Here is a 72,089-nt window from a genome sequence, read left to right as displayed (position 1 = left end):
ATACGTACATCACACTAAGATTAGACTCACTGGGAATTGTTAACATTTTCTAACTGAAGAGAAAAAAGAGGCAAAAATGCACATATAACTAGTTACTTACTGTCATGAATGACGAGCCTAGGGTGGAGGGAAAATTTGGCTGATTGGAAAATTGTGGGGGGATCAGTGGCAAAGCTAAGAATTTCCCCAAGGATGTTCAAATTTAAAAGAAGTGAAAATAATTCTCGACAAAAGGTGTTCAATATGCGTTATATACCTCTAAAACGTAATATTGTACTTATATACACAATGTAATTTTTTGACGAAGGAAGGTCAAGTGACCACCCTTATAACCATGTGGATTCGCCCCTGTGTGGGATACGGGATAATGGACTCGAACAATGTAAATGAGTGTTGTTTGTTCTTGTCATCCCCATTCTCCATATCTGACCTTCTCACCCCCTTTCTTCTGCAGTTAATATAAAAACGCTGTTTCTATCAGTTTATCTTGTGCATTATCGGAGAGTTGTTACAGCTACCTATTTAGCAACTACTCCCGCACTCTGTGGAATAATTGCCTCGACTTTTAAAAAAAAAAAAAAAAAGGCCCACGCCCATTTCACTGGAATGCCACTTCTCTGGAACTTTAATCTAGTTTCATAAATGACTGAATTATTTTTATTTAAGTAAAATTGGCGAAAAATCTTTCGCGTCTTTAACCAATATGGAATCATGGCATTGGTATGAGAAACTATGAAGCCCTAATCTCTTTTAAAGCCCTAAATTGAATGTTCTAATTTGACAAATAATAGTGAGGAACAAAACTTAATTTTAATGAATCACCAAGCCAACAATTCCAGAATTCAAAACCTAAGTACAAGTATGAATGAAAATCATAAGATGAAGCGAAATTGTTAAGCAGGAAAACAAGAGACAAACCTCGCGCATAAATGAATCACAAGTTCCATAATCAAAACAGCAAATTATGAAAAAACAAAAAAGAAAAAGAAATTCAGAACATAACCAGGAGCTCGATTGGAGACGCCATCGGATCTACCAAGGTTTGAGCCCCTAATTTATTTTTCAATTAATTGTTTTTCGTATTTTCCACGTAATCAACAAAGAGAGATGTTTGACTTGCTTACGTGGCAATATTCAAAGACTAATAAACCTGGACTTTACCGTTACGAACTTACCAAACTGATTTGCCCACCGAGATAGAGTTGTGGTGGCATTGATAGAATCTCCCCTTTAAATATGTTTTGTACGATGCAAATTCGGATATAATCGGGCTCTAATATAAAGATCAAATACTGAATAGGTAAACCCAATAAAAAAAACTAATTTGCTCAACTACCTACCAAACGTTTTGATGAATCAGAGTAATAAGTATGACATTTCGATGTAGTCAATTTATAGAAAAAATAATGTGTCATGTAACCAAAAGGTCACGTGACATCGCTTCAAATAAGGTGCTTACGCCCCTCACGATGGTCATGAAGGTAAGACTCAAGTTAGAATTCAAGTTCTAACATAAAAAAATTGTTAGCAATATTTCATTCACTCATTTTGGTTTTAACTCATATTCTAAACTGACAATAATTACTAGTAGTAACATATAAATGAAGAAGATGTTCAACATTATTAGCTAAGTGGGCTTTTGGACATAGGAATGGTAAATTTTCAGGAAAAAAAAGTGAAATTTTTTTTCAAGTGAAAATGGTATTTGAAAATAACAGTTGTGTTTGGACATGATTATAATTTTGGGTTGTTTTTGACGTTTTGTAAGTGATCTGAGTGAAAATTTTGAAAAAATAACTTTTTGGAGTTTTTCAAATTTTCGAAAAATTTCAAAGTTCAACTTCAAATGAAAATTTGAAATTTATGGCCAAACATTGATTTTGAAAAAAAAGTGAAAAATTTTCGGAAAAAAAAAAGTGAAAATATTATTATATCCAAACGGGCTCTAACTCTCGCACTCCTAAAACATAGTGGGGGGAAATGGGCTTTGATAAAAACTTGCACTAGCTTGAACATCAAAAAGATTCACGTTGCATTTTTGGCCACAAGTAAATGATAAATAATAATGATCATGAGACTGTTTGAAGCATCGCCAGAGTGCCAGAGTAAGATCAAGCACTTGAATATAGGCGTGGGTATCGGTCGGTTCGGTTCGTTGTGAATATTATCGGTTCGGCATATCGGTTATCGATTTATAAATATGCTAAACCGATAATGGAACCGATAAAATATCGGTTAACGGGTATCGATTAATCTGTTATCGATCCTTATCGGTTAGGTTATTGGTTTACCCGATAAGAATAAAATATATCCAAAAACTTCATATTTTTATTATAGAAATCGTGATCATATTGTTAAGAGAAAGAAACTGAATTTTTGCTCTTAAGAAATAGGGATTAAATTTCATCTTTAGAAAAGAAAACTTTCTTTGCATTTGAAAATCCCAATGAATGATCTCAATTTTCAAAGCTATAAGTTAGTAGGAGTAAGAAATAAGACATTCAACAATCTAATCTTACTAACTATCTAAGTGCGGGCTGTCATAACTCACAGGAAAATAATAAAATCTTAATCTTGTAAATACTAAAGAACCAGTGCAACAAAAAAAACAAATAGAAAAACTAAAATCTGAACAATTAATTCGTTAAAGTTTAAAACTAAAAATTTTAACTGAAGAATTAAGATGAGAAATTCAGAAAAGTTTAAAACTTACTCTAAGGATTAAGGTCTGAAGATGAAGAGTAACTGCCGAGAGAATTGAGAGAATGAAGCAATAAGGTGGCTTTATATACTTAGTGAGTAAAATTGTAATTTTGTTAAAGCTTATTGATTTATCGGTTAAACCGTTAATAAAATTGGGCAAACCGAGAGCCGAACCAATAACCCAATAGTCAAATAATATTAAACCGTTATTGAACTATTTACTTAATAATTCGATATCGATAACCCAATAGCATTTTATCGGTTCGGACTATCGGTTATACCCGATATATGCCCAGCCCTACTTGAATGCCCACCTCCCGTCCCTTTCATAGCTTGTCATCCACCTTCTTCTCCTCCTGCATCGCCTCCTCCTTCTCCTCCGCCTCCAACATCTCCTTCTCCTTCTCCGGCTACGAAAGGTATAAGTAGGGCTAAGAGGGTGTTTGGCTAAGTTTATAAGTTGGTCAAACTGGCTTATAAGCACTTTTTGGCTTATCTATGTGTTTGGTAAAATTAAAAGTGCTTATAAGTTAAATGCTTATAAGCCAAAAATAAGCCAAAAGTCATAAGTTGGTCTCCCCCAACTTATCAAATTTCAGCTTATAAGTACTTTAGGTTTGACCAAAATATTTACTATTATATCCCTAAAATAATTCTTTTTCAAACAAAACTCTTCGTACACCCACTTCTTCAGCTGCTTATTATTAATTTCAGCACTTTTATCCAAACACGTAACTGCTTATTTTTTAAATCAACTTCAACACTTAAAAGTAGCACTTAATGCTTATCAGCTACTCTAAATCAGCTTAGTCAAACGGGCTCTAATACTAGTGTAAGAGCAATGAAAACTACTACTACAACATTGGTTCTCCTAAACAAGCTTTCCCTATTCTTATTCATCTCTATATGACTTCTTTTTTAATCGATATGCGAAGAAAGAAAGAAGTGAAATAGAAAGTGAGGTCTAGAAATGTGCTTTAGAATTTACTTTTTATAACCTAAATATTCTATTAATATTACTAGTCAATATATAACTACTCCTATTCTTGAGGAGTTTGTTAGTTAGTTTAGATTTTTTAGGGTTAGGATAGGGTTGAAATTGGATTTATTTTTATTGAATTCTACCTTGTATATACATGTCACCTTTTGAATTTGCGAGGAATATGTATACTTTTTTGTTTTTCTAAAGTTAATTGACGCAAGGTTGAATTTTAATACGTTGGAAAGAAGCCCTATATAGCTAAAAGCTGATGTTGTAACTTTTTATCGATCTTTTGTGTCTAAATCCATGTTCATTGTCCAGGTGTACTTTATTTGAAGAAAGGTTTTTAATTTAATAAGCAATTAAACAGTTTTTTTGTTTCTACCCGATATTCTGTCCGATTAAATCCGGATTCGTGCTAGAAAGTCTCATATTAGGGATAGTGTTTCCTAACAAATGCAAGTACTTCATATCTATGATCTGAACTCGTAACCTATGAACATAAAGGTTTTAAAGAAAGTAAAATAAAGGAGGAAAGGTTGAATTATATATGTTGAGTGTGTTAGATTAAAAGACTCGTTATTTGACTCGTTTTGACCCAAGCAAACTTTGATTGGATTGAATCATGACTCACTTATTACTTTGACTCATTTAAGTTTAACCAACCCACTTATTTGCCACCTCTAGACAAAAAAAAGTGTTGTGTTAAACTTGAGAATAGAAATTATCCGGTTCGGGAAAGTATAGTAGGTGCGCTAATTAATTGCATAACATAACAACAAAAGATCATTACATGTCCTTACACCCATAGGCAGAAGTAAGATGGATTCTTTACATTTAAACTGAATTTATTTCCTTCGACTCAAATTTTATTTACATATTAAAATTTTCAAATGTATACATATAATAAGAGACGAATTTGAGATCTAGAGTCACTGTATTCAGTACGAGCAAAAATTATTCTATGTATACATCTTAAATTGTTTTCTTAGTATATTCATCAAACTGAAAGCAATGTATTCAGTTAAATCTACAAAGTCTTGCTAGATCTGCCGATGCATATAGCAAGATCACATTCATTTAATACATTAACTACATACTGACTCTAAATCGTGAATTCGCCTTTACTTACATAAAAAAAAGGCGACAAGGAGGTGAATAAGGAGAGTGTTTGAAGCAAGCTTAGTGTAAGATGAAGCCCTTGAATATTGTTTCTTAGGATCACCACCAGCTTTTCGCCCTGTGAATCCCCGATAACCTCCTCCTCCTCCTCGTCCTCCTCCTCCTACGCCACCTTTAATCGCCTCCACTGACGGTATAAACACGGCTGACATTAGTATAATAAGAACAAGAAAATCCTTAACTAGTACCTCGATAATGTTGGTTCTTGGAAAAAAGCCTTTCTTGTTCTTCATCGCTATAAGACTTTGAAAGTAATTAAGACAGCAAAGAAGCAAATTGCTAGTGAATATAATTCCAGGCTAGCTCTGATATGGCACTTGAGAAGAAAAAAAGGTGTAAAATTAAAGGTTAGAAGAAAAGGAGCTAGGAAACAAATCAGACAGCAATATCTGAGCTGCCATTATATAAAATAGTGTTTAAATTGCTAGTTTAGTATAGTTTTTTTTTTTGGTTATTATATATTTTTGAGTTTTCTTTTCTTTAATTAAGCTAAAAGGTTATCAATATTTTTCTTTTTTCTTAGAAGAAACACTACAAATCTATCATATCGGACAAATCGATAGTTGCGGTGAGATGAATGTGATTTCTCTACCTTTAACCAGAGCTCTCAAATACGAGCCCTAGAAATACAAAAGCTTGTGGTAAGAAGCATTTTCCCCTTAATTGGGCCCTATCCAACGTGAATGTGAATTAATCTGGCAAGTAGACTCTGAATACCATATGGTTATACCAACAAAAATCACATTTGAGTTTTGATTTATTAGATTAAAATGTTTGCCAATTTCTATAAATAAAGGTCATTTCTATCTCTTTTGTACGACTTTTTTATACAGGACAATTTACTAAAATGAAGTACTTGTTCTTTTTAAAGTATTCGAAACAGATAACTTTAGGGTCAGTGGATGTAGTATTATGTCCCCGTGCTATAGAAAACTATAACGTGCGTATGATTAGCGGGAAGTTATTACAAATGCTGCAACTTATTAAACAAGGTTATTACTACTGAGGCAATAAGGTAAGATTTTAAATTTTATGCCTAATAGTAAAATTATTTGATAATCAGGTCATATAAAAATAATTATAATTAAATTTCTATTAGAAGCATTACTTCGATATTTTCACCTAGTCCGCCATAAGTTTTACGTGGGATTGAATTCAATATATCAATTGCTTAAAAAACATTAGAAAAATTGGTAAATAATGAAAATCCGGAGGAAATTTTCACGAAATATTTTATTCTAAACGTTAAGAATAAAAGGTAGGGCAAAAAAGACACTGTAATGCTAGACCAGCCTAAAGAAGTAGATGGACTGCTGTTTGCGGGATGACACGAGGTAACCGCCGCAGCCCAATGCCACCAGCCAGTGGCGGAGGTAGAATTTCTACTAAGGAATTTAAAAAAAAAAAATTGAAAAATTAAAAAAGACAGTGGCAAGTGGGAATTAACCAGCGATCTTACAAAGATTTTGAACCCCTTAACCACGGAATTGTACTTTTAGAATGTGTTAAAGAGATACAAAATAAAAAATATAAAAGTACAAATCAGAATCTTATATGTATATTATAATTTTCCGGCGAAGTGCCCTTTCCGCCTCTAAACCTGCCTCCATTTGCAGCTGCCCATGTTAGGAGGAGACAAATGAGACAAAGCACTAGGGCATTCTTTAAGAAGATTTTCATTTTAATTCACTACTTGAAACACGCGAATTTTTTCACGAAAATATTTTATAGAATTAGTAGGAAATATGCTTGTCCGTTGAGCTACATGCAAACGCCATTACTTAGTTTTACCATCACTTAAAGCTCCCATTTGGCTAGAGATTTTGACTACTTTTTTCAAAAATATTTTAAAAGGGTTGTTTGTTCATGGAATATGATCAGTTTTTGAAAAATTTTAAATTTTTTTTTTAAATTTCCAAAAACTGGTTTCGGATAGTTTTAGGGTGAAAAATTTTCTTCCACTCATAAAACTTCAATTTTTCTTCAAATAAAGAGAGAAATTCAAAAATAACCAGATTTACAAGTGGTCATCCAAAAATAGCCACAATTTTAAAAAATCATCAAAATTTAGCCAATTTTCATGTAAAGATAAATCTGAACGAAAACACTATTCAAAATCTGGAAAATACTCCAGCATAATATACTGGAATTCCAATATAATATACTGGAACTCCAATATAAAGTATACTGGAACTCTAGTATATTATACTGAAGCCAACAAAGTATACTGGTCCAGCATAATTTGCTAGAAGTCATACACATGTGCACCAAACTCCAGTATATTATGCTGGACCGGACTCTGTTGCAACAAAATAGTGGCTATTTATCAATGACTTGGCAAACGCCGGCTATTTTTGAATGATGTCACGACCCCGAATACCCGGTCATGATGGCGCCTATCACGATACTAGTTAAGCCAACCCAATCAAGTATCCACAGTAAATTTCTTTTAGTAAAAACATTTTCTAACATTGATTAAGTCTCAAACTTTTGTAAGCAATATATAAAGACTGAAATGTGCGGAAAAACAGTACAAAATATACCAACAAATCCGGTGTCACAAGTCTAGAGCCTCTAAATACAACTAGTCCGACTGTCTAATACATAACAAGTCTAAAAATGCAGAAAAACAAGGATAGGAAGGAGGAAAGCAGGGTTGCAGACGCCATGCAGCTACCTTGCAGTCTCCGGTAAACTCCGATAATGCTGAGGACCTTCACTCTACCGCTCGGGCACCTGGATCTGCACACAAGGTGCAGGGAGTAACGTGAGTACGTCAACTCAGTAAATAACTAAAGTAAATAAGGTCTAAGTGCAGTGACGAGCAGTTAAAAATCATATGTAAGAGTATACGACAGAGTATCAAATCAACTCAACAGTTCGAAAAGCCAAATTATTCGTAAAACTTCAGTTTCAGTTGAAATATTTTGAATTCATTTACTTAGCAATTTTTAATAGAGGCTTATTATAAAAAAAAGAGTGAAATCAGCAAAATGTCATAAATGGGCCCCTCGGGCAAGGTATCACTCGTATATATAGCCTCTCGGGCAAGCCTCTAGGTCACTCGTGACTCAGCTCTCGTCACACAGTACTCACACTCAACACTCTGGCTCAATAATATCTCATAATAGTCATAATCATAATAATCGATGTGGCGTGCAGCCCGATCCATAGTTTATAATAGCGAAAATCTGGGAAACTCAGCCCAAACAGTTTTTCACATTTTAAAAAAATAGAGTGATAAAAACTAGGTTTAAACAATAAATAGGTAAAACATGAATGAGGATATTCTTTCAAACAGATAGAGTGAGGAAAACAGTAAAAATGCCCCTAAGTGTCTCAATAGGTCGGCACAAGGCCCCAAACATGGCATACAACCCATAATATAGTACCAATCTCTAAAAATATGGGGGTTCACAAGATTTCAAATCAAATACCCGGCTTAATAGTCGTAATAGGACGGACCAAGTCACGATCCCTACCGGTGCACGCCCACACGCTCGTCACCTAGCATGTGTGTTACCTCATTTATCAAAACAATATAAAATACTGGGGTTTTATACCTTCAGTTCCAGATTTACAATGGTTACTTACCTCAAACCGGATGAAGTACTACTCCGCAACGTCTTTGCCTCTCGCCTCGGCCTCAACTCACGCCGAATCTACTCAAAATATGAATCATAACATTAGAATATGCTAAGGGAACGAAGCCCATGTGAAAATAATCAAATTATACCAAAAATCCCAAAATTGGTCCAACCCGACCCCCGGGCCCATGTCTCAAAATTCAATAAAAATCACATCAACGGAATCCTTATCCTCCCACGAGTTCATACATACTAAGAATGCCAAAATCCGACCATAAATGGCCCCTCAAATCCCTGGATTAAGGTCTCAAGTTTCCAAGCCCTAACTCCACAATTTAGGTTTCAAATCCCCCAAATTTCATGTTTAATTAGGTAAAAATCACAATAGGATCGAGTATTAAGTTCATAATGCTTACCTCCAAGAAGTTCTCTTTGATTCCCTCTTCAATCTCTCTCAAAAAGCTCCAAAACCGAGACAAAAATGTTGAACTTAGGCCAAAAATCGTGAAAATTGACCTTTTAAACATTCTGCCCAGCGATTTGAAATTCTTCTTCGCGAAAGCTTACGCGAATACGACCACCCCTCGCGAACGCGATGCCTCAGCCACTCGAACCTTTGCGAACGCGATATCCCTATCACGAACGCGATGAACAATGACCCAGCCCTTCACGAACGCGGGACCCTCATCGCGAATGCAATGGCCAATGCTCCTGCCTCACACCCCAACCCTTCGCAAATGCGAGGGTCTACTCGCGAACGCGAAGCACAATTGTCTGCAACACTAACAGCAGATTTTCTGCAATCTTTTCAACTCGAAATGATCCGTTCAACCACCCGAAACTCACCCGAGGCCCTCGAGACCTCAACCAAACCCGCCAACATATCCTGTAACTTCATTCAAACTTGTTTCAACCTTTGGGACGCTTAAAACAACATCAAAACACTAAAATCACATCGGATTCAAGCCAAAAATTCCAAAAACTTCCAAATTCCACTTTCGATCAAAAAGTCTACCAAACCACGTCCGAATGATCTAAAATTTTGCACACACCTCCCAAATGACACAACAGACCTACTGAAACTCTCGGGATTCCATTCCGACCCCTATATCCAAATCTCACCTATCAACCGAAAAATGTCTAAATTTCCAATTTCGCCAATTCAAGCCTAAATCTACTCCGGACCTCCAAAACATATTCCAATCAAGATCCTAAGTCCTAAATCATCCCGTGAAGCTATCCGAACCATCAGAATTCATATCCGAGCCCTTATTCACATAAGTCAATATCCGGTTGACTTTTCCAACTTAAGCTTACTCAAAAGAGACTAAGTATCTCAAATCTTACCAAAACCTCTCCGAACCCGAACAATCAACCCGGTAACATATAATACAGCTGAACAAAATAATAAGAAGCAGAAATGGGAAAAACGGAGCGGTAACTCATGAAACGACCGGTTGGGTCGTTACAAATGACCAGTCCGAAAACTGGCTAGCCTGTGCTATTTTGACTCAAATAAAATATATGTCCAAACACAACTTCAAATTTCAAAAATTATTTTTCAACACAAATTCAAAAATTCTTTTTTCAAGTTTCAAACAAATCTATGTTCAAACGCTAGCATAGTTTTTTTTTCTTAGTTTTAGTTGAATTTCTTTTATGGGAAAATTTGCGACACATCAAACATTTACAATGTATCTACCATTCATAACTATACTTTCAGCAAATTTACCATTCGTAGCTATATTTGAATTTTATAGTAAATCCATGAAATAGGAGATTAATTATTTTGAACTGAAAAGTTAGTAAAAGCTCTCGTAGCTCAGTTGGTTAGAGCGTCCGCTTAGATAGCAGAGGTCTTGAGTTCGGCTCTCAACAAGAACAATTTATTTTTCTAAATTTCTATAGTTCGCCATAGTTATATTCATTGCACGAATGAATACAGTCGATACATATACAATTGCGCGAACGAATACAGTTGATACACGTTGTATTTGTTGCGTGTTTGAATACAAGTGATACAAGTTAGTTACAACTGAATAGTAGCTACGAATGGTAATTATGCAAACTATAGTTATTAGACTCTAAATTATAGTGGTTTATGAAAAAAGAATCTTACAGAAATGTCCCAAAATAGTCTCAACTTACTAACCTCTAGACATTAATCATAGACTTACCAAAATTAGTCAAACACATATAAAAATTGAAAACCCAAAGAAATAAGGTTCTTTCTCTCCAAGAATCACACATAAAGATCTTCTTCCATATTTTTAAGCGTGATTAGCAACAATATATGCAAGACAGAAAGGAAATTTTTTGGATGAGGTAGAAAATAAGGTGATGAAATTCAATATATATATATATATATATATATAACATTCCAAAAATCTAAGAAAAATAGATTTTTTTTCAATGGGTATGGTTGAGATTCATTGAAAACATATAGATAAGTCAATATACAATATTTGAGGAGATTGGAGGTTATTTGGACTGATTTGGTATCAAAATTCGTAATTAAAATTGAGTTTAAAATTTTTTTCAGCGACACATGTATCAAATATGTATCACGCATATATCTCACAGGTATACATAGATATACATTTGATACATATGTGATACACAGTGTGATATACCTATTAGTTTTTTCATGTTCATCTTCTACTTCAAATTTTCATTTCAAACCACCACAAAACTCCACCAAATCATCTCAAAATTGAGATTCAAGCTCCTTAAGATGTACCCAATCTATTCTAATAACACTCACTCAAAAGAAAGCAAAAATTTAATCTTTTTGGCCATAAATAGCTAATTGACTAATATTAATAATATTTTATGAATTGGACAATTTTTATAATAGGCTACTTATAAATGGACATAGGCTGGTATGAAAATTCTTGAGAAATATTCATAAGCACTATCTTTTAGTGGTAATTAGCTATTTATAGATACCATTTGTTATATTACAGATTGTAGATATATTTTCTGTTGTTATAAGATGTATTAGATGTATTTAAGCTACTGTATTCATGAATACAATAGCAAAAATAAGTGTAAATCAGGGAAGTCCAACTAATCAGTTGTTGTATTCGAGTGTTTTTGACTGTATTCATGGCGTGAAACATGGGATTACAGCTGGATAAATTACTGTATTCGATTGTATTCACGGCGTGAAACAGGGGATTACACTGTTTTTAAACAGAAAGTGTACCAATTAATATAATAGACTCCTAATATCACTCAACAAACTCAATTATAACACACAAAATTTGTATTTCCGGTTATAAAAAAGATTCTCAACCGAAAAATACCCAAAAAACATAGCAATCTTCAGAGAAACTATATAATACATCTGAATACATAAATTATATTAATTAAAAAATATATGAATACATTCATATGGCATATAGCGAGACAGTGAATACAATAAAATACATAGAATACAGCGGGATTGTGATGACCTTTTCACTTGTTTTAGAATTAAATTTTGCATTTTGAGGCCTTAAAAACCTCTTTCTACATCACCTCGATTTGTGTACGCAGTCCGGGCGCATAGCCGGAAAGCCATTATATGAAAATCTGTGAAAAATGATGAATTTTGACTATAAAGTATATTTAAGTTGACTTCGGTCAACATTTTGGGTAAACGGATCCGGACCCATGATTTGACGGTTCCAGAGGGTCCGTAGGAAAATATGGGACTTGGGCGTATGCTCGGAATCGAATTCCGAAATCTCAAGCCCGAGAAATGAATTTTTAAAGATAATTATTTTCTAAAATTATTTCTGAGTTTTGAAAATGAAATGAGTTTAAAATTCGATGGTATCGGGCCTGTATTTTGGTTCCAGCACCCAGTACAGGTCTTATATGTGATTTAAGATAAGTTTATGAAATTTGGTAAGAAACGAATTTGAAATGACGTGAATCGGATCATTTTGAGAAAAATTGGAAAATTTGAAGTTCTTAAGAAATTTCATGATTTTGATGCTAAATTCATAGTTGTTGATTTTATTAGTGATTTTAATGTACGAGCGAGTCCGTATGATGTTTTTAGGTTGGTGTGCATATTTGGTTTGGAGCCCCGAGGACTCGAGTGAGTTTTGGATAAGCCACGGGGTGAGTTTTGGACAATTGCAGGTTTTCAGCTGTTTCAGTGCAGGCCTGCAGGCTTTGCAAATGCAAGCTCGCAAATACGAAGGCCTTGTCGCAAATGCGAACAATGGCTAGGCCAGCTACCTCGCAAATGCGAGGCATTGATCGTAAATGCGATGCCTCCCCTTTTAACCAGTCGTCGCAAATACGACGCACTCTTCGCAATTCCCAACTCACAAATGCGAGAAGCTGTTCGCAATTCCCAACTTAGCATAAGTCTGGGTTCGCAATTGTGAACCCTGGTCGCAAATGCGACATCTGCAACCTGCAATTTTATAACTTAGCCGAAAATCTTTCATTTTTCATACTCTTTCAAAATAAAACATACTTGGGTGATTTTTTAAAGACAACTCTTCTTCCAAATCGATTGTAAGTCAATTTTAACTCATTTTCTTAAATTATTAACATTTTTTCACATGATTTCAACTCAAAATCAATGATTTTCATGGGAAAAATTGGGTGTTTTGGGTAGAACCTAGGTTTTTCAAAAATTGGGGATTTGGACCTTGATTTGAGGTCCGATTTCAAAGCAAATTATATATTTGGATTCGTGGGGGAATGGGTAATCGGATTTTGGTTCGAACCTCGGGTTTTGACTATGTGGGCCTGGAGGCAATTTTTGACTTTTTGGGTAAAACTTTATAAAACTCATTTTTATGGAGTAGAATTGATTCATTTAGCATTTATTGATGTAATTAAGTAACTTGTGGCTAGATACGAGCGAATTGGTGGTGGAGTCAAGAGGTAAAGCGATAGTAGAGGCTTGAATTATGTTCGTGGCATCGAGGTAAGTGTTTGGTCTAACCTTAGCTTGAGGGATTAGGAGTCGTGTCTTATTTGCTAAGTTTTAATTGTGGAGTACGACGTATAGACATGGTGACGAGTATCTATACGTTGGTGTCAAGCATGCCCGTGAGTCTTATACTATGATTAATCTGACTTCGTTTGTATTGTTCATGCCTTTTGTGAGGATTTCTATTGTTGAGCAAGGCTCGTAGAAGTAATATTGGAATTTGAATATCGAAGAGAGTTAGCTCAAGTTGTAAAATATACTGTGGAAGTGTAACTGGCAATTGAACCCAATAGAGCATTGGCTCAAGTTGTGAAGTGGGTTGTGAAGTAAATGTGAAAAGGAAAAGAGAAGGGGATTTTTGATGTTGTTCCCTTGCCGGGATTTTATTATGACTTCATTTATTTCCTTGCCTTTATTTCTTGTGAGTATTGTTTTGGTAAGAGAGTGTTAAAGCACGAAGGGTGATGCCGTGCACTTGTCCTTGATTTTCCTGAATTTCCAGATAATTGAGTTATGTTGTCCTTTACGTTTATTTACTGATTTTCTGTTGTTACTTGATTCTATTATGTTGTTATTGATTCCCTTGCCGGGATTTGGTTGTTCCCTTATTGTTCCCTTGTCGGGGCTCCATTGTGATCAGTGTTAAATTGTATATTGGGATCGGGTTGCACGCCGCAACAATATTATATTTGGATCGGGTTGCACGCCGCAATAATATTATATGTGTATCAGGTTACACGCTGCAACAATATTATATTTGGATTGGGTTACATGCCACAACGATATTATATTTGGATCGGGTTACATGCCGCAATAATATTATATATGGATCGGGTTGCACGCCGCAACAATATTATATGTTGATCGGGTTGCATGCCACAATAATATTATATTTGGATCGAGTTGCACGCCGCAATAATATTATATTTGGATCGGGTTGCACGCTACAACAATTTTATAATTGGATCGGGTTACACGCCACAACAATGATAAATGATATGGAACGGGTTGCACGCCGCAACAGAGTTATTATGTTTTGGGATCGGGTTGCGGGCCGCAACAATTGATAATACGAAGTGTTTATAGATTGGTTACGAGTTCCTTATTGTTTTGCTGTAAATTCTAAATTGTTCTTATGATTTTCTCTTAATTTATTATTGGTACTGATATTCCCACACAACATGTAACCCCTCCCACCTTTACTTGTTATTCCTATTTTATTTTTCCATTGCATATTACATAACTGCACAGGTTTATTTGGTAGTCTGTTCTTAGCCTCGTCACTACTTCACCGGAGTTAGGCCAGGCACTTATCAGCACATGCGACAGCTTTTGGATAGTAGCATTGGGTGGCTGCCTTCAGCACAGTTAAAGATCCCGAGGTAGTCCTGCAGGCATCTGCAAGCCCGACGTTCTCTTCTATCTTTATGTGAATTTTATTTTCATTTGCTTCTGAGACAGATTTTACTTTCTTTTCTGACATTTGTATGTAGTATTCATAGACAGTCCGTTATACTGTGACATCGGATTCCGGGTAGAGATGTATGTTGGCATTGTCGTACTGTTTATGGTTAATTTATCAGATTAAGTCTTTCACTTATATCTATTTATTGTTAATATTTCACTATTATTTCATTGTTAACTTAAATTGTTAAAAGGGCTAAATAAAAGGGTTAGTGACTCTATATTACGCGGCTTGCCTAGCTTTCACGAGCAGGCGTCATCACGACTCCCGAGGGTGGGTAATCCGGGTCTTGACAAGTTGGTATCAGAACTCTAGGTTACATAGGTCTCACAATTCATGGACAAACTTAGTAGAGTCTGAGGGACCGGTACGAAGACGTCTGTATTTATCCCCCAGAGGCTATAGAGTTAGGAAAAACTTCACATATATTATTTCCTGTCGTGCAATTTTGTTCTCTCAATGCTAAATTGAAACCTCTACTCATGTCCTTTCGTGAATGGCAAGGTCACGTACCGTTTCTTCAGCCGAACAGCAGCACATACCGGTGTTAGATTAGCTACATCTTTGGAGGCTTTGCGGAGGTTGGATAGGTTTCACCAAGCTCTTCGCCACCACTTTCAGTAGTGCATCTTCTGAGGATCCCCAGGATTATCTAGACAGTTGTCATGAGGTTCTCAGGAACATAGGGATAGTGGAGACCAATGAGGGCGACTTTGCTACTTTTCGCTTGTCTAGATCCGCCAAGACTTGTTGGAGAGATTATTGTTTGGCTAGACCAGTTAGGTCATCAGCTTTGACTTGGGATCAGTTTCTTAGCTATTTCTGGAGAAGTTTCATCCTGTCACTCAGAGAGAGATCTACCCGAGGCAATTTGAGCGTCTCTAGTAGGGTTCTATGACTGTTACTCAGTATGAGACTAGGTTTAATGATTTGACCCGTCATGCTCTTCTTATACTTCCACTGATAGAGAGTGTGGGGAGGTTCATTGAGGGACTCGTTCAGCCCACTCAGTCAGTTAGAGGTGGAGGTAGAGGTATTAGAGGTGGAGGTACAGGTGTTGTTCTAGTTTGTAGTAGTGATGCTTCGGTTTTATTTGATCCAGGATCTACATACTCTTATGTGTCATCTTATTTTGCGTCATACCTAGTCATGTCTAGTGATTCTTTGAGTGCTCCTATTTATGTGTCTGCACCGGTGGGTGATTCTATGGTGGTGGATCGTGTCCATCGTTGATGCATAGTTGTGATTGGGGGTCTTGAGGCTCGTGTAGATTTGTTACTATTGGATATGGTTGATTTTGATGTCATATTGGGGATGGAACTGGTTATCACCTTACCATGCTATATTGGACTCTCACACCAAGATTGTGACCTTAGCCTTGCCGGGTTTACCTCGTTTAGAGTGGAGAGGGACTCCTAGTCATTCTACCTGTAGTGTTATCTCTTATATGAAGGCTCGGCGTATGGTCGAGAAGGGGTGTTTGTCCATTTGGCCTATGTTCGTGATTCCAGTACTAAGATTCCTTCTGTTGATTCTATGCCTGTTGTTCATGAGTTTCCTAAGGTATTCCTTTCAGACCTGCCGAGTATGCCACTCGACAAGGATATTGACTTTTGCATTGATTTGGCTCCGGGCACTCGGCCCATTTCTATCCCGTCGTATTATATGGTCCCACCTGAGTTGAAAGAGTTGAAGGAGCAGCTGTAAGACTCGCCTAAAAAGGGTTTCATTAGACCTAGTGTTTCACCTTGGGGTGCGCCGGTGTTATTTGTTATGAAGAAGGATGGATCGATGAGAATGTGTATGGATTATCGGTAGTTGGACAAGGTTACAATCAAGAATAAGTATCTGTTACCGAGGATTGGTGATCTGTTTGATCAGCTTCTGGGTGCCATGGTATTTTTGAAGATTGACTTGAGATCTGGCTATCATCAGTTGAGGATTACGGCATCCGATGTCCCTAAGAAAGCTTTCCGCACTCGGTACGGGCATTATGAGTTCTTGATGATGTCATTCGGGTTAACAAATGCCCCAACAGCTTTTATGGATTTGATAAACCGAGTGTTCAGGCCTTACTTGGATTCGTTCGTTATAGTCTTCATTGATGATATTTTGATTTATTCCTGCAGCCGGGAAGAGCACGAGCAACACCTTAGAGTGGTTCTTCAGACTCTAAAAGATAGTCAGTTGTATGCCAAGTTATCGAAGTATGAGTTCTGGTTGAGTTCGGTTATATTCCTGGGTCATGTTATATCCACAGAGGGTATTTAGGTTGATCCGAAGAAGATTGAGGCAGTCAAGAACTGGCCTAGACCAGCATCAACTACAGAGATCCGTAGTTTCTTGGGATTGGCAGGCTATTATCGTCGGTTTGTGGAGGGGTTTTCATCTATTGCAGCCACGATGACCAGGTTGACCTAGAAGGGTGCCTAGTTCAGATGGTCAGACGAGTGTGAGGCGAGCTTTCAGAAGCTCAAGACAGCTTTGAGTACGGTACCAGTGTTGGTTTTGCCCAAAGGTTCAGGGTCATATACAGTTTATTATGATGCATCTCGTATTGGACTTGGTGCGGTGTTGATGCAAGATGTCAAGGTCATTGCTTATGCTTCACTGCAGTTGAAGATTCATGAGAAGAACTATTCGGTTCATGATTTGGAGTTAGCAGCCATTGTTCACGCGTTGAAGATTTAGAGACATTATCTGTATGGCGTGGCATGTGAGGTGTTCACGGATCACAAGAGTCTGCAGTATTTGTTCAAGCAGAAGGAGCTAAATTTGAGGTAAAGGAGGTGGTTAGAGCTGTTAAAAGACTATGATATCACCATCTTATATCATCCGGGAAAGGCAAATGTGGTGACCGATACTTTGAGTAGGAAGTCAACCAGTATGGGCAGTCTAGCTTATATTCCGGTCGATGAGAGACCCCTTGCTTTGGATGTTCAGGCTTTGGTCAATCAGTTTGTGAGGTTGGATGTTTCTGAGCCCAGCCGTGTGTTAGCTTGCACGGTCGCTCGTTCTTTTTTATTGGAGTGTATCCGTGATCGGCAATATGATGATCCCCATTTGTGTGTCCTTAGAGACACGGTGCAGCACGGAGGTGCCAAGCAGGTTACCTTAGGTGATGATGGAGTTTTGAGATTGCAGGGTCGAGTTTGTGTGCTTAATGTAGATGGACTTCGAGAGTGATTCTAGAGGAGGCCCATAGCTCCCGGTACTCTATTCATCTGGGCGTTGCGAAGATGTATCAGGATTTGCGGCAGCATTATTGGTGGAGGAGAATAAAGAAGGATATCGTTGCGTTTGTGGCTCGGTGTTTGAATTGTTATCAGGTTAAGTACGAGCATCAGAGCCCGGTGGTTTGTTCCAGAACATTGAGATTCTTGAGTGGAAGTGGGAGCGTACACTATGGACTTCATTGTTGGACTCCCACAGACTCAGAGGAAGTTCGACGCAGTGTGGGTTATTGTTGATAGGTTGACCAAGTCAGCACATTTCATTCCTGTGGCAGTCTCCTATTCTTCCGAGAGGTTAGCTGTGATCTATATCTGGGAGATTGTTCGTCTTCATGGTGTGCCCGTGTCTATCATTTCTGATCGAGGTACGTAGTTTACCTCACATTTCTGGAGAGCAGTTCAGCGAGAGTTGGGCACACGGGTTAAGTTGAGCACATCGTTTCATCCTCAGATGGACGGGCAGTCCGAGCGGACTATTCAGATTTTGGAGGATATGCTCCGAGCATGTGTCATTGACTTTGGAGGCTCGTCGAACCAATTTTTGCCTTTAGCAGAGTTTGCCTACAACAATAGCTATCAGTCGAGTATCCAGATGGCTCCGTATTAGGCTTTGTATGGTAGGCGGTGTCAATCTCCGGTTGGATGGTTTGAGCCGGGGGAGGCTCAGTTGTTGGGTACGGATCTGGTTCAGGATGCCTTAGACAATGTCAGGATTATTCAGGATAGGCTTCGTATAGCTCAGTCCAGGCAAAAGAGTTATGCAGACCGTAAGGTTCGTGATTTGGCATTCATGGTCGGTGAGCGGGTATTTCTTCGAGTGTCGCCTATGAAGGGCGTGATGAGATTTGGGAAGAAGGACAAGCTTAGCCCTAGGTTTATTGGCCCGTTTGAGATTCTTGATCGAGTGGGAGATGTGGCTTACAGACTTGCATTGCCGCCGAGCTTATCAGTCGTGCATCTAGTGTTTCATGTGTCTATGCTTTAGAAATATCACGGTGATCCATCCCACTTGTTAGATTTCAGCACTGTCCAGTTGGACAAGGACTTGTCTTATGAGGAAGAGCCAGTAGCTATTCTAGATCGGCAGGTTCGTCAGTTGAGATCAAAGAGTTTTCCTTCTGTTCGTGTTCAGTGGATCCGAGTCTAATATGCAGAGCCGTTATTCCCATCTTTTCCCCGACTCAGGTACTTCATTCTTCTGTCCGTTCGAGGACGAACGGTTGTTTTAGAGGTGGAGGATGTGTTTGGGTCATCACTTATTTTAAAATTAAAATTTGCATTCCGAGGCCTCAAAAACCTCTTTCAACATCACCTCAAATTGTGTGCCCAGTTCGAGCACGTAATCGAAAAGCCATTATGTGAAAATCTTTGAAAAATGATGATTTTGACTGTAAAATGGATTTAAGTTGACTTCGATCAATACTTTGGGTAAACAGACACGGACCCGTGATTTGACGTCCCGGAGGGTCCGTAGGAAAATATGGGACTTGGGCGTATGTCTGGAATTGAATTTCGAGGTCTCAAGCCCGAGAAATGAATTTTTAAAGAAAATTATTTTTTGAAATTATTTTTGAGTTTTGGAAATGAAATGAGTTTAAAACTCGATGGTATCGGGCCCGTAATTTGGTTCAGGCGCTCGGTACATGTCTTATATGTGATTTAAGATAAATCTGTGAAATTTGGCAAGAAACGGATTTGAAATGACGTGAATCGAATCGTTTTGAGAAAAATTGGAATGAAGTTCTTAAGAAATTTCATGATTTTAATGCTAAATTCATAGTTGTTGATGTTATTTTAGTGGTTTGAATGCACGAGCGAGTCTGTATGGTATTTTTAGGTTGGTGTGCATATTTGGTTTGGAGCCCCGAGGCCTCAGGTGAGTTTTGGATAGGCCACAGGATGGATTTTGGACTTGCACAATTGCAGATTTTCAGCTGTTTCAGTGCAGGCCTGCAAGCTTCGCAAATGCGAAGGCCTTGTTGCAAATGCGAACAATGACCCAGGCCAGCTACCTCTCAAATGCGAGGCATTGATCGCAAATGCGATGACTCCCCTTTTAGCCCGTCGTCGCAAATGCGACGCATTCTTCGCAATTCCCAACTCACAAATGCGAGAAGCTGTTCGCAATTCCCAACTTAGCAGAAGTTTGTCGCAAATGCGACATCTCCAACCTGCAATTTTATAACTTAGCCGAAAATCTTTCATTTTTCACTCTTTCAAAACCAAAACACACTTGGGCGATTTTTCAAAGACTACTCTTCTTCCAAATCGATTGTAATCAATTTTAACTCGTTTTCTTCAATCATTAACATCTTTTCACATGATTTCAACTCAAAATCAATGATTTTCATGGGGGAAATTGGGTGTTTTGGGTAGAACCTAGGTTTTCAAAAATTGAGGATTTGGACCTCGATTTGAGGTCCAATTTCAAAACAAATTATATATTTGGGTTCATGGGGGAATGTGTAATCGGGTTTTGGTTCAAACCTCGGGTTTTGACCATGTGGGCCCTAGGGCGTTTTTTGACTTTTTGGGTAAAACTTTAGAAAACTCATTTTTATGCATTAGAATTGATTCATTTAGCATTTATTGATGTAATTAAGTAACTTGTGGCTAGATATGATCGAATTGGTGGTGGAGTCAAGAGGTAAAGCGATAGTAGAGGTTTGAATTGTGTTCGTGACATCGAGGTAAGTGTTTGGTCTTAGCTTGAGGGATTAGGAGTTGCATCCTATTTGCTATGTGTTATTTGTTGAGTATGACGTATAGGCATGGTGATGAGTATTTATACGTTGGTGTCAAGCATGCCTGTGAGTCTTATACTATGATTAATGTGACTTCGTTTGTATTGTTCATGCCTATTGTGAGGATTTCTATTGTTAAGCAAGGCTCATGGAAGTAATATTGGAATTTGAATATCGAAGAGCGTTGACTCAAGTTGTAAAATGAATTGTGGAAGTATAAGTGGCAATTGAACTCTATAGAGCATTGGCTCAAGTTGTGAAGTGGGTTGTGAAGTAAATGTGTAAAGGAAAAGAGAAGAGGATTTTTGATATTGTTCCCTTGCCGGAATTTTATTGTGACTTCATTTATTTCCTTGCCTTTATTTTTTGTGAGTATTGTTTTGGTAAGAGAGTGTTAAAGCACGAAGGGTGATACCGTGCACTTGTCCTTGAATTTCCTGAATCTTGCAGATAATTGAGTTATGTTGTCCTTTACGTTTATTTAGTGATTTTTTGTTGTTACTTGATTCTATTATGTGGTTATTGATTCCCTTGCCGGAATTTGGTTGTTCCCTTGTCGGGGCTCCATTGTGATCAGTGTTAAATTGTATATTGGGATCGGGTTGCACGCCGCAACAATATTATATTTGGATCGGGTTGCACGCCGCAATAATATTATATGTGGATCAGGTTACACGCTGCAACAATATTATATTTGGATTGGGTTGCACGCCACAACAATATTATATTTGGATCGGGTTACATGCCGCAATAATATTATATGTGGATCGGGTTGCACATCGCAACAATATTATATTTGGATCTGGTTGCACGCCACAATAATATTATATTTGGATCGGGTTGCACGCCGCAACAATATTATATTTTGATCGGGTTGCACGCCACAATAATAATATAATTGGATCGGGTTACACGTTGCAACAGTGATAAATGATATGGAACGGGTTGCACGCCGCAACAGAGTTATTATGTTTCGGGATCGGGTTGCGCGCCGCAACAATTGATAATACGAAGTGTTTGTAGATTTGTTACGAGTTCCTTATTGTTTTGCTGTAAATTCTAAATTGTTCTTATGCTTTTCTCTTAATTTACTGTTGGTACTGATATTCCCCCACATCATGTACCCCTCCCACCTTTACTTGTTATTCCTATTTTATTTTTCCATTGCATATTACATAACTGCACAGGTTTATTTGGTAGTCTGGTCCTAGCCTCATCACTACTTCGCCGGGGTTAGGCCAGGCACTTACCAGCACATGGGGTCGGTTGTGCTGATACTACACTCTGCACTATGTGCAGATCCCGGAGCGACAGCTTTTGGACAGTAGCATTGGGTGGTTGTCTTCAGTCCAGTTAGAGATCCCGGGGTAGTCTTGCAGGTGTCCGCAGGCCCGACGTTCTCTTCTATCTTTATGTGTATTCTGTTTTCATCTGCTTCCGAGACAGATTTTACTTTCTTTTCAGACACTTGTATGTAGTATTCATAGACAATCCGTGATATTGTGATACCGGATTCCGGGTAGAGATGTATGTTGGCATTGTCATTCTATTTATGGTTAATTTATCAGATTAAGTCTTCCGCTTGTATCTATTTATCGTTAATATTTCACTTTTATTTTATTGTTAACTTAAATTGTTAAAAGGGCTAAATAAAAGGGTTAGTGATTCTATATTACGCGGCTTGCCTAGCTTTCACGAGTAGGCGCTATCACGACTCTCGAGGGTGGGTAATCGTATCGTGACATGGATACATTGAAATACAATAAAAAAGATAGTGAATACAATGAAATACATGAAATACAACGAGATACATTGAATTACAATGAAAAAAAAGACAATGAATACAATGAAATACACAAAAATACAGCGTGATACGTTGAAAATACATTGAAATATATTAACAGAAAATCAAGTTGTTTAGCCCCAAACTCCGTCGTCTTTGTTCAAGAACAAACCATAATTTCCGCCTTGTAGCCAATTAGGCCGAAGAATTCCCACTGGAAAGTGCATAACCCTACATTCCTTGTTAGCGTAAAGTGTAGTAATAAGAAGTGTCATTATCCCATTCCAAATCGTAAAGACGCTTTCCCAATTGGGTTTGGATAATGTTGAAATTCCTGGCATTGGGATAATCGTATCACAAATCAACAACCTGAAGATTCCCTTTGGTGTTATTCATGAAGAGAATCGAGTGGAATTGTTTTGGCCATGGCGTAGGAATTGGGTCGCTGAATTTTGAAGCATTGACTAAAGTGAATCAAAGAGAAGATGTCGTTAGAAGAGGAGGACAGCGAAAATTTTAATGGGATGGGGGAAGAGAATGACATGTATCAAAGTAGAGAGAGAGAGAGAAAATAATGTAACTGAATAGCGTATTTAGTGGCTTAGGGGTAGGAGGTAACCAAAATTAGATAATTTGCTATAAATATTAAAAGGTATCTATAGAATATAATTTTTTTAAATGATATTTATTTAAAATAAATAAGGTGTTAACATTTGCAATAGGAGGTAAAAATTCCAAAATTCTTTTTCTTGTATTGAGCCCAGAAGCCCAGCTTCGTATTTTGTGACTTTAGTATTATTTAATAGGGAATTTTTCATAAAGCACCATCTTTTAAGTCTAATTAGCCATTTATAGATACCCTTTGCTATATTACGTGTTATAGATACCTTTTATGTTTTTATACAATGTATTTTATGTATTTAAGTTGTTGTATTCATTAATACAACAACAAAAATAGGCGTAAAAACTGGAATTCCAGCTAAGTTTGACATGTATTTAGCTGTATTCAAGCGGCATTAACGTTAAATACAGAAGGTTAAACTGGTTAAAAATGGAAGGAAATCAAATCACATGATATTCTCCTAATTTAACTCCACGAATTAAGGAAATCAAATCACATGATATTCTCCTAATTTAACTCCACGAACTAAGGAAATCAAATCACATGATATTCTCCTAATTTAACTCAACGAACTAAAGCGATCCCTCATTAATCTGTATTTGAAAGATACATAATAAAGATTATAGCTGAATAAAGAGAAATACATATGAATAATACAGTTGACTAGAACTGTATACAGTTGAATACAACACAATACAACTTAATTCATCTGAATAAAACACTTGAATACAACAAAATACAACTGAATGCAGCTGAATAAAACTCTTGAATGCAACAAAATACAACTAACTTCTGCTGAATAAAATAATTAAATACAACTGATTAAAACTGAATACAAGAGAATACGCATAACTTTTTAATACATCTAAAATACATAAATTAATGCTACTGAATACATGTGAATACAGCTGAAAAATACATTCGAATACAACTGAATACAAATAGGCGATTTGGGCGATCTAGAGAGAGAAGCAGCCTGATGGCTTCGCCGGCCGGCGGCCAGCCATTAATTCCGGCTGGTCAGCCCCTTAACACATCTGTCCAACCTCCTACAACAACTACAAACAATCACCAGCCCTCAAATCCCACAAACGAAGCCATGAATTACGCAAAAGCTGTGAACCCTACTTCAACGACCACTACCAAGCAGAATCGAGCCGCTACAGTTGAACCAATTGCTCTTCGTCTATCAAAATCAACGAATTAAACTTACCCTAGGCGATTGTAATGGAGTGATAATGGAGGAGAACTAGAGAATTTGGGTGGGAGGAGAGGTATGAATCGTGGATTGAGGGAGAAAGAGTAAAGTGTATGCAAAAAGAGAGAGAACGTGGTTAGTCAATTTTACTGTGATTATGTGAGAGAAAAGACTAAAAAGGAGAGAGAAAAATATTATTTAGCATATATGGTGCCTTAAATGTAGGATGTAACTATAATTAGATATTTGGCTATAAAGTATAAAAGGTATCTATAGGATGTAATATTTTAAAATGGTATTTATTTAAAATAAATAGGGTACTAAGGTTTTCTATAGGGTGTAAAAATTCCTATTTTAAAAGGCTTCTCGGATAGGCGGGCCAGTATAAATATAGAAGTCCAGCCCACTTGGAAGATCAAAGCCTTGGGGGCAAAACTTGAGTGTTAATTTTGGGATTTTTTCTTATCTATACCATATATGAAACCTTATTACTAAAAATGTGCATATTTCCATTATTACCCGCCATGTTTATATTTTTCCTACAAAATTTATACCATTCATTAAATACCCAATATTAAGAGCTGATTCCTTCCAAATTAGGAGCCTACAAATCTGGGATAAAAATTTGAATAGCTTATTCCTTCCAAATTAGGCGCCTAAAATTTTGGGACTAAATATTTTTTCATATTCACATTAGATTTGTTTCCTCCTTTTTCTGCAGGCTTCTTTTTCCTCATTTTTCATGTATTTCTGTTTCTCTAAGTATATACCACTCTTCCCTTTCTAAAGCTCAAGGTCTTTTTGATTTGGTTCTCCTCTTTTTTCTTTTAGGAATGACTGAGCATATTTAAATATGCAAGGCTCTGTTTTCGTCAACTATTCGAAGGGAGGAGCTCTTGTTCTTGACGGGAGTGAGCTGATGCGCTTGGGCCAATAAATTTTCTATAAAAAAAATCTACAAATCAGCTTAAGTATGTATAAAGCAATATTATTTTAATGGTATCTACAAATTACCATATTTATACTACAATTAAACTGCAATCTATATTGAAAAAAAATGTTGACTACAAATTTTTCACCTAATCTACAAATTTTCTACAACAAATCTACAAAGAAACTACAAATCAGTTTACGTATGTATAAAGCAGTATTGTTTTGAAGGGTATCTACAAAATTACTATATTTATAGTACAATTACACTACAATTTATGTTGAAAAAAAATGTTGACTACAAAATTTTCTCTTTATCTACAAAATTTCTACAAATAAACTACAAATCAATTTTTCCAGGATTGATGAAGAACAAAACAGCTATAGATGCAGAAGATGGGCCACCGGAGTTGCTCTTTATTCATGGTGGCCATACAAGTAAAATTTCTGACTTCTCATGGAACTCATGTGAAGACTGGGTCGTCGCTAGTGTTGCTGAAGACAATATACTACAAATCTGGCAGATGGCGGAAAACATCTACCACGATGAAGACGATATACTCAATGGGTCTCATCTCTGTATTTTTTGAGAAGAAGAAGGAATGGAGAAGAGAAAGAAATGGGAGGGGGGAAACGAATATGGTCAGATCTTAGGAATTAAGGGGAGAGAGAAACGTGTGATATATGGATACCTTTAATTAAGGAGTAAAAACTGCCCATTAATTAGACCCTTAATTAAGTATGGTATAGGATTGGTAATTTGATATACGGGTTTGTAATTAAATCAAACCTTAAATATTGAGGGTAATAAGGTTTCATATATGATATAAATAGGTAAAAATCTCTTTCCTTATTACTAGGAGTGGGTTATAGCTTTAACTTGTGCTGCCCAATTCCCCTTTAACACTCCAATTTTTCTTCAACCAATTTAAACAAAGTTATAATAGTGGCTCCAATAAGGTTAAAAAAACTATTATCAAGATTATGACGGAATAAATAAGATCTCTTTACCTTTAACTTTGGGTTAGAGGTACGATCCTTAAAAACTAGTCTTGCATTGTCCTTATTGACCTCTTGGAAAACGACACGAATGAAGTCGTTTCAAAATTAATAGGCTCACAATTGCAGATGTTAAGAGGAGACAAAAAATAGAAAGGACGAGAACAATTTTTACGAGGTTCTTCATTAGGCAAATACGGAGTAATGAGGTTGTAAGCTAATTTGGAAAAACAAAAAAAGACAAAAAAAAAATTGCCTAAGTCTTCTTCCTATTATGATAGTGTATATTTATTTGTAGACAGGTGCTAAAAGAAAAAAACAAATTACTCCAAATGACGGAATAGGGATCTGGCCTTTTACGTATAAAAGAAATGCAAGTAATTAAAAAATAAGGCAGTCTAGTGCACTAAGCTCTCGTATATGCGCGGTTAAGAGAATGGCCGGACCACAAGAGTCTATTGCATGCAACCTTACCTGTATTTTTGCAATAGGTGTTTTCACGTCTCAAGTCCGTGACTTCCGGGTCACATGACAATGATTTTACAAGTTGCGTCAAGGCTTTCCTTCAAATTCAAGTAATTAGTACTCCATAAAACTCTGCAATTTGGATTTGGCTTCTCCTTTTTGTTGAAAAATTAATTTAAAATTATTATAGGAAACTAAAATTATTTAGGATTTAATATTTACGAATTTATCTAATTCATGTTTAATTAAAATTTGTAGTATCATAAATAGAAATATTGCTAGTTTATCTTCACAGTGCAAAAGTGTGAAGACAAGTGCGGAGATGTGTGAAAATTTTTAATAAATTTTTCTTCATTTTCTATTCTCTACCATTTGAATATTAAAGATCCATATTTGATTTTAACGATATATATATATATCCTATACAGTCTATAAATATTTGATAAGAAAATATCCATCCCCTAAATAAGTCTATACATATGCAACAATAATTTTTTTTTTCCATGGTAATTCATATTTTTATCGTCACTTTGTGAGTCAAGTAGATTAAGATGTGTGAATGGCTAATATATATAGTACAGTTTGATTGTTCATTAAAAGTCAATACTTTTTTATGTATCAAAGAAGAAAACGAAGGAGGCATCAAAGTGGAAGGAATTAGGAGACAATGCCAGTAGTATTGGCGGTCAACTTTATTAGTTACACAATGAGGATCAACAAAAAAAAGAGTAGGACCGATTATTCCTACATAATAATACAGGTGTTTCTAATTGTTTATGATTATTACATTTTAGACAATATCAAATAATTTTGAGTTTAACTGTCAATTCATTGAAATAGGATCACCTTTCATGGACTTGCATTATTTTTTTTCTTTTTCTTTTATTTTATACCTCACGCATATGTTTTAACGATACATATGTGATTTAAATTTTTTTTTTACTAATTGACACAAGATGCACGTACGATGAACGGAATATGTATGTACCGGAATATGTACGTACGACACACCTAGAAGCTAGTTTTATTAAATATACTTGAGACCTTTTTATAGAAATAATTAGAAAATTTTGTAAAAAAGAAAGAAAACAATTATCTACTCTTTAACAGTAAAATTTTTTAGAACTTTGCATTAAACTACTTAGATCTTGATATTAGTAAATATATTTTTTATAACAATATCAAAGGTAACATATTGCAAATACATGTCTAACATCTTATTTATGGAATTATTCCTTTCTAATATAAAAATGTATTACTATGTGAAGTTAAAGGCTTTAAGTCATTTAAGAACGTTATACTATAAACAACAAGTATGAAAAAATGACAACACTAACAAAGTCGTCTACCCACCACCTTTTCTTGCTTGGTTGATTTTGAACGTGAAGGGAGCGACGCCTCCAGTATGGCTGCCTTGTCTAACCATCTACACACGAAAAAATTATATGTTAAGATGAATGATTCACATACGTTTGAGTCAGTAGATGTCGGATATCATATGGTTATACAAAAATTAAGGGCGTAATACTGTATCTGTACCAACTAGTCAACAGGGAGTTAAGTTTAGGTACGTATTACATTATAATGTACCCGAGGAATGCAATGCGAGGAAGAACCTATGTATCTGTAGTATCATTCTTGAACAACTGATGATGAGCGACTGGGTAATTCAGATACCTCTTTGATATTGTCACTTTAACAATTTTAAAGACATAACGAAGAGAGCCCCCCGATGGTTCCTTGCGTTCATAAAATGGGAATCCCAACAAGAATATAGCAATTCCCCCACCATTGCAAATGTACATATCTTTGTAAGCCACTCCCACTCTTGATTTGAGAGGAATCCAGCCAAAAATATATCTATAATCCAGCTGTATCTCCAACTAAGTCTTTGTCGTATCTCTATCCTTATTTTTTCGTAGTCCTCTTCGCGAAGTGGTTCACTAAATGATTTCCGTAATAGTATACGTGCAGCCTAGGAAACTATCCAGCTAACTTTTGTATTTGCTTCTGAAAGGTGTTCGAGCTTAGATTCCTCCATGATTTTTCTGAAGTTGGTCAACAAAAAATGCTCTCAAAGAAATATCTCGACCAGCTTTACCGAAAGCTAATAGCACCAGTGCCCCAAAAAATATTTTAATATTTAGGCGTCGGGCCTCATACCATAGCATATCCAGTCCTTGCTCAGAGAGTAAACAAATAAATTTACTAAAAAAAGCTTCATGGAAGATAATGATGATGCGACGAGGATTGGGGGTGTGCATTATTTGGATAAACTCATAATCTGAACTGAAATCCAATCCGAATGAGTATTTAATTTGGATTTTTGGATAGATTGAATTTCGGATTTGGAACTTCAAAATTTTGAATATTTGAAATACAAAAATCTTATAATCTTATATTTATCCCTACTCGACTACCCATCAGACATTAGCGCATTCCTCATATGCTCAATCTAATAAGTTCAATATATATTACTCATTAGATATTAGCGGGGTATTTACATCTATACCCAATTTTTGGATCACCTTTTAACATATACCCTCTTTTCATAAAAAATTTCAAGTGTACCCACTTTTCGGGTAACTTCAAACATATAGGACTGAAGTAGCAAAAATTTATGTCTGAAGTTTGAACTTCAGATTTTTTGCCTGAAGTGTAGCCTTATCAAAGCAAAACTTCAGATATTTTTCCCTGAAGTTTGGCCTGACTTGCAAAGACTAGGGCTGCTCGGTGGGCCGGGCCTGAACCGGACTGGACCGGGCCCGCGGTCCTAACGGTCCTGGTGGGCCTGGTGGGCCGGTCCTGGTGGGCCTCCTGAGCCCGTCACGGGCCGGTCTTCAAGTTTGAGCCCACGAGCCCGGGACCTCCTTGCGGGCCTGGCGGGCCCAACGGTTATTTTTTTTTTTTAAAAAAAAATTAAAATTCTCCAATGGCCATATTTAAAATCTAGCCGTTTGGGCTGAAAATATGACCGTTTTTAAGTTTAAAAAATGGCCATTTGGCCCCCAAACTTTATATAATTACACTTTTCCCCATTTCTCAACTATAAATACCCCCTCATTCTTTCATTTTTATTCACCAATTCATCAATATCTCTCAATATCTCTCAATCTCTTTCAAACTCTCTACTACAATTACTTAATTTATTGTTGAAATTTCGTGAAAAATTGTGAAGTTGTTGAATTGAAGTTTTCAAGTGTTCAACGATTTTCAATTTTCAAGAAGTTGTTCGTCAATCCGGTAAACTCGTTTCAACTCTTACGTTTTTAGAATATATTTTTGTGTGGTTTAGTTTGCATAATTATAATTAATATGGCATTTACTTTGAAAAAAATGTTTGGTAAAGGAAAAGATAAAACCGGTGAAAGTAGTGGCCAACCAACTACCCTTCCCCCGGCTTCCCGACCTAGAAAAGATAAGCAAGTTGAAAGTAGTCGCCAACCTAGACGTCCTCCTCCTTCCGTAATTCTTGATAGTGATCACCCTTGTTTTCAATTTACCGATAGTGAATTTTATCATAATGTTGCACCAGGTGAAAGATTAGATGATGAAATTATGAATGCTCTTTATCCTAATGAAACCATCTTAGAAAATAATGAGGAAAATGAGGATGATGATGAAACCCAAGCACCGGATTTAGATGATACACCTACTAGTCCTCTTAATAACCCAACTGATGCACCGGTCGACCCACCTGTAGAAACTCCTACTTTTAATAGAGAACCTGCTAAACGCCTAGAAACATCATTAGTTTGGAATTTTTTTACTCAAGTAAGAGAACAAAATAAGGCTAAGTGTAAAACTTGTGGGAAATTAATGGTGCATAAATATACTGGAGACCGTAGCGGCACGGGTAGTTTGACTAGGCACATAAAAACACACCCTAGAGATAAGGCTAGATTTTTTCAAATGAAAGCGCAACTAGAGGGGACAAGTGTAGATTCTGCGGTTAACCCTAGTACAGGTTCAAATCTAGTTCAACCAGGAATTAACACTGTCACCGGAGGTATTTTATATTACGATCCAAATAGAGATCGTGAAGAATTAGCAAAGATGATTACTGTTATGTGCTTACCTTATACTTTTGCATCTAATCCTAATTGGGTTCATTATATTAGAAGAGTTTTTAATCCTACTTATAAAGGTTGGCCTCGCGCAACAGTTAAGAGTGATATTTATAAATTCAAACATGAATATGAACAATATTTACGGTATTTATTTACTCATATACCTAATCGGATTTCTATTACTACTGATATTGGTAGAAGTGGTAATGATTGTGATTATCTAACTGTTACAAGTCATTGGATAGATGAGGAATGGATAATGCAAAAACGCATAATTGCATATAGAATAATTAATTCGCGTCACACAGGTAAGTTTATAGCTAACACTGTTGCAGATATTTGTAGATATTTTTGCTTTAGCGATAAAATAATGACAATTTCAATGGATAATGCTTCTAGTAACACCAGTGCTATAGGCATGCTTACAACAACACTAAATCCTGCATTTACTAATATTTTCCATGTTAGATGTATTTGTCATATTTATCATTTAATTATCGGTGATGGTATGCGAATATTAAACATAGAAATTGAAAAGGTTAGAATGGCTCTTAATTGGCTTTTTTATTCAAACCGTAGAAGTAGACTTAGAGAGTATTTTAAAAAATGTGATGAATATGGCCTTAGAGAAAGAAAGGTTCCTAAACCTTGCCCGACTAGATGGAATTGTATGTACGAAAGTTTAGTAGTAGCATATGAATATAGAAACCCAATTAATGCAACGTTTAATTCTCGGGTAGGTGGTGAGGATGATGATGAAATGCTTACCACTCAAGATTGGACTAATGTTAAAATTCTTTTAGATTTTTTAGAACATTTTCAAATTGCTACAAATGCATTTTCTGGGCAATATTATCCTACTATTTCAAACTGTTTAGTTTATATTGCAGCACTATCTGATTTGTTTGTTGAATTTAGTGAGGGTGGGGATATTTATGAACTTGCTATAAATGAAATGAAACAAAAGTTTTAAAAAATATTTTTTCCTATCCCTCCTATTTATGGTCTTGCTGCAATGCTAAATCCTACAATGAAATTGGGAGGTCCTCATTTTTGGTATTCAAATATTTATAAGGCTTTAGATCTTTCAAATGAGGAAATTGCGACACTTGCAGATGCAAAAGCTTCAATTAAGATTAATGCTCAAACAGTTTATAATGCTTATCAACTTGCCTTAGAGCATGCTAGGCCAACTATTCCACCCCCTACTTCGTCTAGCTCACAATCCTCTAAAAGAGTTGCGGGCTTAAAAGCTCTTAAATCTTGGACGGAGTTCAAGGGGTCTCAAGGTGAAAATTATGATGAAACTTCACATCTAAATGAGCTTCAAGTTTATTTGTCTCAGGGACTTGAAAAGGAGAATCCAGACGGCTCTTTTGATCTTTTGGAATGGTGGAAGGCAAGGGAAAAACATTTTCCTGTTCTTGCAAGGATGGTTCGGGATATTTTATCAATTCAAGCTTCAACTGTTGCATCAGAGAGCGCTTTCAGTCAAGCAAGACTACAAATAGGTGATCATAGAGCGTCTATGAGGGATAGCTTGGAAAAATCAGTATTGTTTAGAGATTGGATCCGCTCGGAAAGAAGAAACTTTGGAATTGCAGAAGCACAACCGGCGATAGATGAAGCTTATGAAGAAATGATAGCGGAACTTGCGGAGGATTCGGCTTCGCCCGGAAGTGGTGATGAACAAGCTTCTTTTCCACCACCACCAACGCAACCTCCTCCGAACCTTGAAGGATTTATGAGATTTGTTAGAGATAATACATAGAATAATATGTAACTTGTATTTTGGCACATTTTCCTTAGTTTTTTTTCCTTCTAATGGTGGTATTAGTACCTTGTTGTGCTCATTCCATTGGGGGAAGGATGACTAAGAAAGATATGCCATTTTTGGTAATAAAATTTATTGCTTCTACCCATGAGCTTCTTTTCGCAATATTTCTTTGTCTATACTTAGAATTATTTATAAGCTACAATATATACATAATATACAATATATATACTACAAGAAAATATATAAGAGAATATATATACATAAGATACAATATAATATACTACAAGAAAATATATTATGCGAAAATATATACATAATATACAATATATATACTACAAGAAAATATATAAGAGAATATATATACATAAGATACAATATAATATACTACAAGAAAATATATTATGCGAATATATATACATAAGATACAATATATATACTACAAGAAAATATATTATGCGAATATATACAATATTTCTTTGTCTATACTTAGAATTATTTATAAGCTACAATATATACATAATATACAATATATATACTACAAGAAAATATATAAGAGAATATATATACATAATATACAATATAATATACTACAAGAAAATATATTATGCGAAAATATATACATAATATACAATATATATACTACTACAAGAAAATATATTATGCGAACATATATACATAAGATACAATATATACATAAGATACAATATATTATGCGAATATATATACATAAGATACAATATATATACTACAAGAAAATATATAAGAGAATATATATACATAAGATATAATATAATATACTACAAGAAAATATATTATGCATGACAATTTAGTGTTTTACTATTGTTTTGTTATTTTCTTTGTCGTCAATCACTTTAATAATTAGATATACATATATATTTTTAATATAGCCATGATACTACAAGAAATTGCCTTAAAAAAAAAAAACCGCTAGGCCCGCGAAGCCCACGAGACCGACCCGTTAAGCACAGGACCATATGGGCTTAGGCCTGTCACGGGCCGGTTCCACCCATTGAGCCCACGAAGACCGGGACCGCCAGGCCCGGGACCGCCAGAGCCCAGGACCACGAAGCCCGGGACCGCGAGGCCCGGCCCGTTAGGCCCACTAAGGCCCGGGCCAGAATACAGCGTTAGCAAAGACAATCACGTAAACTTCAGTTCATAGTGCAATGACAAACTTCAGTTTAATAAAACTTCAACATGTTTTAGCTGAAGTTTTTGTTTTGTAATTGCTGAACTTCAGCATTCTATGAGCTGGAGTTTTGTTTTATATTTGCTGAACTTCGGCATTCTAGGAGCTGAAGTTTTTGTGTTTATATTTGCTAAACTTCAGCATTCTTAGAGCTGAAGTTGTTATGTCCATTATAGAGAATGAAATACACAATTGATAAGGGAAGCGATACATGTTCGTTACATGTATCTCCCTTATTTCTACACACTATTTAGAGAAGCAAGCTCAAGTGTACACCAGTTGCTCGTCCACTTTGGATGGAGTTGGGATGAAAAATCTTTTAGCAATTATGAGGTTTTCATGGTTGGAAATGGTCTTCTGGTACAAAGAATTTATACGGAGGTTCTGTTCTGGACAAACTAAATGTTTGACACCATTCTAATTCTTATACAACTTTCAAGAATCTAAATTCATTAAACTATTCACAATTTTACTTTACAGTTCCAATCAATAATACTTATACAAAGTTTTGTGTGTTTGAGAGAGAAAAGAAGAAGAGGAAAAGAAGAGGAGGAATAAAGGAGCGCATAGGTCAGGAGGAAGAAGAGGAGGCGTCTGAAGCTGTCAAAATTAGGGTATAGGTTAAAGAATTTTAAAAATATGGGTATAGGTTAAATGTGGGCGACCAAATAGGGCGCCCCATGCAATTTTTACGATATTAGCCCATATATCCAATACTAATTACCAAGTCCAATATGCTTGGACTTGTTAATTTTCAAGATGACTTAGGCCTCATTTGTTTGCACTTACTGGATGTCTGAATCTTAGTCATTCAAATCTTAATTATTAAGTGTATTTTTTTTACTTCACAATCATTTAATGAGTATGAATAGGTCTGTATGATTAAGATTTATAACAAAGACTTAATTTCATTAAGATGTTATCATTCACATTCATTACTAACTGTCACCACCGCTTACCATTATAACCTACTACCACCACCATCACCATTCTCAAACCTGTCTATAACAGCCTTGTTTGTTCTGAATATTTTTGGTTGTTATAGCAAAATGCTGTTATAGAAAACATATATTATAACATAACATGAAAATTGGTTCCGAAAAAGCTTGGCTTTTATAGTGGAATGTTGTTATATAGGGATGATGTTATAGAGAAGTCTGACTGTGTGTGTCTATATATATATAAATTTAAGTCTATACATATTTGATAAGAAAATATCCATCCCCTAAATTTAACATTACAACTAGTGTCAAAGCGCAAAAGTAACCAATAATCACGCTCAAGATTTGTTGTAAATCATTAAAATGAAATATCCTATAATTATATTAAATATAGATTATTCTTAACTTTGTCTCAAATATTATCATGTACGGCCACCTAAACTTGTCCCGATTTTTCTCTGGGACACCTTATTTAAGGTATGTTTCGATTGAACACTTCATTTAACACAGATTTATTTCAAATACACACTTTTTTTCCCTTTTTGTGCTAGAGGTTCATCGCATGTAACCAAACGCCACGGACGTGTATTAACAACCAATCAAAATGTAAAGGCTGTATTATTTTTTCTACGGTGGCATTGTAATTAAAATATATCCGATAAAAATAAGGCAAAAAAGCCCCAGTAAATTTCTCCTTAACGCCCGTATATCTGTAATTCCACTTAACGCCCGTTTTCTTCTTCTTCTCTCTCTAACGAATTGGAAGGAAAATCGAAGAACAAAAATTGAAGAAACTTTTGGTGATTCTTGGATTCTTATGCAGAAGATACTTACTGTAAGTATCAATTTCCCTCGTTGATGAAAAATAACTATTCAAATATGTCTAAAACGTTAGGGTTTTTACCTTCATGATTTGGGGATTAGGGTTTGAGAATATTCCGTTAATTTCCTATATCCTTTTTTCGATTTCATGAGAATATGTTTAATTTCGAGCAACGTTGTGTTACTGTCCCTAATCTCTCTTTTCGATTTTATTCAGCTTTGATTCAAATGTCGAAGGAAATTATATTCACAAAAATGCACCATGGGGGCTACTTTTCCGAGATTCCCGTCCCCACTTATGTTGGTGAGAGTGAATTAGCAGGTATGTATATGGACAAGGACCACCTTTTTATTACGGAGCTGAAATTTTATACTAAAGAAATGGGGTATGCGACTGTCGAGGGCTTTTATTATCAGAATAGTGAGACCAAACAATTTCACTTAGTGGAGTCGGACCTACACCTATTAGATTTAATAAAAGACTTAAAGCATGGAGACAACTTTGAAATATGGGTTAAACATGTTGTTGACCTTGCTTTACCTGTAGATGGGGAGGGACCTATTGGCTACCTAACTGGAGAGAATGAATTTTTTTATTAAATAACAGAGATGATGAGTCATTTAACCTACAAGAAATTATTGTAGAAGAGGTAGTTGAAAGTTTGGGAGGTGATTGCACTGGTCCGTTACATGTAGAAAGTCATCTTTCAGAGGTGGAGAGTAGTGATTCAGATCTGGAAGATATACCTGAAGAGGATGACTTAGATGTAGATGAGGAGTTGAGAACTCTTAGAAAGACAAAAGAAATAAAAAACAGAAGAAAAAAGCTCCTGTTACAGAAGAGATTCCTGTTGGAGAGGCTGGTGGTATAGATATGGGTTTGAGGATATTGGGGTAAACAAGGCTAATAAATATGCGGAAAAATTGGGGGGAGATGAAGAGTATATCAGTAGCTCTGAATGTTGGAGTGATGATAGCAGGGGGGAGCTAGATGCAGAAGCTGTTAGAGGAGTAGATCTACCCTCTAGGAGGAGAAGTAAAAAAGTAAGATATGATAAAGCTTGTGAGGTAGCTGTATTTGAGCTTGGTATGATATTTGAGAATGTAACACAATTTAAAAAGGTTGTGGCAGATTATGCTGTTGAGTATAGGAGGCAAATTAAACTAAGACCTAATGAGACTCATAGGGTAAGGGTTAAGTGTAAAACAAGTACATGTAAATAGTTGTTGGCTGCTTCTTTGGATAGAGACTCTGGTGATTTTAGAGTCATTAACTATCATCCTGTACATAAATGCATTCCTACTAACAAAAATAAGATTTGCACTTTTAACCTTATTGCAGAAAGTTCAAGGATATGATAGTTTCCCAGCCATATATAAGGCTTTGGGAAGAGCTGGTTAGAGATAAGTTGGGTCTTTATGTTGGTAGGACTGTGTGTCAGAGAGCAAAACATAAAGTTCTGAAGGAAAATATGGGTGATTGGAAGCTGGAATTCTCAAGGTTTTGTGATTATGCAGACATGATCAAGCAAATTAATCCAGGAAGCTCATGCTGGGTTAAAATTGATAGAGAGACTGATCCTGAGAAGAATTTGTTTGTATATTTCTATGTATGCTTTGAAGCCTTCAAGAAAGGATGGTTAGATGGGTGTAGGAAAATCATAGGATTTGATGGTTGTTTTCTTAAGGGAGCTTGTGGAGGTCAACTTCTTGCTGCTGTTGGAAAGAATGGAGACAATCAAATGTTTCCTATTGCTTGGGCAATAGTGGATCAAGAAACAAAACATAGCTGGAGTTGGTTCTTAGGATATTTGATTGATGACTAAAATTTGGGCACTGGTGAAGGTTTGACTGTAATGTCAGATATGCAAAAGGTAATCTTTCTGCTCTTCCAAACTTTCTGATTTTCTTTTAATTATATTCATCTAAACTTTCTGTTATTCTTTTGTTTCTGCTCTTCTAAACTTTATGATTTTCTTTTGATTATATTCATCTAAATTTTCTGTTCTTCTTTTGATTATATTCTTCTGAACTTTTTGATATTCTAAGTACTTTATTTTGTAGGGACTTGTTCCTGCCATAATGGAGTTATTGCCAAATGTAGAGCAAAGAATGTGTGCTAGGCATATCTGGAGTAACTGCATATCAAATGGAGAGGAGAAGCTAGAAGAAATCAGTTCTGGAGATGTTCAAAAGCTAGCTTTGAAGTCAAATTTAAAGAGGAGCTGGAAGCATTGAGTAAATTAGGTAAGAAGGAAATATGTGAGGATTTGTTGCAATATTCGAAGGAAACATGGTGCAGGGCCTATTTTAAAGTTCATACCAAATGTGATATTGTTGAGAACAACATGAGTGACATTCAATTCTTGGATTTTAGCTGCTAGGCATAAGTCTATTATCACCATGTTAGAGGAAATTATGCATAAACTAATGAACAGACATGTGGATATGATCAATTTTGCTAAAACATGGATTACAGATATTTCTCCTATGGCAAGAACAATACTAGAGGAAAACAAAGAGTACTCTAAGAAGTGTAAAGTTAAGTGGAATGCACAAGGTGGTTTTGAAATTTTAGACAATGGATATAGGTTTAGGGTTCATTTGGGAAACAAGACTTGTGATTGTAGGCTATGGCAGTTAAGATGTATTCCTTGCCCCCATGCAGTTTGTGCTTATTATAAATTAAACTTAGATCCAGATGAGCATGTAGAGCATTGGTATAGGAATGATACATTTTTGAAGGCCTACAGTTACTATATTCAACCTATTCCCAATCTAAAGATGTGGCCTGAAAGCTCAAATCCATCAATAGAGCCTCCTTTGCCAAAGCCAATGCCAGGTAGACCTAAAAAGTGTAGAAGAAAGGCTAAGGATGAACCGAAAAAGAAGTATGGAAAGCAATCAAAGAAGGGTGTCAAAATGACGTGTTCAAAATGCAAACAGACTGGCCACAACAGAAAAGTATGTCAAACAAGAGTAAGTTTATACATTCTATCTACATATATTTCTCACTGTTCTTTTTCAATGTCTTACATGTTTATACATTCTATCTACATATGTTATGTTGTGTGTTGTAGTCTGAAGTGAGGGATTCTTCATAGCCAGAGAATCAAATACCCAACCAAGCCAACCAACCCAACCAAGCTCTGTTTGTGGAGACACTACAACCGTTAGAAGAGTTAACCAAAATAGGGGAGGTGTTGGGAAAGGCAGATGAGGTGGAAGCAAAAGAGGTAATGGAAGAGAAACCCCATTTGTAAGTCCAAGAGATGCTTCATCTAGTCAGACTAAGGGTTCTAGTTCTGCTGAATGTACTGCTGCAACTGTTGGAAACAAAAGGCCTGGAAATATTACACTTAATGTGCCATGTCACGCAAAGTGTTTATTTGAAACAAATCTGTGTTAAATGAAGTGTTCAATCGGAACATACCTTAAATAAGGTGTCCCAGAGGAAAATCGGGACAAGTTTAGGTGGTTGTACATGATTTTCGCCAATATTAAACAATCGGTAATCTAAACTTTTTTGTTGGAGAAACTTTATGAAAAAATGTTCAAGTTAGACAAAAATTCGTATATTGCATTTGAAAACAAAAAGTCTTTTACAGGATTAGCAATTTTTGTTAATCGCGTTATCATAAAATTCCAATACACTTTTTTTTTTCAATTCGCTTCATTGCTTTGCGAATTTATTTCAATTGGTTCCAATTTTTGGAGATTTTGATATTTTCTTGCTTATGAAAGATGAAGAGAATTAAAAGGTAGTAATTTCTATTCTTAACCATGGTTAGGATGCTTGTTTAATCAACAGAAGATTTGTTTTGTTAAAAGTTCTAATTTTCCTTTGCGCCGAATCTTATATATTTTGTGGCTACCAAATATTAGGCGAAAAGTGATATTTGCTCAAAAATATTTCTATTGGGCTTAACAAAAGTGCACCAATAGCCACTTATGGGTTGCTCTTTAAAATATAATCAGCATTTTGCAATATATTTAAAACATAACCATAACCTTGAAAAGAGAGCAAAATCGGTTCTTCAAACTTCAAGACAGTTCTTGAGGTTCAAACTTTAGAACACAGTTTTGAAAAATAATGCACCAACAGTTTTCTTTACGAAAAAAATATAGTTGCTACAAATGCATATCAGAGTTTAATTATTTATATACAATGATGATGTAAAATATACAATGTAAAAATATTTTCACACAATTAATAATATACTAATTAATAATCACTACACAACGGCATTTACATCGTCTATGTACTCTATTTCGCACGTAAATTTTTATTCAATTTTAAAAGCTAAAAAATGAAAAGTAAAATAAAAATAAAAATTAGACATGGTAATGCAATACACCCATAATGAACTAGATGCACTACTGCTTGCCGAATGACCAGTCTGAAACACATTACTTCCTCCAATATTTCTTCCACCACCGCCACCGACTCCAATAGACCTGCCTCCACCACCACCGCTATTTCTTCCACCGCCGCCTCCGCCTCCACCTCCGCCACTTATTCCGCTTCCGATACTGCCTCTGCCACCGCCTCCGCCTCCGCCACTTATTCCACCGCCGCCTCCGCCAGCAACTGCTAATGTTAGGAGGAGACAAATGATAGAAAGTACCAAGGTGGAGTTAAAAAAAAAGTTAATTATTCGTACCTATTTACAAAATTCGTCCATTCAAAAATTACACATATCATAGTTTTGTATGTTGTATACGGTTGGGGTATATAATCGGTATTATATTAAAAACACGAAAATCCTTAAAGAAACGTCGTTCACCTTTTTTATCCTTTTAAAATATATTTTATATTTTAACGAAATTGCAATTTAAGTAACTTTTTTAAATTTTAGGAATTTAAAATCAACTAAAATTTTACTTATTAATTCTTTCTTTATTTGAATTATGTAGGAAATTCTAATATTTTGGACTTAAAAATCGATTTAGATTTTACTTTATATAATTACTTCCTTGTTTAAACTGTGTAACATATAAAAATTCATATATTAATAACAAGTAATTATTAACGTTGTCGAAGATCTAAAAATAATATGAAAACCCATGCATAATGGTTGCTTTTTTTCATACATATTTACCAATTATCTTGGACACACTGTCCACCCTATATGAATTGTTTACCGATTATTTTACAAGCCAAACCAAAGTAATAGTATTATTTAACTTTATGTAAGTTAAATCCTACGTTGAGTAAAATTATACTTGCAAGTGCTGTCACACCTCCTTTTTTCGAGAGAGATAAGGAGTTTTTTCAATTAAAATGACATTATACAAAATGAGATTATTTATTTAATCTGAGTCGCCACTTGGAATATTTGTAATGGTGTCCCAAGTCACCGGTTTATTTAAAATCCCAAATCAAGGAAATTTGACTCTGTTTAAAGTATGCGAAACCAGAAAATCGGGTAAGGAATTCTGTTAACCTGGGAGAAGGTGTTAGACATTCCCGGATTCCGTAGTTCTAGCACGGTCGCCCATTTGCTAGTATCTCTCTTTTGTATAATTTGGTCATCATATAATTTCTGCCTTACTGATTTTTATGGTCTTATAGAACGACAATTACTTAAATACGTTCGTATCGCCAGAAAAGCCAATGGGTCAACAGGTCAAGTTTTACTACAATTACTTGAAATACGTTTGGATAACATCCTTTTCCGATTGGGTATGGCTTCAACTATTCCTGCAGCCTGTCAATTAGTTAACCATCGACATATTTTAGTTAATGGTCGTATAGTAGATATACCGAGTTATCGCTGCAAACCCCGAGATATGATTTGTTGCTTTCATACTTCTTCTTCCTGTTACGCCCTTGCTTTCCCACCGCTCCGTGAGGGGCCTTTTCTTCTCACTTGAGAGATGCGATTTGAAAGAAGAGAAGAGGTTCTATCGGTTAATCACCATCCCTTCCTCTAGTGAATTAGATCTCATCTGCTAACTATAACTCAACTCCGAGAGAATAATGAAAAGCAAAAAAATCCTCTACTCGAAAGCCGTTGCTGATCTGATCTTTTCTTTCCTGGGCGTGGGCAAGACAAGGAGATCTTTTCGTCCAAAAATTGTGAAGGTGGAAGGTCCAAAAGAATGAAAGAAACGACAGTGATGGAGGTTCGGGTGGTTTGTTTAGGCATATTTGTCTATCTCTTTATTTTTTGGTACTATTGATTATTGTTGCTGCTCCTTCTTCAAGTTCGCCGGTTTTACGCGGGCTCCTGACTTCAACAAATAACTCTTAAAATAAAACGTCTTTCCTCTCTTCAGGCGGGCTCCTGATTTCAACAACAACTTTGAACAAATAAAACGCCTTTCCTCTCATCAGACGGGCTCCTGACTTCAAACAAACAACTTTTAAAATAAACGCCATTCCTCTCTTCAGGCGGGCTCCTGACTTCAAACAAACAACTTTTTAAAATAAACGTCATTCCTCTCTTTAGGCGGGCTCCTGACTTCAACAACAACCTTTAAAAATAAACGCCATTCCTTTCTTTAGGCGGGCTCCTGACTTCAACAAACAATTTTGAGAAAAAAAACGCCATTCCTCTCTTCAGGCGGGCTCCTGACTTCAACAACAACCTTTAAAAATAAACGTCATTCCTTTCTTTAGGCGGGCTCCTGACTTCAACAAACAATTTTGAAAATAAACGCCATTCCTCTCTTCAGGCGGGCTCCTGACTTCAACAACTTTGAAAATAAACGCCTTTCCTTTCTTCAGGCGGGCTCCTGACTTCAAACAAATAACTTTTAAAATAAACGCCATTCCTCTCTTCAGGCGGGCTCCTGACTTCAACAACTTTGAAAATAAAATGCCATTCCTTTCTTTAGGTTGGCGAGATTTAAACAACTTTAAAAATAAAACGCCTTTCCTCTCTTCAGGCGGGCTCCTGATTTCAACAACAACTTTAAAAATAAAACGCCTTTCCTCTCTTTAGGCGGGCTCCTGACTTCAACAAACAACTCTGAAAATAAAATGCCATTCTACAGGTGGGCTCCTGACTTCAACAACAACTTTGAAAAATAAAAACGTCATTCCTCTCTTCAGGCGGGCTCCTGATTTCAAAAACAACTTTAAAATAAAAATGCTATTCTACAGGCGGGCTCCTGACTTCAACAACAACTTTAAAATAAACGTCTTTCCTCTCTTCAGGTGAGCTCCTGATTTCAACAACAACTTTAAAAATAAACGCCTTTTCTCTCTTCAGGCGGGCTCCTGATTTCAAACTTAGGAGGAAATGCCTCTCCTATGGGTAAAAACAAAACTTTAGGAGGAAATGCCTCTCCTATGGGTGAAACTAAACTTAGGAGGAAATGCCTATCCTATGGGTAAAAACAAACTTAGGAGGAAATGCCTCTCCTATGGGTAAAAACAAACTTTAGGAGGAAATGCTTCTCCTATGGGTGAAACTAAACTTAGGAGGAAATGCCTCTCCTATGGGTAAAAATAAACTTTAGGAGGAAATGCATCTCCTATGGGAGAAAATAAACTTAGGAGGAAATGCGTCTCCTATGGGTAAAAAAAAAAACTTAGGAGGAAATGCCTCTCCTATGGGTGAAACTAAACTTAGGAGGAAATGCCTCTTCTATGGATAAAAATAAACTTTAGGAGGAAATGCATCTCCTATGGGAGAAAATAAACTTAGGAGGAAATGCGTCTCCTATGGGTAAAAAAACAAACTTAGGAGGAAATACGTCTCCTATGGGTAAAAACAAACTTAGGAGAAAATGTCTCTCCTATGGGTAAAAACAAACTTAGGAGGAAATGCATCTCCTATGGGTAAAAAACAAACTTAGGAGGAAATGCCTCTCCTTTGGGTAAAAAAAAAACAAACTTAAGAGGAAATGCCTCTCATATGGGTAAAACTAAACTTAGGAGGAAATGCCTCTCATATGGGTAAAACTAATTTAGGAAGAAATGCATCTCCTATGGGTAAAACTAATTTAGGAGGAAATGCTTCTCCTGTGGGTAAAAACTAATTTAGGAGGAAATGCATCTCCTATGAGTGAAACTTTAAACTTAGGAAGTGCGTCTCCTATGCGTGAATCATTTCCTTCTTCTGAATTATTTACTTACATGTGTTGTCTTCCCTCGAAACTGTTGGGGATTATTTTGCTGGGGATGAATTTTCCTTTTCTTCCTTACCCACTCTAGGTTGTCCGACCCTCTTGAAACTTGGTCGAAACTCTGTCGAGGATGCTTCTACATCTCGATGATCAACTGGGGATAACACTGCGAACTGCTGAGTAACCCTGCTAGGGCTAACACTGCTGAGGATAACTTTGCTGAGTAAATATGTTATCTTACTCCTTCCAAAATTACCTCCTTTTAAGTAGGATGCTTCATTCCTCTACAAACTACTTCCCTTTTTTTTTTGCATAGCTTCTTCCTTCGAAGACTACCTCCCTTGAGACTCGTTTTGCCTTTCCCCGAAAGGCAACGCTGAGGATACCGATTTTCACCAAACTTGTGTTGGACTCCTCGAAACTGCTGGGGATGATACTGTTGGGGAATTATTTACTTACCTGTTGGGGGATAAAATGTTATCAACTGGGGATAACGCTGTCGAGGATAACACTGCTGGGGGATTCTGATTCCTTCAGAACTAGTGCTTCACTCTTCGGAAGGCTATTGGGAATGATGCTGGCATCTTGCTTTTTCTGAGCTCAAGTTTCATCCCTTTGTTCTGTCCACTGGGGAACAACTTCCTCCATTGGAACTTATTATGTTGGGGGCAACACTGGTTCAAAAGACCACTTCCCTTGAGACTGGTGTTATCTTTATTCTTCCCCAAATGGGTACCTGACTTCCAGAAAATTTTCTAAATGAAAGGAAAATTTTCTGCCCCAGTTTGATAATCTCCCTTGTGGCATGCATTTCCGTCATCAATGCCATTTCCTTTACCTGTTTCAAATCAAACAAAATTTGTTAGTTTAAAACGTGGTGGTTGGTTGTGATACTCCTACTGGGATGGCTTTTCCCTTTCTCCTTTCTTGCTCTGCGTTCCAAAACTTGTTGGGGATGATATTATTTGCTGGGGATAATCCCTTTCTGCTGGGGATATCCCTCTTCTTTTGTGGCATAGCTCGGAAACTGGCATTTCCCCGGCTTTTAGTCTTGTATGAATTTCCCACACCATGCTCATTGCTCTCCTTGCTTTGTCCACGGGCCTCGGCCTTGGGGTTTATAACCTTTGATTTAGGCAAGGATATCTCTCTTGACACTCGTCAATCCTTTTGTCAATTCCCTTTTGCTGGGGATATCTTTTTTGACACTGGCCTCGCGCTTGTTCCTTGCTGACTATACCACTTGGATGTACTAGCCAGATCTCATCTTGCATAATTGTAAAGCTGATGGCATATTTTGAAGTCAATTCTCACTTGTTCTGACCAAACAGACTCTACTAGGGAATTTTTCTATGAAAGAAAAAGATAAAAGGGAACAGAATAAAAAGACAAAGGAAAAAGATGACTCTTTAACAAAAGAAACTATAAATAAAAACCTATCAAACGCAGATACCGACTCTAATGGTCATGACATGCACATGTGGCCTATCCTCCGCCGTCAATCGTTTTTCAAGACCTTCAATTGGCAATTCCCCATCTGATTCTCAATCTTATTCGACTTGTAGTGCCCGAAGGGTTTTCACTATCAAGCCTCTCTCATTTTGGTTTTTCTCTCAGCTTTCATCGCCTTATGGTGTCCGTAAAGATTTTCACCGATAAGACTCTCTCATTTGTATCACTTTCCAGCTGGGGAGTTGGAGTGTTACCGGTATGACTCTTTCTGCTGGGGAATAGAGTCCTTTCTGCTGTGGCACAAAATGTTATGCTCACCGGTAAGACTCTCATTTGTCTAACTTGGCATCTTTTGAAGACTGATCAGAAGGTCTTTCTTGGACCGTAATGTAGGTTTTGGATAGGCTAGAAAGAAAGGGGTATTAAAGGCTCAAAAACCAAATAAATTTGAGGTTCAAAATTACAACCTTCGGAACTATATTTGTTTACAACAAGTGCAACCCTTGCCCCAATTTCTTGCTTGGGGATTATTTATTTATTTTTTTAATTTTTATTACGCCATGACCGAGCCGTGAGGCGCCTACGTATCCTCTTTGAGGAATCAGGTCTAACGTAGTTCCCAATTCCTCTTTTTTCTTCTGACTTTCTTTTGTTTTTTGTTGTTTTTTTTGTTTTTTTTTCATTTTTCTTTTATCGTTTTGTTGATTTTTTTTCTTTTTCTTTTTGTATTTTTTTCCTTATCTTTTCATGTTTGTGTTTCTACTCTTTGCTACTGATTCCGAAAGAGGGGTATGGAAGAAGAAAATAAAAAGGCTCGAAAGGGGTAACGAAGGATAAAGTGTTTAGGTAGCAGAACAAAATGCCTTCGTCATTCCAGTCTTCAAACATGCCAAGTGAAAACAACACAATTGAACATAGATTTATAGTCTCTTCTGATGGTGCTGGACTTGACAATTATATTCAACATTTGCTTTTCATTTGTCATTTCTAAAGCACCGTTGGGCGACACTCTCGCTCTCGTTATCATGAACGACCCTCATGTCAATTTGGCGAATCTTGCTTTTAACGGTTTTCTTTATGTTTTACTTGCCCCAGTTCCATATGACTCGAGCTCTGAATAATCTCAAACCGGCCTTATTTTCTTTAAATGTTCTGATCACCTCTCCGGGGTTTTATGATTAACTTTTAAGATTAGGCCCGAGCTGTGTGCGCATGTCATGTTACTAGAATCGGCATTGAACAAAAATGATAAAAGGACTAAACAAAAGATGACTGGAAATAATAAAAGACCAGATTTTGCATTAGACTACCGGTGAAATGGTTTGAATAACAAAACAAAACAAACCAGAACAAAACCCAAAAAACAAACTGGACAAAACTTAAACAAACCGCTATGACAAATGGAAAGATAAGAAAGTTTGACACAACCCTAAGAATAATCCGGTCAACAGAAATGACAACAAAATAAACCATCAAAAACTTCTCTTTTGATAACCAAGGGACGAAGCGCCCTCCCAATTATCAAACCTGACATCTTAGCCACTGAGCTTTGCGTCAATACTGCCAAGACCATTACCAGCTTCAACATCGTCAACCTTGGTCAGCGAGCTCTCAAGAGGATTCGCGTGCTCCCTGTCACTGTCATTGATCACAATTGCCCCTTCCTGAATCATTCTTTCTATTTCCTTTTTCAAGGAACGACAGTCTTCAATGCTATGTCCTCTGACATTGGAGTGGTATGCGCATCGTGCTGCCGGATCAAAGTTCCTTGCACGTGGATCTGGAGTACATGCGGGGAGTGGCTCAATCAAGCCAGCATGCCTTAGCCTTTCAAACAGACTGGCATAAGATACTCCGATAGGGGTGAGAGCCTTTCCTCGTTTCAGCAACCTCTCGTTCCTAAATGCTTGATTGGGCCGGAAACCTGATCCAGGGGGCTTCCGGTAGGCTTGTGAGGGTGGATAGGCCTTCTGTGGAGCTGGGTATTGGGACAGTGAAGTCCGTCCTTGGGAATCTCATGGAGAATAGTAGCATTGGGGAGGGGAGTAGTGTTGACGAGTGATGGAGCTACTCGGGTAGCTGGGAAAACTGCCATAAGTGGGTTGGGATGGAGAGTATGGAGGATCTTCCGTTATGGTGTTTGGTGCTTGGGTAATGACAGAGTTCAAGAGGCTTGGCGGTGGAGGGGGCGGTGTTTTCCCAGTTATCCATGCCTGATACATGTCTGCCACATGCTGTCTCAGCATTTTCACTTCTTCTACCAACCCGTTATTCCGTTCGACCAATTGTTGTCGGTCATCAGTACCGACCCACTATGTTCTGAGGTTCTGTGTCATTTGCTTTGCAGGGAGGAGTTACCACAACCAACCACTTTTCTATATATGAATACAGAAAAGGGAAGCCATCACGTTAGTGTTAGGGCATTTGACAGATAATCATATATCAGAGCTGCAATGCACCTAAGCAGTTAAACCGTTCTATCAGAGATGCGATGCACTCGCGCTTTCCTTTATTTTTCTCTCTTTTTTCTTTTTCAGTGGTGGTCGAATCTTATGGAGATTGCCTACGTATCATGACCCCGCATGAATCAGACCTTGCGTAGTTCGGACCAATAAAAGATAAACAATACTAAACATTTTTTTCTTCATATTTTCATATTAAAACAAACTAGGTTTCAAAGGTTTAAAGATGACCTACAAACTTGAAAATCAAACAACCCGCATATTCTAATCAAAAGATTTACAAACTCAAAAACAAACGGCCAGCTTCCTTTCCCCGTTTGACAAATGCAACTAAACGGCTATTTTTGCAAATGTGACCCCTTCCAAATCTCACATGAATTTTGAGGCCGGGGAGGATTATTTTATGACACTTTACAAACTTGTCCGTTCTTTTACGAAATAGCCTTTCGACAACTGAAAGATACTCTAAGGCTATTCGGCAAGAACGGTTTAAGACGCGGCCGAAGCTGGCTCGGCTTATTTTGACTAAAAATCTAAACGGTATTCACCTGACCGCTGACTCTTTGTTTTTTTTTCAAATTACAATAAAAACCTGGTGTTGCAAACACGACCCTTCAGCGCCTCAAGGACGAAGATTTTTAAGGCTATGTGGGTCAACTGGACCAAAAATTAAACTTGACCCAATAAGTGGCCGTTTATGCAAAGTCAGCCTTCCGGCGTCCCTTTCGGGAACATTCGGCTATGTCTTGATAAAACAACGTCACCCAACTTCTTTATGACAAAATTAAAGTTTGACATATATTTTTTTGTTTTTGTTTTTTTTGCAAAAGGGGAGGTTGGACATCACCCGACTTATTTATGACAAAATTAAAAATCTTGACAAGTTTATTTTTGTTTACGATTTATTTGTTTTTGGTTATTTTAGCAAAAGGTGGGGTTGGACCCGATGAGGGTTGCCTACGTATCTCACATCCGGTGAGAATCAAACCTGCATAGTTCGGGCAGATCATGAATAAGTAAATTAACTAATTTTTTTTTGTTTTATTTTATTTTTTGAAGGAAAGACTTATAAGGAAGAAAGGGAGCATTTTTGCAAAGAAGGATTTCTAAGAAAATATTTTTTGGAATTTTACTTTCAATGAAAGAAATGCTTCTAAAAGTATTTTTTTGAATTTTGAATTTTCTTTTCAATTTTGAAAGAAGAAGGAAAATATTTTTTTAAAAAATAAAATTAAAAAGACTTTCTAAAGAAGTCAATAATGGAAAATATTTTTGTTTTGAAAATTGGGGGTCTAAAAAAAATTTTCTAGACTTTTTGGCAAGACAAATATTTTTTGCAACAAATAAAGATATATATATATATATATTTGGAAATAAAGAAAAACTTTTTGGATTTATATATATATATATATATATATATATATATATATATATATATATATATTTGCAACAAATAATAAAACCACTTTCAACGCCCGACTCTTTTTATTTTTTATTTTTGGCATTTTCATAAACAAATAAATAAATAAAAAAACCATTTTAAAAACAAGACTCTTTTTCATTTTCATTTTCATGGCAAGACAAACTATTTTTCTTTTCTTTATTTTGAAAAACAAAACAGAACAACGACTTTCTTTTTTCTATTCTTCCTTTGCTTTTGATAAAACAAACTAATAAGACATTTTTTTTTCATTTTCTCAAAATTTCGGCAGAGTTTTGACAGTATTTGGCCATTGGCTTTTTTCAAAAATTAACAATCAATTCCCTAACCACTATTTTTTTTTAATTTCACAATACTCCTAATGTTCAAAATCGGTCAACACACAAGTCTGAATCAAATAAATGCGCAAGTAGCAGCAGGTAAGATGCATCAGGATGGTCATTTTCATTTTTGGTACATCTGTCCTAGACAGACCCAACCCCTGTATTGAGCCTCCAAAGTCAAATGCACGTGATGCAAATAAACGTTCCTACTAGGGATCCGACATGAAGCTGAGTTATTCTAGGTTCATAACCTGGGTATTTGTTCTAGACTGTGTACCCGAGCAGACAACTCGAGTCGAGGAGGGGACTACGTACCGGGGACCCGCGGGGTCGTCCGACTTTGTAACTTATCCGGCCTCTTTCTTATTTCAGGTATTGACACTAACAGAATAGGGAGTCTCGACCAGCGAGCTTCTCCCCGGAGGTAAGAAGAGAAGGGTTTCAACACAGTTTATATACAGTTCACATAATATCAAAGCGGTAAAAGCATCATTTAGCACATTGAGCCCAAACATGTAACAAAATCAGGTAGAACCAAATATAACAATTTATCTAAGCTCGAATTTCTAACCCTGAACCAGTGGTTCTGGGTTACTAAAGTCCCCAGCGGAGTCGCCAGAGCTGTCACACCTCATTTTTCCGGCCTCGCGGGGGGCGTAGGAGTTTTTTCCAATTAAAGGACAATCGAAACGGGATTTGTTTGTTTATTTCAGAGTCGCCACTTGGGAGATTTAAGTGTCCCAAGTCACCAATTTAATCCCGAATCGAGGAAAAAAATGACTCTGTATTACAGTCTGCGTATCAGAAATCCGGATAAGGAATTCTGTTAACCCGGGAGAAGGTGTTAGGCATTCCCGAATTCCGTGGTTCTAGCACGGTCGCTCAACTGTCATATTTGGCTTGTTTATCTGATTTTATACCATTATGCGCTCATGTGCAATTTTAACTCTTTACCGCTTTTATTATTATATTTTAAGAGAATGTGAACATCGTTTAAAACATGTTTTTGGATTACGTCACATGAAATGCACCCGCAATCCGGAGCACATTTTTATTCAATGTTTTGGGATTTGGATTTAGGTCGCATGAAATGCGCACCCGAGTTTAAGAAGGTAAGATTAATTAAATCGCGCCTAAAGAGTCTAGCGCGTTATTATCTTTGGAAAAGGAAGTGAAATTCACTAAACAGTCCATCCCAAATTCTAACTATTTATTATGACCAATTAGTGAGGGCCCCGCAATTTGCATTTTTTTATTTGGCGAGGCTCGTCTCATTATTTTTAAAAGGATAAACCTATAGTGACTACATTTTTTCTATTAAGTTCGTTTTCTAAAATAAATGAAGAAAAGGTCCTACTTTATTTACATACTTTCGAGTTATTATAGTCAAGTTTCAAAAATGAGTCGTTTAAAGAGTTTACATGGACAACGGATATAATATTCTATATACAGACAGTAAAAGAAAGAAAAGACTACATTAAACTACAACTTCATATCTTTCTCATTTTTACATTCATGCTTCGAGTGGCTTACAAGATGAACCAGTGTATCAGTTTGTGTACCTGGTATTTGGAAAGCAAGGAAAGAAGATGAAGATCAGTAGAAGCTGCAGTAGTGTAAATACACAGCAACAACAGCAACCCAGCATCAATTCGACCCAGATTCAAGGCCCAGAAAACTTTGAAGAAAAACCGAACAACTCAATAGAACAAACCCAAAAGTATGTAAACAAACTAAACAGCAACAACCCACGCGTGTATTAAAACCCGAAACTAAACTCGTTTCTCACTTTGTTTTTGTTTTCTCTTTTTAAACTCTATCACACTCTCTTCCGATTTTCAGAATGTATTCCTCTCTAAAAAATGTTCTCTCCCCAAAATCCCCTAAAAATTCCTCTTTCTAAAAATTCTCCTCCTAAAAATCTCCTCTCCCAATTCAATCCCCTCATCCCCCCTTATATACAAAGCAAGACCCCCTTTTACCTCTTTCCCCTTTAACTTTTATTATTACCCACACTTTTACTTTAGTAAAAGTAGTCAACGTGGGCCCCATGTGTTCCCTCTTTTTGAAAAGTAGTCAAAGTGGGCCCTCATGTTCCCTTTTTTTGAAAAGAAGTCAAAGTGGCCCCCCTTGTTCCCTCTTTATGAAAAGAAGTCAAAGTGGCCCCCCTTGTTCCCTCTTTTTGAAAAGAAGATATCATTATCCACCTTTTCCTTTTTCCTTTTATCATTAAGTCTTGTCCCCCACCATAATTAAATAATCTGCAATTGGTTAATTCCCGTATTACCCCTAAAACTACTGTTACTGCCCTGATTCAAAATCTGTTATAACTTCAAAAATCTGTCCAAATAACAATTATCGCACATTTAAATAACAATTAACTATAAAAATCACACAATTTAGACGTTAAATGCTAAAAATGCAACGTACATTATTTTTATGATTTTGTAAAACAAACTTAAATAAATACTAAATGCAAATGCGACATATTTTTGTAATTTTTTATTAATTTAACCAAGAAACACGCACAGACAGAAATACAAATAATTATCAAAAATGCCACAAAAATTCTAAAATTGCACACAAAGGAAAATTATTTTATTTTGAATTTTTTGGGAGTAATTCTTTCATAGGGAAAAAATCACGTGCTTACACCTGTCGGGTGGCATACCCGGCAAGTTCGAAGGGAATACCTCAGGAAACTCACGAACAACGGGCACAGAATCAATAGAGGGAACCTCAACACTAGAATCACGAACATATGCCAAATAAGCCAAACACCCCTTCTCGACCATGCGTCGAGCCTTCACGTAAGAGATAACACTACGGGTAGAATGACCAAGAGTCCCTCTCTACTCTAAACGAGGCATACCCGGTAAAGCTAAGGTCACAGTCTTAGCATGACAGTCCAAGATAGCGTGGTAAGGTGATAACCAGTCCATCCCTAATATAACATCGAAATCGACCATGTCTAAAAGCAACAAGTCTACATGAGTCTCAAGACCCCCAATCACCACAATACAAGAACGATGGACTCAATAAACTACAATAGAATCACCCACCAGTATAGACACATAAACGGGAACACTCAATGAATCATTAGGCATAACCAGATACAGTGCATAATAAGATGACACATACGAGCAGGTGGACCCTAGATCGAATAACACTGAAGCATCTCTATCACATACCAGAATAGTACCAGTGATAACCACATCTGAAGTCTCAGCCTCGGGCCTGGCTGGAAGAGCATAACATCGGGGCTGGGCCCCACCACCCTGGGCTCCATCTTTGGGACGGCCTGCAGCTGGCTGGCCTCCACCTCTAGCGGCCTGAGCTCCACCTTTAAATCCTCTACCTCCCCCTCTAGCACCTCTACCCCCACCTCTAGCTGGCTGGGCGGTCTATGGAACACTGGTGCCTAGACCATATCACAGGAACCCTACTGCCGCGACTGAGTACCCACCAACCTCGAACAAGTCCTTCTGATATGACCATACTCACCACACTCAAAACATCCACCTGAGTGCTGTGGCTGAGGAAATTGAGACTGATCCTGGTGACCCGAACGACCACCCCGAAAACTCTAGAGCAGCGGTGCACTGATAGAAGCTGGTGGTGCACTGTAGGACTGCTGATCGGAATACTGTATCTGCGGAATACGACTACCTGAAGCGCCGTAAGAGACCTGAAGAGCTGACTGAAAGGGCCTAGGAGGATGCCCTCTACCATATGAATCTCTGCTTTCAGACGAGGCACCACTAATCTACCTGAATGACGGGGCCTCTTATCCGACCCATGACCACCTCCCTGCAATAGGACCATCTCCACTGTACGGGCCACATTGGCTGCCTCCTGAAAAGTGATCTCACTCCCAACCTCCCTAGCCATGTGAAGGCGAATCGGCCGAATAAGACCATCAATAAACCTCCTCACCCTCTCTCTCGGTAGGAAGTATGACAAGAGCATGTCGAGCTAAGTTGATGAACCTGGTCTCATACTGGGTAACCGTCATGGAACCCTGCTGGAGGCACTCAAACTACCTTCGATAAGCCTCTCACTGAGTAATGGGGAGAAACTTCTCTAGAAATAGCTGTGTGAACTGCTCCCAAGTCAAGGCTGGCGATTCGGCTGGTCTAGCTAAGCAATAATCCCTCCACCAAGTCTTGGCGGATCCAGACAAGCAAAATGTAGCAAAATCGACCCCATTGGTCTCAACAATACCCATGTTCATGAGAACCTCGTGGCAGCTGTCTAGATAATCCTGGGGATCCTCAGTAGATGCACCGCTGAAAGTGGAAGTGAAGAGCTTGGTGAATCTATCCAGCCTCCACAAAGCTTCGGCAGACATAGCCGCTCCATCACCGGTCCGAGCTACCACACCCGGTTGAAAAGTGCAAATAACTGAAAATCTCATCTATTTATACCTCTCTCAGATCCCCTATGCGGACCGCACAAAATGGACTGCGGCCGCATAGGTCTTCCTGAGGTACTGCAGTCCAGTGCCCTATGCGGACCGCACGAAATGGACTGCGGCCGCACATGCCTCCACCGCGGACCGCAAGAAATCGAGCGCGGTCGCGAAGGCTTGGACTTGCTCACCGCGGACCGCACGAAATGGACTGCGGCTGCACAGGCCTCCACCGCGGACCGCACACATCCCACCGCGGTCGTAGAGTCCCCAGCGCGGACCGCGAGACCTGGCTTCAGAGACCTGCAACTTCTCTGAATCTACAACTTTTCCCTAAGTGTAAAACATCCCGAAATTCACCCGAGCCCTCGGGGCTCCAAACCAAATGCCATACTAATTCAAAAACATCATATGGACCTATTCGTGCGATCACATCATCAAAATCGCATGTAAAATCATGAATTAAACCTCAAAACTCAACATTTTCATCAAGAACTCTCAAAGTTCATAATTCTTCAACCGGAAGTCCAACTCACGTCAAATAAATTTTGTTTTTCACCAATTTCCATGGAAACGCCTTAAATCATATATAAGACCTGTACCGGGCGCCAGAACCAAAATACGGGCCTGATACCATCATGTTCTAAGCAAATTTCATTTCAAATTTCTTTAAACAATTCCAGAAAATAATTTCCTTTAAAAATTCATTTCTCGGGCTTGGGACCCCGGAATTCGATTCCGGGCATACGCTCGAGTCCCATATTTTTCTACGGACCCTTCGGGACCGTCAAATCACGGGTCTGGGTCCGTTTACCCAAAACGTTGACTGGAGTCAAATTAGCTCATTTTATAATCAAAACTTATCGTTTTTCAGAGATTATCATATTTAAGCTTTCTGGCTACGCGCCCGGACTGTGCACACAAATCAAAGTGGCTCTAAATGAGGTTTTCAAGGTCTTAGAATACATATTTTGATTTAAAGCAAGTGATGACCACATTTGTATTTACCGGGAAAATAATGGGTGTATTAGAGTTGAAGAAGGATCTAAATAAAAAAAGGAAATATGTTTTGATGAATTTGTCGGAGAGAAGGATCTAAATAAAAAAAGGAAGTATGTTTTAGTGAATTTGTCAGAGAGATAACGATAATTTTGGAGAATAAATTAGAGGAGGAAGAATGTGATTTGACTGATGGTAAGATAAAACAGAGTAGCTCTTATTGTTTCATTTTTGTCAGTACTGCTCGGTCTCTCTCTGGGCTGATGTAGTGTACTGGCATTGAATTGAATCATATTATTGTAAAATCGCTTTACGAAAAGATATTATTATATTAAATTAGGCTCACACTCGCTGAACAGGTGCAATTTTCTACATATTTCCAGCGTGTCGATTAATTTGATTCACTTAAATAACGAAGAAAAGGATGGTACCTGAAAATGAGCGGAATATGCATCTGCGCGTGCGTAGTTACTTTTATAACTTCATCTTATCATGTTACATGACAAGTTGAAGTTTGTTGCTATCATATTAATGTCATATGGCATTCATTTTAATAATTGCTGATCTAAGAACCAAGAGGAAAATAGTTCCTTTCATCATGCACTTGATCAATGAAAGATGAAAGTCGTTGTTCAAGGTCTGTTTTACATGTCTGTTATTATTCTACAAGTTAATCAGTACATCCTGTCGATTGGAGTCACATTTTCTTCTTTGTTTGCTCAAGTAGTTGTTGAATTTTAACTGAAATGGTAGTGACTCTTTGTGAAGTAATTGAGATGTTAGTGTCGATATGCATACGCATGTGTCTATTTACTGTTATAACTTCATCTTCTCATGTTACGTGACAAGTTGAAGTTTGTTGCCATCATAATAATGTCCTATGACATTCACTTTGGTCTTTTGAACCAGAAAGTCTACTCCACGGGAACAACCGTCGATCTAAGACGAAGAGGAAAATAGGGCCTTCCATCGTGCACTTGATCAATGTAAGATGAAAGTGGTTGTTCAAGGTCTGTTTTGACATGTTTGTTATTATTCTACAAGTTAATCATTACATCCCGTGGAGTAAAATTACATTCTCTTCATTGTCTGCTCCAATAGTTCTTGAATTCTAACGGAGATGTTAGTGATGATTCTTTTTAAAGTAAAGTATTTTTCGCTACTTGATGCAGTTTCGATTCTTTATAATGGGGCATAGGATAAATGTTGAGTACTCTTAGCATAATGACTGGATCTCATTTTTGGAGTACAAATTGGTTCTGCTATTTTTGACATTTGGTTTCTGCTGATATGCCATAGGATAATTTTGATATTTCTAGAAAACATAAAACAAAGGTATCGTCTCATCTCAAGAAGAATTCAATCTATTAAAGTAGTAGTCAGTAGATATGACTGTTGATGGTGTTGAAGAGCCTCCTAGAAAGCAAAAACTAATTTCAGAGAACATAGATTCAGAGAACACAGTAGCACAACTTCCTCTCAAAAGTACTAAAGATGGTCTGCCGCCCCAACCCAATGAGCCAATTACACGCAAGGTCAAGGCAAGGATGGTGCTATAGTTTTGCCATGGATGGCAATAGTAGCCCATATCCGGTTGAATCTAACGAAAGTAAGTATGTCGGTAAAAGTTGAAAAAATCTAAAAAATGAGTGGATTGAGAAAGAATTTAATAACCCAGTAAAGGTTCATTCTTTGTGGAACTTCATAGGCCACTCTGGCTATGCATAGTTGAATTTAAACAGGATTGAACGAGATTCATGAATGCTATGGCATTTGATTTTTTTTTGATTTGGATAAACATGGGAAGATGGATTGACATTCAGTAATATATCGGGATTATCAATTGTATGTTTGGATTGCGTATGGTAAAGAAGCAACCCTAGGAGCAACATTGGCAAGTATCTCCGTGATAATGGAGATCTAAAAACAGTTTCTGGAATACAAGCAGAAAAAGAAAAGATTAAGTATACTATGCAACTTGAGGAAGGAGTTAGAGATGGACAAAAATATATGTGAAAAGATGAAGAGAAAACTTAGTAGAACAGAAGTTTTTATGGATAGTGTGATGAGTCAAAAGGAAGTTGTCCAAAACTACAATGCGAAAACACTATAAAAGGTAAGTAAAATAGTTAGAACTAATTATCTATTCTAGAATGTCGAAAAATATATAAAATAATTTTATTAATATTCGATAAAGAGAAATTATGATACGATATCCTTTAAGTGATCTGACTCTATTGACCTATACACATTTTCTTGCAATCTCTTTAGATTCTGAAGTTTCTGGAAGCTGTCTGATGATAGGCTATAATTACGTATTTAGTCAATTATTACACTCTAATTTACTGCATTTTAGTTGAGTTTGCGCTTGAATCGCTAGTGTTTTGCACTAACGGTGTGTTTTATGCCTTGTAGGAGTGATTCCGAGCTATATAGATGTTATGGAATGAATTTAGGTGATTTGGAGCTTTGAAGTCTGAGTAAGAGCTCAAGGAATTAAGCCGGGATCGCGTTCGGGGATCAACGGATGATAAAACAACAAAATGAAAACTCGAAGAGGCATATTGCGCACTGTCTAGTAAAATAGACACAACATTTTGCTAAGAACTCCATTTGGGCTTCATAATATATGGTTGAAAAGATAACTCAAAGGGCTACAACTTTTATGTTTTACGTTTTTCCAAATTCCAAACGGAACAGGATGAAAAACCGCAGTTTCACCGCGGCAGAGTGCAGACGCAGACAATTGAAGAATCAGAGGCCATGTTTGGCCGCGGTTTGACCGCGACCGCGGTAGAACCGCGGTAGGAGCCGGAAATTTCAGGGACTAAAGTGCAAAACACGGGATTTTTAGCCCAAAACCCTATATTAAACCAAGGAAGCCGACAAAGAAAGGAATCAGACATATTTTTGACATAGATTTGACCTAAGGAGGCAGAGACACAATATGAGCAAGGCTTAGGAATTCTTCTACAAGTGTTTTTCTTTCCTCTTCCTATTTTTCATTGTTGGTTATGACTTTTAGTATTGTAGTTTTACATACTATTATGAATAGCTAAATTGTTATTTAGAGTTTTGATAGAACCTTTTGTAGGATAAATTCTTGTTATGTTTTTATATAATTGAGCCATAGCTTTTCTCTATTTGTTCAACTACGTTTATATTCTGGTTGATTGAAGAACTCTCAATTAGCTGTGCCTATTTAGTATGCATAACTCGGGAGAGAGTGCATATTTAGATAATTGTTGAACAACACCACTCCGAGAGTATATGAGAGATCAATAACCGAGGGTTTAAAGGCGGGATTAGGGATAACGAAGCCTTGGGTGCGATCTGAAGTGAGTTGTATCAAAAGCCAGCTAGCGTAGCTTGGGAGAGTGCGTCTAGTAAATTTTCATGATTACTCGGGAGAGATTTACGGTAATAAGAGTGCTCATGATCGGTAGAGAATACTAAGGCGAAATTATAGAAGACATAGCGGGAAGGATTCCGACAAATGGGGAAATCATAACTCTAGACCTCCTTAATCTTGTCTCTAACTCTTAGTATCTTTAGTTGTTAATTTATTATTTTAATTTGTCAATCAATTAGTTAAACACAAGAATCTAAATATCTATAAGTTAGGAACTGTTCAAGCGTGTCTTCTTGGTGATAGTGAACAGCTGTAGTTAAGCCTTAGTTCTCTGTGGGATTCGACTCCGGACTTGTAAACCGGATTATATTTGCAACGACCGCATTGTCCTTTTTATAAGGCATAGTTGGGCGTGATCAAATTTTGGCGCCATTGCCAGGGAACTAACGGTGTAGCTGTAGGTGTACATATTACTAGGTTTCAAGTTTGAACTTTTATTTTTATTTTTTTTGTATTTGATTTTTTTTCTTTTATTTTTTGTTTTACTTGTTGATTTAAAAAAAACATGGCATCATGGAATTATGAAAGTTTTGATGTTGGTAATTCTACTTTTAATCCTCCTTATGCATATTATGATGAAAACCACCCTTGGCAAAATTATCAAAATATTTCCGAGAGCGAGTTTTGTGCACCAACTCAATCTTATGTGTGGAATGTGTGTGATATGTGTGGTGGTCAAGATGGTCACTTTCATGGTTGTGCCTATATTTCTTATCTTCCCCCAACCCCTTATTATGATGATTCTATGTTTTCTTGTGAGGATAATAGGAGCAAAGAACCCAGGTATGAGGACCTGAAAGAGATCGAGGATATGTTAAAGTGTCTTACGAAACAATATGATGAGATACAACTGCGGGTACAAAGGCAAGGGGCAACTATTTACAACTTGGAGGCTCAAGCGAATAAATTAATTGAACCTGGTAAATCACAACAAGTTGACATTGTGGATAGTAGCCAATATGAGCAAGAACGGGCTGTAGAAATTGCCATATTACTGGAGGATTTAAAAAAATACGAGGATGAGCTAGAGGATGAGGATAGAGTAGAACACCAACAAGCAATCGAACTAGATTTTGAGGATGCCGATGTCGTAAAGGAGATACTAGAGTCAACCAAGGATATTGAGGATACATATTTAGTTGACTTTATTGTCATTAGTGTTGAGAATGTAGACTGTCCCAATGTTCATGTAGTTGAGCGCGTTAGTCCTCACTCCAAACATTTTTCCACATTGTGTTTAGATGATGATATGAAAATAGAGTCGTCCGAGTCACTTGAGGAGTCAAGGAATGAGGAACAAAGTGCTTACATTCTGGAATTCTTCTTTCCAGAAAGTCGGGATTACACACCTCATCTAAAGGCCAAGAAGTGCAGAATACTACATTATTTTATTGGGCCAGTCAGATTCGTTCCACCGCCCCATGACCATAATCATAAGCTTGAATCAAAACTTGGGGTTCAATTCATAAGCTCGAGGTGGAGGCAAAAAGTGATCCGCGTCATGCCGCGACGTTAAATCAAGCGCTTGTTGGGAGGCAACCTAACTCTATTGCTTTCTTTTATTTATTATTTTTTTTAATTGTATTATTTTTGTAGTGTCAATTTTTTATTTTCTAGGAGCATGGAAAGCAAAGGTATTGGAAGGATGCAACAACAAACCAAATGGTTGGAACTAAGTGTGAGGTACCTGCACAAAGGACCAAGCTTGGGAGAAGTCTGAGTACCCCATGAGCTGTTAATGCTTCAGCCTTTGGCCTACCAGGGAGTTTCTTTTACCCTCTTATTAGTATGGTGTACATTGGGGACAATGCACAATTTTAAGTGTGGGGTGAGGAGATTGTCTGGGTGACTTTCTATGCTATTTTAGTTGTGTTAGTTTAATTGAATAATTTTTTTTAAATATAAAAGATTGGACTTTTCCCGACGATGGATCTATTAGACAATTTTCTTGAGGGATTTAAGTATAAAGAAAAAGTACAAAAAGATTTTCTTTCGTTAGGTAGTGTAATAATTACCCCTTGTTTTTTCTTTAAACCACGGTTCTTTTCCAAGGGTTTTATTTGAACCAGGTGTAGTTAGTTTTTTTTGGGAGTAGGAGCCATTGTGTTGTGTTTTGAAGTGAAGCAATATCTCTTGACTTTGTTATGCCTTGAGAATAGTGAGTACTTTGGTTGTGACGCTTAGGCTCAGTTTTTGACTCTTGTAGAAGTACCTTAAATTGTATGATCTTAACTTTGCTTAACTGCTTTGACTAGAGTGTCTTGATGATCCAATCTTGAGTGAGTCATGTGCCATGTGTGTGTAAGAATTTGTTATATTCTGTGCATTGCATTTGATGCCTAGAACTTGTCCCGTGTGTTTGCAAAGCGAAATAGTAGTTTTATTCAGTCTAGGAAGTGATATAGGCATTTCTTTGTTGAGCCAAATATGTATATTTTACCCACCTAATTGTTATGTATCGTAGTTAACCCCTTTGAGCATGTAATCTTGTTTCTTTGGCAACCACATTACAAGCCTTACCCATTTGTTTGAATTAACCATCTATTGAACCATTGTAACCTCTCATGAGCACTTGAATTGTTTATGAACTTTGTAAAAGTTAAAGTGTGGGGTGGTTGGTTTGGTTTTGGGTGGAACCAATGAAATAAGGAGAAATGTGCACTGATTTGAAAGAGCAAGAGCCACTAGAATTGACAAAGAAAAGAAAAGAAAAAAAATAGTTGCATTGCTGTGAAAAAAAATATATTCTTTGATAGTGGTGACTCTTGATATAATTGTGCTTAAATAATTTGGGAGTTGATGTATATTGATGTGAAAGTGGAGTTTGGCTTGACATAAGTATGGGGTTTGAATGTTAAAGTATATGTATTAAAGTGCTTAGGGAGGTGTAGTCACTCTTATATCTAAATGTATCCTACCCGTCCCGTAGCCTACATTACAACCAAATAAAGTCCTAATTGATCCTAGATTGAATGAGCTCCATTAGTAGAGTAGTACACTACGGGCAAGCTTATGGTGCATCTTTTGTGGCATATGAATGTTATTTCTGAGAGTGAGTGAATTCTTTCTATCTTGAGTTCCTAAGTGTTCTTAAATTTTATTGTGTGGAACTACTCTCTTTTGTTGTGTGAGGGCACTTGATTCATGAAGGAAAGGTAATGTCAGTGACCTCTATGTTAGAGTAAGTAGGTGAGTTGTGAATAATGCGTGGTACTTGTGAATCAAATCTTGAGGTAAAGATGTTACGCTTTTGTGCTTAGTCTATTTTAAATACTCTTGGTGTGATGAGTTAGGAGAATTGTTTAAAAAGGCTGTGTCTATAAAAAAAAAGTGTAGTTTGATTGCTCGAGGACGAGCAATGGTTTAAGTGTGGGGTGTTGATGATAGGCTATAATTACATATTTTAGTCGATTATTACACTCTAATTTACTGCACTTTAGTTGAGTTTGCGCTTGAATCGCTAGTGTTTTGCACTAACGGTGTGTTTTATACCTTGTAGGAGTGATTCCGAGCTATATAGATGTTATGGAATAAATTTAAGTGGTTTGGAGCTTTGAAGTCTAAGTAAGAGCTCAAGGAATTAAGCCGGGATCGCGTTCGGGGATCAACGGATGATAAAACAACAAAACGAAAACTCGAAGAGGCATATTGCGCACTGTCTAGTAAAATAGACATAACTTTTTACTCAGAACCCCATTTGGGCTCCATATATATATGGTTGGAAAGATAACTCAAAGGGCTACAACTTTTATATTTTACGATTTTCCAAATTCCATACAGAACAGGATGAAAAACCGCGGTTTCACCGCGGCAGAGTGCAGACGCAGACAATTGAAGAATCAGAGGCCATGTTTGGCCGCGGTTTGACCGCGACCGCGGTAGAACCGCGGCAAGAGCTGGAAATTTCAGGGACTAAAGTGCAAAATACGGGATTTTTAGCCCAAAACCCTATATTAAACCAAGGAAGCCGACAAAGAAAGGAATCAGACATATTTTTGACATAGATTTGACCTAAGGAGGCAGAGACACAATAGGAGCAAGGCTTGAGAATTCTTCTACAAGTTTTTTTCTTTCCTCTTCCTATTTTTCATTGTTGGTTATGACTTTTAGTATTTTAGTTTTACATACTATTATGAATAGCTAAATTGTTATCTAGAGTTTTGATAGAACCTTTTGTAGGATAAATTCTTGTTATGTTTTTATATAATTGAGCCATAGCTTTTCTCTATTTGTTCAACTACGTTTATATTCTGGTTGATTGAAGAGCTCTCAATTAGCTGTGCCTATTTATATGCATAACTCGGGAGAGAGTGCATATTTAGGTAATTGTTGAACAATACCACCCCGAGAGTATATGAGGAATCAATAACCGAGGGTCTAAAGGCGGGATTAGGGATAACGAAGCCTTGGGTGCGATCTGAAGTGAGTTGTATCAAAAGCCAGCTAGCGTAGCTCGGGAGAGTGCGTCTAGTAAATTGTTGTGATTACTCGGGAGAGATTTACGGTAGTAAGAGTGCTCATGATCGGCAGAGAATACTTAGGCGAAATTATAGAAGACATAGCGGGAAGGATTCTGACAAATGGGGAAATCATAACTCTAGACCTCCTTAATCTTGTCTCTAACTCTTAGTATCTTTAGTTGTTAATTTATTATTTTAATTTATTAATCAATTAGTTAAATACAAGAATCTAAATATCTATAAGTTAGGAACTGTTCAAGCTTGTCTTCTTGGTGATAGTGAACAACTGTAGTTAAGCCTTAGTTCTCTGTGGGATTCGACTCCGGACTTGTAAACCGGATTATATTTGCAACGACCGCATTGTCCTTTTTATAAGGCATAGTTGGGCGTGATCACCATCTAAGCCTTAACTTAGTGTATTGATTGTTGCTGGAAGATAATTTGACATGCTAATGGAAAACATCTTTAAGCCATCCACATTTGAGAGACATTTTCATTGCAGTTGAGGTTCACGAGCAAAGTTCTAAACTTATTGAACTTCAAATTGACTGGAAAATACTATACGGACATAATTAGCTTATTTTTTTTGTCAGCATATTCATTTCTCAATCAATATAAATATAAGTATTCTACAAAAATTTGTGCCAGTACATTGAAGTAGAATGAGTCAGCTTGCGGCTGTTTCTTGTATCCATATAACTGTGGTCTAAACTCTAACTGACGGTTGTTGCTTGTATCTATGTAATTCTGGTCTCAACTCTAAAGAAAGCGATGTGGCGTATCTCTTAGACCGGAAAAGACATATATCTTTCTTTTCCCTCAAATTTTGTCATTTGCCTTTGATTTTTGTGTTTTCTTTCTTCCAAGGGGTGACGATGATTGTGGCAATTAAAGTTGCTCCTGAATAATGGGAAGGTTGCAACAATAAAATTATTTTGGCAATTAAAGGTTCACTTTTTTCCTTCTTTTATCTTATTTGTACTTTCACATGAGAAAATGGCAGCAAATATAGGAAAAGAATACATAAGGAAAACAACAACGATATGGAAAGTACTGAAAACAAAGGCGATTACTTGAAACAAGAGAAGCAGAAGTCACACGAGTATAAGTTGCCTTCTTTTTCTGGTAAGTACTCTCCCCACTTTTGATGTAATTTATATTTATGTGAATGAATGTGATCAAAATGAAACAATCATATAATCCATTTATCTGGTTAATCAAAGTTTATTTACTTAAAAGTTGGAAGAACCAAACAAGAGAGATGACATGCACACACAAGTTCCTGAAACAAGAAACCACATTTTTGCTGAATGTGGATAAGGCATAAACTTATGGAACATGCTAATGCATTGGCTCCAAATACAACATCCTTATGCTTGCTCATGGCCTGTTAGGTAGCAATGGATTATAATGAAGACTAAGGGAAGATCACAGTTAGCCAGACTGCTCGAATTACTCTATACAGAATATATCTACACCATTTGGATCGAGCGGAATGCAAGGATCTTTGAACAGAAAGAAACTGCATGGGAGGTCCTACCTAGGAGGGTGGCTTATATGTGCAACATTAAATCGAAAGGCTATATAAGAGTACTACTTAGTAAGTGTAAATATTAAGTAGTTAACCAGAACTTGAGATTACTTGTATAAATAAGGATAGGAGAATAGGAGGTCCAGTTATTGTGAAGTTTTTTTCCAATTTTTTGAAGCAGGTCGTGGTGACCTGCTCTGATTTGTAAATACTTACATTGGTGATTAATACAAATTGTTTAATTGCCAAAAAAAAGAAAAGAAATGCAGGCACACTATGCCCTTTTTGAAAGGTTTTTATTTTTATTGCTTTAGTGTAACAAGCAAATGTCACGTTCATTTTTTGAGAATCAAATACAAAAGAAAAAATACAAAAATTAAAAAAAACTAGTATTGAGTTATACAATAACCAGAGTTTAACCTCCTCTTTTGTGTCCTCATTCGATAAATACATCCTTCTCTCTCAGCGAATCAAAAATTACTATAAGAAGGTATTGAAACTAAAACTTGTACTTTGGGATGTTCATAAAAATCCGAAAATTTGAATCAAACCGAAAACCAAATCAAACCGACCCAAAAAAACTGATACTTTTTGGTTTGGTTTGGTTTTGGTTTTGAAATTTAAAAACCGATCAAATTTGGTTTGGTTTTGGTTTTAATTAAAAATATCGAACCAAACCGAATATAGGAGTAACTATTTTAAATTTATTATTACACCTATATATGTGTATACTTTAATACAAAGTTTTAAATTAATCGTTTGTACTTTTAGTACAATTCTTTACCTTTACATTCTAGTTTAATTGGTAGTTTTCTTTTGCTAAGTGTAAGAATCTATTTCATGTTAAAAATAATATATTTTTAATTGAGTCCTTAAATTATTCATCACTATTTGATTTAATTATCATCAATATATCTTGGTAAATAATAGATTTCTCAAAGGGCAATTGAATTTGATAGTGTTACGTTGAAAATGTGGTCGCCGAAATGTGTGTTTGGTAGTGTATGTCTTATATTTAAGAAAAAACTGACAAATAACCGAAAAACCGACATAAGCCGAATCGAGAAAAAACCGACATAATTGGTTTGGTTTGGTTCTAATATTTGAAAAATCGACTTACTTGGTTTGGTTTCTTTTTAGGGAAAAACCGATCCAAACCGAACCATGAACACCCTTACTTGTACTATTAAGCTTGTGTTTAGTATTCTCGAATAGATATAACGTCATTAAAAACGCAAAATATTAATATTTAAAATGTAATATTTTTCTTGAATTATCTACAACTTTTAAATTCAGCATAATTTTAGCTAGCGTTTGGACATAAATTATGAAACTTGAAAAAAAAGTTCTTGAAGTTGTGTTAAAAAATATTTTTGAAAGTTGAAGTTGTGTTTGGACATATATTTTATTCGAAAAAATTATAGTTTTGTGAGTGGAAGTAAAATTTTCACCCAAAAGCTTCCGTAAAACTAATTTTTGGAAACTTAAATTATTATTATTTTCAAAAACTGATCATATTCCACAAAAAAAAAATACTCTTTTCAAAAGAAAAAAATTAAAAAAAGTAGCCAAAATCTATTGTCAAACGGGAGCTTAGTTTTCAATGAATTTGTATAGTAATTTCGTTTTAATTTTATACTTTATGATATTATATAAATTTCAAAAAATACAAACTTTTAAAATTCAAGACAAAATATTTTCTTCTTCTTTTCTTTTCAAATTAGTAAATACAAATCAATATTCAACTTTGTTTGAAACTTAACACTTCGAATATTGGATACAGTAAGGGTGTACAAAGAAAACCGAACCAACCCGATAATCCGACTATGGTTTGGTTTGATTTGGTTTGGTATTGGAAAAACAAATTCGACCATAATTGGTTTGGTTTGGTTTTAACTAAAGAAAGTCAAATCGAAACCAAACCAACCCGACATTACATATATAGAAATTTTAGATATATTTAATATATAAATATAATTATTGTGATGTAATTTATAAATATTTCTTAAAAGATTTCATAATTTTATCTTTTGAGATATTATTTCAAGGTTGGACTTAGAACTTTTGAATGTTCTTATTTAATTTACTAAGTTTTATAGCCATAAACATTAGTAAATTAAATAGTGCTAACAAAAGCCCAAATCAAAATCAAAATCAAATCAATACTAATACTAACAAAAGACATTCAATTCAATATTACGAACGAGAATGTATTGAATATCTATTTTTTGTTTTGCAATAATTTAGATAAAAATGCATAACCTATTTTTATTTTTTCTTTAGCGTTTAGTCATGCAATTAATATTCCCTTATTAGTCTAATTATTTTAACATGACTTAGCACTTTAATATGACTTTTTAATTAGTAATATTTATATTACATAATTTTATTATGTTTATTGTTGAATATTTTAGGATAATGACATGACATATCTCATATTTTGTATTATTTTATTGGAAAGTACTTTATATAGTTGTATCTTACTAGGACTAAAGAAATATTTTGAGCACATTTTTTTTTTGTTCTACGAAGATTTTACTGGGGAAAAAAACCCAAATAACCCAAAAATTCGAGAAAATCCGAGAGTGAAAAACCCGAGTTTTATTGGTTTGGTTTGGTCTTTAGATTTAATAACCCGACACAATTGGTTTGGCTTGGTAATTGTATAATCCGAACCAACCCGGCCTATGTATACCCCTAGGATACAGTATACAATTGAGAAGGAATCCACATATATATAGTAGTCCCCGCTCTAAATAATTCATATTATGATTAACCAAAATGTATGTTAATATTAAAAATTCGATTATTGGAAACAGTAACAATATTCAATTGAGACGGAATCCAAATATATCTAGTAGTATCCGCTCTAAATAATTCATATTATGATTAACCCAAATGTATGTTATTTATAAGTGTTTAATTTAATTTCATAGAAAAGAGGGCATGATAAATTGATATATATTTTGCAAGAGCAAATTAACTAGTTAATTAGTATATTTGTGTGAGAAGTTTGAAATCTTAAAATGCATTTCTTACAAATATATATTCAAATGGGTTCGATCGCTCTATACTTAAAAGAACAACGATGAATTGTATAAAACTGCTTCTTCTTTTTTCCAACAACTTGTGCTCTCTACTTTTACAACTACTATTTTTGCATCTTCTATAAATTGGATAAGTATTTTACTTTTGTCGCAATTTTTTTCCCAATTGTATAACAATCCGGCCGGTCGTTTTGAGTATTACAGCCTCGTTCACCCATTTACTGAATATTTTATGCAAGTGTAATTATGTGACTTGTCGGGGAGGTTTCAGAATGAATTGAGACACTTAGTTCTAAAGCTTAAGTTGAAATAATTGACCGGATAATGAATTATATGTAGACGACCCTGGAATGAAATTTTGATGGTTCCAATAGCTTCGTATGGTGATTTCGGACTTAGGAGTGTATCCAGATATCTATTTTGAAGTCGGTAGTTGAATTTGACTTGAAATGGCGAAAATAGGAAATGGAAGATTTGGAAGTTTGACTGGGAGTTGACTTTATTGATATCAAAGTCAAAATCCGATTCTGAAAGTTGGAATAGGTAAGTTGTGTCATTTATGACTTGCGTGCAAAATTTGAGGTCAATCAGACTTGATTTGTAGGCTTCGACATCGAATCTAGAAGTTGGAATTCGTTAGTTTTCGCTAAGCTTGAATTGGGATGGGATTCATGTTTTTAGCATTGTTTAATGTGATTTGAGGCATCGACTAAGTTCATATGATACTTTAGGACTTTTTGGTTAAGGTCCCGAGGGCCTCAGATGGATTCCGAATGGCTAACGAATCAAGTTTGGACTTAAAACACATACGGGAAAATTTTGCCTTCTAGTGCAATCGCACATGCAGAATTTAGCTCGCAGGTGAGAGCCCGCAGAAGCGAGCATGACATCACAGAAGCGGACTGGGCTAGGGAAGTCAGGGATTCCAGGTGCGCATGGCTGATCGCAAAAGCGGACACGCATCTGCGACTGGACGATCGCAAAAGCAGAAAGGCTAGAGGGTTGTTTGCATCGCAGAAACGGGAGCTTCACCGCAAAAGCGGAACCGCAGAAGCGTCTTAGTGGATCGCAGAAGCAAAAACACTGGAAATGTTAAAAAGGGGTTCCGAGGTTCTTTCTCATATCTGGACTTCAAACACTCGGTTGGGGCGATTTTTCAGAGAGAATTCACGAAAAATCTTGAGGTAAGTCACTTGTGATCATTGTTAGCCAATGATATTGAATTATCATTGAGTAATCCGACTAAATTACGAGTTTTTAAGGTGTAATTAGATAATTTAGGTCTAGGGATTTGAAAATAAGATTTGAGGATTTGGAGGTTGAGTTGATATCGGAATTTGGTAAAATTGGTATGGCTGGACTCGTGGTTGAATGAACGTTCATATTTTGTAACTTTTGTTGGGTTCCGAGACATGAGCCCCAATGTTGATTTTTAAGTTGTGTGAGCACGTGATTTTTGTTTTCGCGACAATAACTCCAAAAGAAACAAAATAATAGTAGTTTGGTCTTGCTGCACAATTTTTCGGATTTTACGTGGCATTTTCGGTATTTATTTGTGATCTTCCCCTTTTGTATTTTTATCAAAACAAAATATATGTGTCGTGTGTAAAAATATTAAGTGATGTTATTTTTTTTTAATTGTGTGATTAATTGTTTGTTTAATGTTTTTATTAGTGTTGTTTAATTTAATTAAGGGATTAATGAGGAAAAGGGATTTCGGATTGGGCCAGTCCAATAAGACAAGCCAAAACTAAATTATCCGGTCCAGTCCAGTTCGGCCCCAGGAGTATCCCAAACGACGTCGTTTGGGTCGTGCTTGATCTGGGCCGTTGATCTCAGAATGATCAACGGCCAAGATCACATACCCCGTACCCACGAACAGATCCGACCCGTTCTACCCGAACCAACCGTGACCCTTAGTAAGCTAAACGACACCGTTTCATTTAAACTTCCAGATCCAGGCCGTTGATCTCGATTGATCTAACGGCTGAGATCAAACCATCCACCCCATATATAAGCTTTCCACTCATACCCCACCCCTATCCAAATACCCCTCCTTCGTCCTCATCCTTTCCAACAGACCCAAACCCCGGAACCCTAGCCGCCCCCTTTCCCCTCACCATTAATCCCGGCGGTATGGACGCCGGTGACCCCCACTTTAACACCATAGATGCACCTCACCACCCTGAACCCAAATCCACCAACCGCTTAGCTCGAATCCCCTCCCACCTTCTCGAATCTTCATTTGAAGATTCGAGTCGGACCTCAACTTACACCGATCTACCCCAGATTCACACCAGACAGTCCCCGGACCTCCCTCGTGACCAAACCATGCTTGGTTTGGTCCGAATCTAACCGTGGAAACCCAAATCCTAAATCTGCCATCTAGGAACCCTAGAAACCCCGAGCCTGGTCTGTGTCCGTTTGAGCCAAGTTGATTAGGGTCTAATGGACCTTAATCAAAGTGTTCTCAGTTGAGAACACTTCGATTAAAGTCCGTTCAACCCCAAGAAGGGTCTTTTCAAATACGAGCTAAGGCTTCCTGATTTTTCAAGGGGTTTTAAGGTAAGTTTGTTTTTCTTTTCTTTATTCAGTTCGTGTGTTTGTTAAAGGTCTATTCGTATGGCCAAACGTCTTGTTTAATTTGTGTTTTTGAATTTTTATTAACTGTTTGTTGCCCACCTTGCCCGGACCCCTGTATTTGATCAAATTTTTTTTCTTCATTCACTGGTAATGTGTGTGTATGTAAACTGCATAGTCGACTGATTTGAAATTGGTTGAGTAATCAATTCCCAAGGTCATCTTTGTTTTGACATTGCAATCTGAACCCTTTGTGCAATACTGTTTGATTCCAATCCTTGTCTTTGATTGTATATGTTATAATTAGTATAGTCGATTCGATACGTGTCGTCGAATAGTTTCAGCTGTTTGAATGATAACAATTTGATCTGTTCTTGCTGAACATTATTTGAATCAAATTGGGAATCGAGTATAGCTACTTATAGTTGTTAATTTGAATCAGAAATCTAAGAATTTGGTTTATAGTTGCAGTCTGAATTGGTGGCATGTGCACTTGTGCACAACATGTGCATAAAGGCCCTTTTTAGAGATTAAAATAACTTGACACCATATGCTGTCAGGTTATATTCTTGCTGCCCATGTCTGCTTTTAGTTTAATAAGCTGATTAAAAGGGCTGTCAGGAATCTCATGGGAGGGTTTCATATTTTAAAATGTTGAGTGGAAAAACAGCAAGAAAGGAGGGGGTTCTGATGTGTTTAACAGACTAAAAGGGGCTGATGTTAGGCTATAAAGGGAGGAGAACTTCCATTAGTTAAGAGGGAGGACTCAGACAGATTTTTAGACTGAAAATTAGACTGGATTTTGAGGGGTTTTAGAAAGCATAGATACAGAGAGAGATACCACAGAATAGGCATATACAAACACATATACAAGAGAGAAAAACATACAGAAAAAATCAAAAACTGTTTCTTCCTATTGTTGTTTGGATTTCATTTGTTGTCAACCTTTAAGCAGTATTGATTCTTCCAAGTCCCAACTGAGATTACTGTCTGTGTGTTGCATTAGTATTCCTGAATTTTGGTCTGTCTGGAGTTCTGCTTCTACTATACTGTTTGCTGCTGTCATTTTGCTACTTTTCCATCGGATATAGTTGCATCTTGCACTGGGACTTGTTCTGCTGTTGACCAGTTGTTACTGCTGCTGTTTCTGTTTCCATTGTTACTCTACTGACTTCTCTTCTTCTTCTATAAGCACTTCCAGGTACACACTTTTGAAACCATGTTTGTTGAAAGCTTGAAGTTTGAAGCAGAAATAAAGAAATGAATGTTGTTTACTTCACAATACTTGTGTTCAAAATATAGCCATAGGTTGAATGGTAGTTGGCCTGTATTTGTTTAAGTTCGTTCCAACTGCAATTGCTCTGTATGAATTAACACACATCCTGATTGAGATGAACTATTAGATAGTATTGTTTGTTAGATCAGACGTATTTTCAATGTGTATAACCATTGGGTTTTGATTAGTTATGACAGTATAACATAGAATCATGGCAAACATCTATATGTACTTTTGTCTAGACCTCTGAACTGTCAAATCTGTTATATTTGGTCCCATTTGATTTCAAGATAAATGTATCCCAAGCAAATTCTCATGTGGTGTTACGTTAACAGGTTGGCCATGTACGCCAACTCTCTTGTTAGATTCCTTGTTTCGATATAGGTTCGATATGGGTTTCGATATAGATTCACTGTTTCGAAATAATGCGACAATTTTGAGAAAAACTAATTTAATAGGCATGATTTAGAGTAAGAGGTTTTGGCGTTTAGATCAAATAAATTCCCAAATGAGCATTAATAATTAAGGACAATCCCAGCACTAATAGTCGCGGACGAGTATTCGTTTGTTCACATAATCATGGGGAGTTACTTTAGCTATAGGATGATTAATCATGTTTGATATATTATTTCATCATCTTCGATTTGGTTCATAATTTCTAGTAACGTTCCTTTCAATAAATGTGCTTCTCAATTTAGCATTTAATATGGTACGCATCCTTTAAGCTTGTAACGATTTAGGATCTTTTCTCATTTATTTTTAGAAAACAAAAGAAAATGTAGTCGTGCTAAGATTATCCTTTTAAAAAATAACGAGACGAGCCTCGCCAAATAAAAATGCAAATTGCGGGGCCCTCAATAATTAACCATAATAAATACTTAGAATTCGGGATGGACTGCTTAGTGAATTTCACTGCCTTCCCCAAAGATAATAACTCGTTAGACTCTTTAGGCGCGACTCA

The 72,089-nt window shown here is 36.5% G+C and overlaps 1 long non-coding RNA gene across 1 annotated transcript; it reads left to right on the top strand.

Annotated features, from left to right (window-relative positions):
- The first annotated feature begins 36,183 nt into the window (after positions 1-36,183).
- Positions 36,184-39,252, top strand: LOC107794508 (uncharacterized). The gene is made up of 3 exons (XR_012700401.1): positions 36,184-37,529; positions 37,720-38,634; positions 38,736-39,252. It is a non-coding gene; the product is annotated as an uncharacterized LOC107794508 (long non-coding RNA).
- The last annotated feature ends 32,837 nt before the right edge of the window (positions 39,253-72,089 follow it).

The sequence above is a fragment of the Nicotiana tabacum genome, chromosome 16 (genome assembly GCF_000715075.1).
Source record: "Nicotiana tabacum cultivar K326 chromosome 16, ASM71507v2, whole genome shotgun sequence".
In the NCBI taxonomy this organism is placed as follows: Eukaryota; Viridiplantae; Streptophyta; class Magnoliopsida; order Solanales; family Solanaceae; genus Nicotiana; species Nicotiana tabacum.
This window is presented reverse-complemented; position numbering and strand designations above follow the sequence as displayed.